Source organism: Hibiscus syriacus, unplaced genomic scaffold (genome assembly GCF_006381635.1).
Source record: "Hibiscus syriacus cultivar Baekdansim isolate YM2019G1 unplaced genomic scaffold, ASM638163v2 tig00012036_pilon, whole genome shotgun sequence".
Lineage (NCBI taxonomy): Eukaryota > Viridiplantae > Streptophyta > Magnoliopsida > Malvales > Malvaceae > Hibiscus > Hibiscus syriacus.
The window spans coordinates 1-72,089 of record NW_024062261.1 but is presented as its reverse complement, the minus strand read 5'-3'; the positions used below and the strand labels follow the sequence as shown (position 1 = coordinate 72,089).

At 33.0% G+C, this 72,089-nt stretch overlaps 2 protein-coding genes and 2 pseudogenes across 3 annotated transcripts; 2 read left to right on the top strand and 2 right to left on the bottom strand.

Moving 5' to 3' along the window:
• The first annotated feature begins 3,127 nt into the window (after positions 1 to 3,127).
• LOC120205015 lies at positions 3,128 to 21,726 on the top strand (annotated as a pseudogene).
• Positions 21,727 to 40,899: 19,173 nt separating this feature from the next.
• On the bottom strand, positions 40,900 to 54,798 carry LOC120205021. The gene is made up of 5 exons (XM_039204976.1): positions 54,794 to 54,798; positions 53,838 to 53,845; positions 41,559 to 41,621; positions 41,288 to 41,477; positions 40,900 to 41,213 (listed from the first exon to the last, which is right to left on the bottom strand). The coding sequence occupies exons 3-5, from the start codon at positions 41,614 to 41,616 to the stop codon at positions 41,078 to 41,080; spliced, it is 384 nt and encodes a 127-aa protein (XP_039060907.1). The 5' UTR covers positions 41,617 to 41,621; positions 53,838 to 53,845; positions 54,794 to 54,798; the 3' UTR covers positions 40,900 to 41,077.
• Positions 52,005 to 54,290, top strand: LOC120205020 (tubby-like F-box protein 6). 2 transcript variants are annotated; one of them, XM_039204974.1, is made up of 5 exons: positions 52,005 to 52,327; positions 52,421 to 52,797; positions 52,885 to 52,972; positions 53,339 to 53,471; positions 53,556 to 54,290. In XM_039204974.1, exons 2-5 carry the CDS (start codon positions 52,447 to 52,449, stop codon positions 54,220 to 54,222), a joined length of 1,239 nt encoding a protein of 412 aa, XP_039060905.1. In that variant the 5' UTR covers positions 52,005 to 52,327; positions 52,421 to 52,446; the 3' UTR covers positions 54,223 to 54,290. The 2 variants fall into 2 exon arrangements, with proteins under 2 accessions (XP_039060905.1, XP_039060906.1); XM_039204975.1 differs by lacking the exon at positions 52,005 to 52,327 and having other exon boundaries at positions 52,353 to 52,797.
• An 11,025-nt stretch (positions 54,799 to 65,823) lies between the features above and the next one.
• Positions 65,824 to 69,758, bottom strand: LOC120205018 (annotated as a pseudogene).
• Between the last annotated feature and the right edge of the window lie 2,331 nt (positions 69,759 to 72,089).

Here is a 72,089-nt window from a genome sequence, read left to right as displayed (position 1 = left end):
ATACATATAGTTCATATGCAAACTATAAAGTATATATAGTTTACATATAGTGTAAGTTAGTTTATATTGTTTATATATAGTTTAAATACTACTATCTATAAGCTATATAATTTATATATAATTCCATAAATTAACCCTAAAACATAAACCCTAAACCTTAAACTATATATATATAAACTATATAGTTTATATTAATAAACTATATAATTTATACAATATATATTATTTATAATTATACATAATATATATAATATATAGTTTATATATAGTATATAATAATATAAATATTAAATATATAGTTTATATATATAATACATATACTTTATATATAAACTATATAGTTTAATTATATATATATATATATATATTATACTTGTTTCAATTTTTTCTCACCTTTTGAAATGAATGCAATTTAGTTCATTTTACAATATTTTTTTCACATTTTGCAATATTTCGATTTGATCCCTTTGTGTAGTTTAATTTATTTAAATTTAAATTTGTAATTTTATATTTGTTCAATTTAGTCCTTAAAATTATATTTGCATCTGAAATTGACCAATTCTTATTACTTATTTCTATTTTTTAATTGGCCCATAACTTTTTAAATGAGTATAATTTAGTATTTTTTTGTATTAATTTAAACCTCGCAATTTAAAATTATTTCGATTTGATCCCTCGTCAATGTGAGTTGTTTAATTTATTTAAATTTTAATTTGTAATTTCATATTTGTTCAATTTAGTCCTTAAAATTATATTTGCATCTGAAATTGACTCATACTTATTACTTATTTATATTTTTTAATTGGCCCGTAACTTTTTAAATGGGTATAATTTAGTACTTTTTTGTATTAATTTCAACCTCACAATTTAAAATTATTTCGATTTGATCCCTTTGTGTTGTTTAATTTATTTAAATTTTTATTTATAATTTCATATTTATTCAATTTAATCCTCCAAATTATATTTGCATCTGAAATTGACCCATACTTATTACTTATTTACATTTTTAATTGGCCCATAACTTTTTAAATGGGTATAATTTAGTACTTTTTTGTATTAATTTCAACCTCACAATTTAAAATTATTTCGTTTTGATCCCTCATCAATATGTGTTGTTTAATTTATTTATATTTTAATTTGTAATTTCATATTTGTTCAATTTAATTCTTAAATTTGTAATTTTCATAAAATTGAACCATGATTATTTATATTCTTAGTAATTTACTCTAAATCATATACAATTACAAATTGCAATTCAATGTTCATGAAAGACGAAAATAATTAATCCAAAAATAAAAATTAACCCGATTTGAACTCAATCGTATTTGATAGAGATTCGACCTGAATTTTCTCTGCCAATGATGTGACCCGATCTGAACGAGATCTACCTGAAGTCTATCCGAACCTGAATTAACTTGCTTTTTAACTGCTCCGGACATGAACTGTTTGACATGAACTGACATCGATCTGAACTGAAAGTAATCCGACCTGTACCTGATGTCAAATCAACCTGAAAATGACCTGACTTAATTTAACTTGGACCTAACCTGATCCGAGTCGAAGCATCAAATTTACCTGACTTGACCTGTATCCGATTTTACCCTACCTGACAGGATCCGACTGAAACCTGAATGATTACCCGATTTTACATCACTAAGAAAAATCAATTCTCAATTGTTTCATAAGTTTAATCTGCGGTGACAATGATGAACTGAAAAATTTTGATCAAATTCAAGGATCAAATTAATATTTTTTTCTAAAGTTTACTGGTCAAAATGATATTACATCTAAAATTCAGGATCAAAATAATATTATACCTAAAGTTCAAGCGTTAAATAAAAAATTAAATATTTTTACTAACTTGTCATGTCATCAAACTAACAAACACTAACGACTTAGTGAGTAAAATGGAACAATCGATAACATAAATGATAACGTAAGTGATTAATTTTTTTAATTTGACGAGTAAATGCATACAAATATAAGGATACGTTTGTTTCATTGAAAATGTTTTCCGTAAAAATGAATTACATTTTCTGAAAAATATTTTTTAGAAAATATTTTACGATGTTTGGAATATGTTGTTTAAACCATTTTTCCACTAGTTGATGAATTTTTTAAAAATTATTTATTACAAATATTAAATACAATAAATAATATTATTTATCATAAAAACTTAATAATATTATTTTTAAAATATGAAAATAATTTATTTATTATTAAATATTATTTTTATAATTTTATTAATTAAAATATTAATATTGGTATATTTTATTGCAATAAAAATATTATAAATTATATTAATTATTTATTAAAATAATAGTGTTATATTATATCTTTATTAAAATATTATTAGATTATTATATTAATATTAAATTTATAAATAATATTATTCATTATTAATAATTTAATAATATTATTAAAATAAAAATATAATATCTTATATTATTATAATATAATTGATTATTTTATTATAATATTAAAAATATTATATTATATTATTAGAAATATTAATAAATATATTTTAAATATTTTAATAATTAATATTTTGATTAAAATTATATTAAAATATTTTATTAATATTAAATTCATAAAATAAAATTATTTTGAGTATTTATTCTTTGAAGTGAAAAGTTCGGAAAATAACTTACGGAACAGTAAGTCATTTTCCAGAAAACATAAAAGAAATTCTGTTGACCAGTAAAATTAAATATTTTTACTAACTTGTCATGTCATTAAACTAATAGTCACTAATGACTTAGCGAGTAAAATGTAACAATCGATAACATAAGTGATAAAAACTAAATAAAATGGTAACGTAAGTGATTAATTTTTTTTAATTTGATGAGTAAATGCATATAAATATAATTTTAACAGATTTATTTTAAAAATATTTTTTTAAAATATAATCCAATCTGCCCATTACCAAAATATCAGGCCTGACAGCATATTTGCTAAATGTGCAAACCGGATACTACAGGCCTGTTGGTCGGTTTAGTTACTACACGACCGAAAACGATATACAGCAGTTGCCTTGTCTACTTGTTGAGTAAACCGAGTTGTGGAACCATCGAAGGGGGCTATTTCTATTTTGTTTTTGGTGTTCAGTTTCCTTTTTTTTACCCTCTTAAAATAGCCTCAGTGAGACGTAGTGAAAGTTGAAAAGCAAAGTTATTCAGTGGAAGAAAGATATCAATTTGAATCGGTGTCGTACGGAAAATGTTCAGGAACCAGTACGATACCGACGTCACTACATGGAGCCCAGCTGGGCGGTTGTTCCAAGTGGAGTATGCGATGGACGCCGTGAAGCAAGGTTCGGCGGCGATTGGCCTCCGATCCAAGACCCATGTTGTCTTGGGCTGCGTCAATAAAGCTAATTCCGAGTTGTCTTCTCACCAGAAGAAGATATTCAAAGTCGACGACCACATTGGCGTAGCCATCGCTGGTCTCACTGCCGACGGTCGCGTGCTCTCTCGGTATATGCGAAACGAATGTATCAATTACAGCTTCACTTACGAGTCACCGCATCCTGCTGGGAGACTCGTCGTCCAGCTCGCCGATAAAGCACAGGTCTTTTTAATTTCCTAAAATATCCAATCTTTAAACTTTAATCTTCAGTACACTTAAACCAATGAATGGTGCTGATTATTTGGGTTTTTTGTTAGAGATGGGAAGTTGCTTTAGGTTTTGAAACCCTAAATGGATCTTTGCTGAAGTATTGACAACTATGAGTATGAGGGTTTCCAGTAATGCTTTAAATAAATTAAAACTGCATGATTTGTTATTGACTCAACTAGAATGCTGTTCTGAATGAGAATTAGTTCACATATGAGACTTTATTGTAGGAAACCTTGATAGATCAAGTAATTTGAGAATTATAACCAGTGGATGATTAACAATGTAATATAATATCCCACTGACCTATCTGTAAAAAAAGAAAAATTAAATTAATAATAAGGACTAATATGATATGAATAGAAAATGACTACAATTGAGGTAGTTTCCATGTTCCATTTCATGGTTCGTATGCATTTTAGAGAGCTTTACTTGGAAGTTGAGGGTGAGACTTTGTTTTGAGTGTACTTGGTATAAAGTGACTCGGTCCACAATATCATATTTGCTTTCTATTTACTGCCAAACTTCGCGTTAGAATGCAGGCAAAGGATAATCTGATAAACAAATATAACTTTAAAAGATTGTTGATGGTTATGCGTGTGTTCCAATAACTGTTTTGATTCCTAGCTTGCACTTATTCGATAAATGCTCGAGAGGATATTAGAATTGAAGCTATATTGAGGTTGGAATGACCTAATGGTTTTAGCCCCATACCCAAGAGCTTGGCATACCATGCTCAGGTTTAGTTGTGCTGGTGTAAATTATATAATAGAGTCGCATTTTTCCGACCACAGGGATCACTTGATATGGACTCCGTGTATTTGTTGATGTAAAAGTTGAATTTAAGCCTTACTGTCCTGCGCTAACCCATTAAATTCACTGGTCAAATTTCTTATATTTCTCAAAGGTATTAACAGTGTGTTCATAATTTAGTTACATATTAGAAGGTTTAATGTTAATTGTTTGTCATCTGGGTATTAAATATGATTGTTGATAAAATCTTCTCTTTGTACTATTGTGTTTTTGTTTTTATCTTGTGGTATTTTATTTTTTAAAATTCCAATTAAATGAAAACTTGTTTATGAGTGTCATCGTGTGGTCTCACCGACCTTCTTTTTGGGATGATCTGTTGGTCTTCACGAAAGGGTCTTTGGACTCGGTCTTGAGGGTTTGGTCCATCATGGGTCTGTTTTATGAGTTCTCGGGGTTGCAAATGAATATGAGGAAGACTTAAATTTTCTCCTTGGGTATGGATGAGGAGGATTTACAGGTTATTCATGATGATTTGGGCATTAAAAATGGGACACTCAATTTGACAAGCGGCGTTTTACTGTCAAATAAAGTTTCTTCTTCTTAGAATAAATAAGGAAAAGAGAGTAGTAAAGAGAAGTAAGGATAGGCCCACAGAAATTTTGGAGTTGTTGATCTAGAAGACCTTTTTTATTATGGTTTTGAGTGAAATTGAAAATAAAATTGGGGGAAGTTCATTTCGAAAAATTGTAGAATAAATTAAGAAGAAAATTAAGAAAATAAACTAGGATGAAAATTCAATTATAATAAAAACAATCTCAGGCTTTTGCTTTGCCTCGATTCCAACCAATCATTGAATAAGATTTTCACTTCGGATAACTGCCGGTTACAGTCTACAGGGCCCAAACCCTGTAACTTGTTTTTCTCTCTTGTAAACCGATAATCCAAAAGCTATCTTTGAGTTCCAGTCCTTATGTGGACGAACTACGACTATCATCATCAACGCCAACTCAGTTTTAAGTTTTGGGAAAACCCAACTCCGAGTATGTTGTCTCAATTAGAATCGGCCCGATTTCAATTTCCCTTAGCGGACTGCCGCTAAGTGTGTTCACAGGAAGTTGAACTTGCTACCAACCGATTCTTCCTCCCAACTTTAAACCAGAATAACATCCGAACCAACATCAACTTTTTGATTTAAAAGCGTTTTGATTTTTAAAGGAAAGTCTTATTGTCAATCCTAGTTTCTAGAAAATTGAGAATATAACCCGAATGTATTAGGTGCTTTTAAATTCTCACAATCGAAATTGAGTGATCGCTTCAGCCCTTAGCTTATTAAAAAAATTAGCTAAGTATGACAATCATACTTAGCATTTTAAAGAAAATAAAAATAAAATAAAGCTTGGAAAATAAAGAAAGAAAAGAAAATTTTGATAAAACCCAAAAGCAAAGAAAAAAAGTAAGTATGAATATTTTTTCAAGCTTACCCTGAGAGGATATTTATAGCTTTCTAAAACCCTAAATATGATGAAAAGATCATTCTTAGAAAATATTCAAATTAAATCTTAGAAACAAGAGATAATTCCTAATTCGAATTTCAAAAATACTATTGATGCGTTCGTCATTCTAGAAGCGCTGACTGGACCTTTTGGAAGCTGCTGACTGGGCCTTTTGGAAGCTGCTGATTAGATGCCACGTCAGACACGTCATGCCCAGCAATCCATCCTTGACTTCAAAATAAAATAATTTCGCCCTTTTAATGCAATTTTTAGAATCTAATGTCTTACACGGAAAATGAATTAAAATGAACAAATTAACAACATAAAATAATAATCAAGGAACAAATTAAAGACAAAATAACTAAATAAACCACATATCAAATTCCCCCCTCGGTTATTCAATGCTTGTCCTCAAGCATTCCTTAATCAACACATCAAAATCGCAAGTTGTCATTTTTAATCTCACTTTATTTCTCAAACTTCCAAATGAATTAAGACCATGACAATTGCTGAACTCAAAGTGCAATCAAACAAATACACAACTAAGAAAATTTTAAGCAAAGCAAGATATCCTCGATTATTTGTTAACTTCAATGAAACATGACTTAATACCTCACAAAGATTCACTCATTTCCGCTCAAAGTGTTTAAGGTAAAAGTAAATCACTCAAACCGAAACTAATTAGGATATTACCATAGGCTTGGAATCCAATCAAGTCTCCACTACTAAAAGTGAACATAATGCAATAATCAAGGGGTCTTTAAAACAAGGTGTAAAGGGGCTTAGGTTAGGGTAGGGAAAAAGCCATCATTATTGGTTTAAGTACCAAGACAAGATATTTACAAATAATTCTTAACTCCATAAAATAAATAAAAGCAAACATATAAACATAAACATAAAACATTTTTTTGAATCTTTTTCATTTTTTTTTTCATTTTTTGCTTTTTTTTTCATTTTTCTCTGGTTTTTTTTCTCTGCTATTTTGTGCATTGTATCGCACAGAATTCTGCACTGGTCATGTAACATCCTTAGCCCGTACCCGACCCGGATACGAGTCTGAGGTGTTACATTGACTTTTAAACCTTTGACTCTTGACGAAAAATCAAGAAAATTTAAAACTTTCATTAACGTAAAAGCGGTTTACTTACATGACATGACTAAAACAACCAAAATTGATCAGAGCATTCATAACTTACACTTTATTTACATGCCAACATATTATACACGACAAAATACATACTTTATCAGTTACTTCTGATATGATCTTTTGGCAGTGCTGCTGTTATTGCCACTCCTATTTCTGTTCTTCTCGATTCTTGGTACCTACATGTAAATCACTTACATGCTAAGTCATAGACTTAGTGAGGCATAACATAAATATATGTATACGCATGTATAACAATGAATTTATGAACATGCATTCTTACCATTGATCATGACATCTTAACTTGCATATATTTATTATACTATAACATATATAATGATAGCATGCATATATAAGACATATTTTTATGCTAATTTCACTTTAATTTATCTTTGGATTGCCCATGTATATTATTGAGAACAAAGGTATGTGAGTACATAGAAGTTGTGCACTATGTTGTCACCACAGCTCGTATAATTCCCTCAAGGGGCACTGAATATTTGTCTCGAAAGACCACTGATTGTTCCGAAAAACCACTATGTCCCGAAGGACCACTGTATATGTCCCGAAGGACCACTCCTTAAGAACCATATACATAATACAATAGACCAAATAAGTGTACCAAAGTACCACATATATGTTCCACAGAATTATATATATGTCCTGAATGACCATGTAGAACCCTCGACTCTTGGCATGCCAATTATACCTACAACTCTCATATTAACTCATATGGGCTTAAATATGAATACATTTCTCCTTTTCATATCTTCTCATCACTTTTCATATAAACATGTATTTCACTTCATATAGACACATGTGATCACTTTCATTATTTCACATACCTGGATTGATCCTCTGACAATTTCATTCTTTCATATAATATCATATTAAGCATAAATGAACTATACATGAAATCACTGTATCCAATATATTTATGTGGATCCATGTACATAAATATGAAATCATGAATTCAACTATAAGAGATAGACTTATCGCAAGTCTTATCTCCATACAATTCTATCCAGTATGGGCACTCACTTTAGCCTTGCTTTAACTCGATTCTAATCCCTCGATTGTTCCGGAACGAGATTACATTCTAAATCTACATAGTAATACATTGATACATATCAGTATACTAATTGATATATTCTAAACTATCACTCCTTAGGTTAAAAAGAAAGCTATTTCTATCTTTTAATGAAGGTATGCATAGATGCACTATACCATGTATCGATGCATCCCTTGACGGGTGCATCGATGCACTATCTATGCATCGGTGCATAAATCCCATTCGAAGTTTGTATTTTAAGCAGGTGCATCGATGCACTAATTGCATTCGATGTTTAATTAATTGATAGTGCATCGATGCACATTCAATGTCATTAAATCCCAAAATTTGTATTTTAAGCCCGAAAATCATCAATTCTTCACTCAATTCTTCTATTTAAACCCCTATCATGTCATTAAACCCAACCATCATTACTTAAACCAACTTATATCCATGAAAATAATCTTTAACCTCAAAATCCTATCCCTCATATGTAATTCAAGAATCATACTCAATTTTCAATATGTTCTAAATACAATTCTAACACTTCATATTCCTTAATTAGCAGGATGACAAGTTAAATTTATCTTCAAATTCAACTTATCAACTCTTTTCCATAAATTCATTTAAAACCCCATTTTCTTTAATCTCTTATAACTTCTTCATCTTGTTACTTTAAAACAAATTAATCTTTCCATAAGCTTAATTAACATCTAAGGATCAAAACCAGACTTAAATTTCAGCAAACCATTAGCTTTTAAGAAATCTCACCTTTGTTTTACATTCTTCACGTGTGGAGAAAGAAGAGAAGAAGAGAACTCTGGAACCTTGTTTTTCTTTCTTCTCTTCCACGTGGAGTTAATATATAAATATCTCTTCTTTAATTATTTTCCATGCAAATGACTATTATATCCTTCAATTCCATCTTCCTTGCAATTTAACCATATACCAAATTACAATACTATTCAATTATTCTGCTTTAATTACCAAATTCTAAAGTTTTTCAATTTAGTCACTAACCCGCTATTGATGCTGTTACAAATCTCCCCCTTAAGAAAATTCATCCTCGAATTTTCATTATGTGAAGAGATAGGGGTATTGAATCCTCATGTCCTCTTCACGTTCCCATGTTGCTTCTTCTATCTTGTGATTCCTCCATAATACTTTAACTAATGAAATGGTCTTGTTTCTTAGTTGCTTAACCTCGTGAGCTAAGATTTTAACCAGTTTCTCCTCATAAGTCAAATCCGGTTGAACCTCAACCTCTTCTGGTGACACGATGTGGGAGGGATCAGATCGATACTTCCGAAACATTGAGACATGAAAGACATTGTGAATTTTCTCCATTTCAAGTGGCAACGCCAGCTGATATGCCACTGGTCTAACTCTCTTTACGATCTCATACTGTCCGATGAATCTAGGACTAAGTTTTCCTTTATGTTCAAACCTCAAAACTTTCTTCCATAGAGATACTTTGAGAAACACTTTATCTCCAACTTGATATTCTATCTCTTTTCTCTTTAAATCCGTGTATGATTTCTGTATATCAGTTGCTGCTTTGAGATTATTTTGAATTACTTGAATTTTTTCTTCCACTTCTTGGATCAACTCCGGACCTAGAATTTCTTTGTCTTTAAGCTCGAACCAATTTAAAGGCGTACGCCATTTTCTTCCATAAAGAGCTTCATAGGGAGCCATTTTGATGCTTGATTGATAACTATTGTTGTACGCGAATTCAGCAAGAGGCAAGTACCTTTCCCATAATCCTTTGAACTCGATAACACAAACTCTCAACATATCTTCCAAAATTTGGATTGTTCTCTCCGATTGCCCATCGGTTTGAGGATGAAACGCTGTACTAAAATTCAACCGGGTCCCCAACGCTTTATGTAATGATTTCCAAAATCGTGAAGTAAATCTAGGATCTCAATCCGAAACAATAAAAATAGGTACTCCATGTAGACGTATAATCTCCCTGATGTACAACTCTGCATACTTGTCCATGGTAAAATCAACTCATACCGGAATAAAATGAGCTGACTTAGTCAATCTATCTATAATCACCCAGATGGAATCTCTTTTATTCGGAGTCAAAGGTAACCCCGTTACAAAATCCATTGTTACATTCTCCCATTTCCACTGAGGAATAGACATAGGTTGTAACAGTCTGGACGGAACCTGATGTTCAACTTTGACTTGCTGATACGTCAAACATTTGGATACGAATTTCGTAATATCTCTCTTCATTCCAGGCCACCAATATTGACTCTTGAGATCCATATACATTTTATTTCCTCCCGGATGCATAGTCAATGGACTACCATGAGCTTCCGTTAACAAGTTTTCTTTAACTCATCATCATCTGGAATCACCAACCTCCCTTGATAATATAAGTTCCCATCAGCTTTCATTACATAATATGTGGCCTCTCCATTCCTTTTCTACTGTAACTTCTTTAAACACTTTTCATCTTCAGCTTGCAATTCTTTGATTCGATCTAGCCATGATGGCTTGAGAGTCAATTCCGCACATATGGCACCATCTCCTCTTAACGATAGTCTGGCATCCGAAGCTCGTAAGGCTGCAAACGTCTTTCGACTTAAGGCATCCGCTACCACGTTCTATTTTCCTGGATGGAAATCAATCACTACATCATAATCCTTTAGGAATTCCACCCATCTTCTCTGTCTTAAGTTTAACTCCTTCTGAGTCATCAAGTATTTCAAACTCTTATGGTCTGTATACAAATAGCATCGTTCACCATACAAGTAGTGACACCAAATCTTAAGAGCAAAAACTACCACAATCATCTCCAGATCATGCGTTGGATAATTCTTCTCGTGCGGTTTTAGTTGCCTCGAAGCATAGGCCACCACTTTGTCTTCGTGCATTAACACGCATCCCAACCCGTTATGAGACGCATCACTGTACACTACATAATTTTTGCCATATTTGGGTTGAATCAATACTGGAGCTTCTGTTAAAATCCTCTTTAGTTTTTCAAAACTCTCATGGCACTCTGGAGTCCAAGAAAATTTTACCTCTTTCCTCAATAACTTGGTTAGGGGTAATGCTATTATTGAAAAGTTTTTAACGAACCTTCGGTAATAGCCAGCTAACCCTAGAAAACTCTGGACATCTGATACATTCTTTGGAACTTCCCATTCTAAAATGGCTTTGATCTTTTGAGGATCCACTCAAATTCCTTCCGCAGAAATCACATGTCCTAGAAACATCACTTCCTTCAACCAAAATTCACATTTAGAGAGTTTGGCATAAAGCTTCTTTTCTCTCAAAGTCTGTAGAACGATCTTCAAATGTAAACTATGCTCTTCTTCCAACTTCGAATACACTAAAATATCATCAATGAATACAATAATGAATCGATCCAAATAGGGTTGGAATATTCGGTTCATCAAATCCATGAAAGCAGCCGATGCATTCATAACTCCAAACGGCATTATGATAAACTCATAGTGACCATATCTCGTTCTGAATGTCGTATTTGGAATATCTTTATCTTGAATCTTTAATTGATGATAACCAGAACGTAAATCAATTTTTTAAAACACTGAAGCTCCCTTTAACTGATCAAATAAATCGTCAATTTGGGGGAATGGATACTTGTTCTTAATGGTCACTTTATTGAGTTGCCTATAATCAATGCAAAGATGCATGGATTCATCATTCTTTTTTAAGAACAAAACTGGAGCTCCCCATGGTGAGACACTCGGTCTGATAAACCCTTTGTCCAATAATTCTTGTAATTGAATCTTTAATTCTTGTAATTCTTTTAGGGCCATTCTGTATGGTGACATGGCAATAGGTACAGTCCTCGACATGACTTCAATCTGAAATTCGACTTATCTGTCTTGAGGCAAACTCGGTAACTCTGTAGGAAAAATGTCACAAAACTCTCTGACTATAGGAATTTCTTCAAATCCCCTCTCTTTAGCTCTCACATCCAGCACACTAGTAATAAACCCTTGACATCCCTGTAGTAATAACTTCTTTGCCGACATCACTGATATTACATTAGCCAACGGGTTCCATCCTTCACTAAATACAATAACTTCTATACCTTTTGAACTTCTCAACGTTACGCTTTTTAGTCTACAGTCAACATTAGCATAGTAACGATATAACCAGTCCATTACCAGTATTTCCTCGAATTCGTCAAAAGGTAATTCCATCAGATTAGCAGGGAATTTAATTCCATGAATCCGTATGGGACACCCTCGACACACCATATTGACTTGAGCACTGCGTCCTAACAGATTAGTCACTATTACTTCACTGCTAGTAGATTCTAACAAAATATTCAATTCTTTCACTAACTTACTGCAAATATAAGAATATGTAGACCCCGAATCAATCAATACAAACACATTCTTGTCATACAATTGGAAGATACCTGTTATTATCTCTAGGTCATCTCTATCCTGGTCATCTCTATCCTCGCTAGTCCTGAGATTATATATATACGAGCTGTAGAACGTATTTCTTGCGGAGCTGATGACTCTGATTGACTTCTTCCTTTGCCTCTACCTCTTCCTCTCTGGGTAGCCGATGTGGACCTCTCTAGCTGAGCAGATTCACCTGCTAACATAGGATAATCCCGAACAAAATATCTGGTGTCCCCGCATTTAAAACATGCTCCATAAATCATCATGTAAATCCTCGAGTGATTCTTTCCACAAATATGGACATTGTCTGACTTGGCTCGGGTTAGATCTTCCGGCTCCGGATCCCACTGACTGTGTCTGTCGACCCCTCATCTGATTTGATCCCCTTGCAGAAGATACAACTGACTCTGATCTCGCTTGGGGTCGAGAACTCACATCTCTGCCCCTTTTTATGGCGCAACACTTGATGATGCGCCCGATCTTTTCGAAGTCTGAACTCGAGAATCTCCGAACCTCTCATTTTAAGCTCTTTCTAGAGCTTTAGCACGGTTTCCCACTTCTTGAAACAAAGATAAATTCAACACAATAAACATATCTTTCAGGCAAGGACGCAATCCCTCAATAAACCAATCGTAAATATCCTTCTCTGTAGGAATTAACTCCGCAGCGAAACGGCTCAACTTGTTGAATTCACATTCATACTCCTACACTGTACGATTTCATTGCTTTAAATTCATAAACTCTTGCTTCATCTGTTGGATGAACTGATCTCCGATATATTTATGCTTAAATTCCTCTAGAAACAAGGACCATGTTACCTGATCACTAGTCATTCTCAGTGTAACATTTGTCCACCAAATCCGTGCTTGCCCTCTCAGCAAGGAAACTACTCCATCTAGCTTATCAACATCGGAACAATGAAGTCCCTCAAGCATGATTTTCACGTCATTAAGCCAAAGATCCGCAGCAACAAGAACTTCTTCGGCTTTACCTCTAAACTCTGGTGCTCCTAAACCCTTCAACTCCTTTGCAACATTCATTCTTGGAGTTGAAGTAACAGAAGGTTGAAAACTTGCCAATACCGCGTCCAGTGTTCTAAAGAACACATCTTGATCACTTACAGGCACTCCAGAGGGTGCCTGATCTTCACTCTGCCTGGCCAGGGCAGGTGAATTACTTCTTTCAGCGGACCTATTTCCTCCCGCTTCACTTCTAGAGCTACCATATCTGGACATCTATAAAAATATACCCATATCATTCTATCAGCAAAACAACATACTTACTTTGGTATCAGATCAGAAGTTTTCACTATTTTGTTGACATGTATACTTTATAGGACACTCTAGACTTCGGTTTATGCCGAGAATCGACTAAACCATAGCTCTGATACCATTAAATGTAATATCCTCAGCCCGTACCCGACCCAGATATAAGTCAGATGTGTCACATTGACTTTTCAACCTTTGACTCTTGACAAAAAATCAAGAAAATTTAAAACTTTCATTAAGATAAAAGCGGTTTACTTACATGACATGACTAAAACAACCAAAATTGATCAGAGCATTCATAACTGACACTTTACTTACATGCCAACATATTATACACGACAACATACATACTTTATCAGTTACTTCTGATCTGATCTTCTGGCAGTGCTGCTGTTATTGCCACTCCTATTTCTATTCTTCTCGATTCTTGGTACATACGTTTAAATCACTTACACGTTAAGTCATAGACTTAGTGAGGCATAACATAAATATATATATACGCATGTATAACAATGAATTTATGAACATGCATTCTTTCCATTGATCATGACATCTTAACTTGAATATATTTATTATACTATAACATATATAATGATAACATACACATATAAGACATATTTTTTTGCTAATTTCACTTTAATTTATCTTTAGATTGCCCATGTACATTATTGAGAACAAAGGTATGTGAGTACAAAGAGGTTGTGTGATATGCTGTCACCACAGCTCGTATAATTCCCTCAATGGGCACTGAATATTTGTCCCGAAGGACCACTGATTATTCCAAAGAACCACTATGTCCCGAAGGACCACTATATATGTCCCGAAGGACCACTCTTTAAGAACCATATACATAATACAATGAACCAAATAAGTGTACCAAAGTACCACATATATGTTCCACAGAATTACATATATGTCCCAAATGACCACGTAGAACCCTCGACTCTTGGCATGCCAATTATACCTACAGCTCTCATATTAACTCACATGGGCTTAAATATGAATATATTTCTCCTTTTCATATCTTCTCATCACTTTTCATATAAACATGTATTTCACTTCATATACACACATGTGATCACTTTCATTATTTCACATACCTGGATTGATCCTCTGACAATTTCATTCTTTCATATAATATCATATTAAAGTATAAATGAACTATACATGAGATCACTGTATCCAATATATATATGTGGATGCATGTACATGAATATAAAATCAGGAATTCAACTATAAGATATAGACTTATCGCAAGTCTTATCTCCATACAATTCTATCCAGTATGGGCACTCACCTTAGCCTTGCTTTGACTCAATTCTAATCCCTCGATTGTTCCAGAATGAGATTACATTCTAAATCTACATAGTAATACATTGATACATATTAGTATACTAATTGATATATTCTAAACTATCACTCCTTAGGCTAAAAAGAAAACTATTTTTATCTTTTAATGAAGGTATGCATCGATGCACTATACCATGTATCGATGCATCCCTTGACGGGTGCATCGATGCACTATCTATGCATCGGTGCATAAATCTCATTCGAAGTTTGTATTTTAAGCAGGTGCATCGATGCACTAATTGCATTCGATGTTCAATTATTTGATAGTGCATCGATACACATTGAATGTGAATCGATGCACACAACCCAGAATTTGTATTTTAAGCCCGAAAATCACTCAATTCTTCTATTTAAACCCCTATCATATCATGAAACCCAACCATCATTACTTAAACTAACTTATATCCATGGAAATTATCTTTAACCTCAAAATGATATCCCTCATATGTAATTCAAGAATCATACTCAAATTTCAATATGTTCTAAATACAATTCTAACACTTCATATTCCTTAATTAGCAGGATGACAAGTCAAATTTATCTTCAAATTCAACTTATCAACTTCTTAATATTGTTACTTTAAAACAAATTAAGCTTTCCATAAGCTTAATTAACATCTAAGGATCAAAACCAGACTTACATTTCAGCAAACCATTAGCTTTTAAGAAATCTCACCTTTGTTTTGCCTTCTTCACGTGAGGAGAAAGAAGAGAAGAAGAGAACTCTGGAGCCTTGTTTTTCTTTCTTCTCTTCCACGTGGAGTTAATATATAAATATCTCTTCTTTAATTATTTTTCCATGCAAATGACTATTCTATCCTTCAAGTCCATCTTCCTTGCAATTTAACCCTAAACCAAATTACAATACTATTCAATTATTCTGCTTTAATTACCAAATTCTGAAGTTTTTCAATTTAGTCACTAACCTGGTATTAAGGCTGTTATAGTTCGAACCATTTTTTCCTTTTTTTGTAAAGGTAAAAATAACAAATTAAAGAACATACATCAAATTAAACAACTAATATACTTGTTTTGATAAGGGTAGAAAAGAGGGATAAAACTATAGACTTGAGTTTAATCATGTGGTAAAAACAAAGAAAATGATAAAAGCTCAAAAATTGGTTCACTAATTGATATATAAATGGGTAGGGTATTTGGAAAAGAGTGGGTTTAATCTTAAGTGTCCTTATCACATTAAAACGTTAAGTCCAACATGTAGTCTTGATACGCATTAAGATTACGTGTATAGAATATCAAAATTAGTCAGATACACTTAGTCAAACAATGAGCAAGAATGAAATTATATGCTCGTTAAGCTCAAATCTCACAAGAATGGGTAACATGTACTGAGTCAAGAACATCTCCATCAATAAATGTATGAAATATCAATACTAACAAAAAATCACCAAGTATGCCAATAACCATCATGCAAATTAAGTTCGATAAAAGAATGGTCATGATCCAAAAGGAAGCTAAAGTATAGAGTAAATTTCAAGATAGGCAACAAGGGATTTAAACACACCAACTTCAGAAAAAAACATAATTCCAACTAATCGAACAAGTAAGCGAAAAAATTGATAGCAAATTCTACCCCACTTAGACATATTGTCCCAATATGTAAATAAAAGCACAAGAGAGGGAACAAAAATACTGATCTGGTCTAATGATAGCTGCAGCCGCGGCCACGACAGATGTACCCGGCCGAAGGTAAGATAAAATCTTAGCAAGGTTAGCCTCGTTGGAGTTGAGGCATCCATGAACATCATGGATCTCATTGTGTGGGTGTTTGGCCAAGTGGTCCTCCGGAGATAAACTTGTTGATTGCGAGGCATAATAGTGCCGGGAGGAACAATATAAGGGGTGTCGGGAGTGCTGGCAAAGAGCCCCATGGTGTCCAAGCACCTAGCATCTAAAGCATCCATAGAAAAAGCATAAGTGAACTGTGCAATATCAAATGTCAAGGGAAAAAAGACGAGATGCAAGGTGAGTTATGTAAGGAACAATAATAAGTGGGCGATCGGACCACACAACACGCTCAAAGGTGTGGGCAAACCAAAAGCCCAAGTTTACCTTTGTGTCGGTTTGTATACACCACAAAAAGAATAATTTGACCTTAATGAGGATGTAGTGTCATTACGTCCGAAGTAGTTGTATGCCAAAATCGATGAATATAATGAAGGGTGGGTCATGGATATGCCATACTTTCATTGTGCGCGCATTGAATTGGACCCCTGTCGAACCTTTAAGTTCCTTATAAGCTATATCAGCATCAAAATCCTGAGGAATCTCAAGCAAAGTGGTTAGATAACCATGATCCATGACATCCGTCACGAATCCCATAGAAAAAGAAAAATCATTAACAAACATCCGAAAATATTGGACAAGCAATCGAAATGAAATAACATCAGGTGAGTCGATAAAAATGACTTGATGCTATAAGAATGTAAACGTAGCATAAAATTCAAAAACTAATTTGTAGTAATTGCTACATCTAATCTTGGGATACAATGTCCAACCATTAGTAGCAAAATAATTCGAAGCAGATTCTTGCACGTGTAAAGTGTCAAGAGTTCGTGAAGGAATGTTCTTGCAAACATGAAATTGACGGTGTCGGATGTTGTCAAACCGCCAAGACTCATCCTCATCAAACTTTAAGTATCCTTGCAAGACTTCTTTGATTGGAATCGAATAGGTTCGACACTGGCGATATCTCTTGAATAGCCGGCGTGATCAGGTATGTTATCCATGTGAGCATAAAAGGAAGGGGACGATGGTTATTGCCCGACGTGTTGGTGAGATGAGGAAGCTTAAGTAGCAGCTGGCGGGATTGGGAAGCCTTGCTCGAAAATCTTCTGTATATCCAAAAGCAGGATGTCACATTAATAATTGTTCAATATTAAGAGGTGAAGAATTTACCTCAGGTTGTTTGGGCACTACCGAATGGACGGAAGGTGATGGTGGTGCATTCAGCATTGAATGGGAGGACACTGTGGGCATTAAGTAGAAAAAGGGTGACGGTGGTCGGGAGGGAGATTGTCGTGGGTTTCTCGGACCATTCCACAACCAGGGTCGGCCGAGCACCCACAATAAGATCCATGAAGTTTATGGACGCCTCGACTCCATTAAGACTAACCTTGCCGAGAATTTATTTTACATTCGGTTGGGTATATCTCGTTGTGCCCGCAGCCGTCATTAGACCAGGGGAGTATTTCTGTTTCATCTCTTGTGTTTTTTTAACATATTGGGACAATATGTCTACCCGAGGGGGTATAATTTGCTATCAAATTTTTCACTTGCATGTTCAATTAGTTGGAATTAAGTTTTTCTGATGATGATATGTTGAAATCTCTTGTTACCTATCTTAAAATTTACTCTATACTTTAGCTTCCTTTTGGACTGTGATTATGCTTTTATCGAATTTAATTTTCATGATTGTTATTGACATAGCTGGTAATTTTCTGTTAAGTATTGATATTTAATGCATTTGTTGATGGAGATGTTCTTGACTCAGTATGTATTACCCGTTGTGAGATTTGAGCTTAACGAGCATATAGTTTCATTATTGCTCATTCTTTGGCTGAGTGTGCTAGACTAATTTTGATATTCTAGAACTCGTAATCTTAATGCATATCGAAATTACATGTTGGACTTAATGTTTTAATGTGATAGAGACACTTACGATTAACCTCACTCTTTCCCAAATAGCCTACCCATTTATATATCCATTAGGGAACTATTTTTTGAGCCTTTAACATTTTCTTTGTTTTTACCACATGATTAAATCTAAGTCTTTATTTTATCTCTTTTCTACTCTTATCAAGATAAGTAGATTAGTTGTTTAATTTGATATATGTTCTTTAATTTGTTATTTTTACCTTTACAAAAAAAGAAAACAAAAAAACTGGTTTAAATAGTATAGAAATTCGTGCAATACAATGTACAAAACAACAGAGAAAAACGACAAAACGAGAAAAAAAAACAGAAGATTCGAAAAAAAATGTTTTATGTTCATGTTTATATGTTTGGTTTTATTTATTTTATGGAGTTGGGAATTATTTGTAAATCTCTTGTCTTGGTACTTAAACCAATAATGATGGTTTTTTCTCTACCCTAACCTAAGCCTCATTACACCTTGTTTTAAAGACCCATTGATTATCGCATTATGTTTAATTTTCTGGAAATTAGGATTGGCAATCGACCTTTCATTTAAAATCAAATTTAAATCAAAAGGAGTTTGTTGGTTTTTGATGTTGTTGTGGTTTAAAGTTGGGAGGAAGAATCGTCTGGTAGCAAGTTTATCTTCCTGTGAACACACTAAGCGGCGGTCCGCTAAGGAAAATTGATATTAGGCTCGATTCTCATTAAGACAACATAGTTTGAGTTGGGTTTTTTCAAAACTTAAAACTGAGTTGGCGCTGACGACGATAGTCATAGTTAGTCCACATAAGGACTGAGATTCAAAGATAGTTTTGGATTGTTGGTTTACACGAGAGAAAAACAAGTTACAGTGTAACCGACAATAATCTGAAGTGAAAATTTTATTCCATGATCGATTGGAATTGAGGCAAAGCAAAGCCTGAGGCTGTTTTTTTATTATAATTGAATTTTCATCCTAGTTTATTTTTTTAACTTCTTTCTTAATTTATTTTACAAATTTTCAAAACAAACTCCTCTCCTCTAATTTTATTTTTAATTTCACCTAAAACCAGAATAAAAAAAACCTTCTAGATCAACAACTCTAAAGTCCCTGTGGATCAACCTTTACTTCTCTTTACTACTCTATTTCCTTATTTATTCTGAGAAGAAGGAATTTTATTTGATAGTAAAACAACGCTTGTCACTTCCAATCATATATCTTGGTATTCCCTTGATGACTAGGAAGCTAACTATTCGTGATTGTGCGCCGCTTATTGATAGGATCTCTCAAAGGTTACAAAGCTGGACGGCTCGACGTCTCCCTTATGCGGGGAGACTCCAACTTATCTAATCAGTTGTCTTCAGCATAAAAATTATTAGAGTAGGTAGTTGATTTTACCTGGTGTTGTCATCAAAAGGATTAATCAGCTTTGTGCTAGGTTTTTTTTGGGAAAGGGGAGGATAAATCTGTGAAGGAGGCTTGGGTTGGTTGGTATGCTATTTGTCGGCCAAAATCTGAAGGTGGCTTGGTTTGAAGGACATCCAGAGTTGGAATCAAGCTTGTCTCATCCAACTGATTAGGAAGGTTCTACTCAAGGACGGTTCTGTTTGGATTGCGAGGATCGATGCTTATGTTTTTAAGGACAGATCCTTTTGGCAGGTTTTTAGCTCCAAGAGATGTGGCCGGGTCTGGAGGAATCTGTTATAGTTGAGGGGCAAGGGTGCTTCAATCGATGGCTTCCTGGATGACTCTGATTGGTATGTTGCTATGGTTTGGAATGCAATCAGGGTAAGGAATGAGAAGGTGCTGTGGGATAAGCTGATTTGGCATTCGGGTCATATCCCGAAGAATTTGATCATTGCATGGATGGTTGTGTTAGACAAACTCCCTACAAAAATAAGTTGATTTCGTATGGCTTAAGTTTTATTGGGACTTGTAATCTCTATTTAGTTGAACAGGAAACAAGAGATCACTTGTTTTTTTTTATTGTTATGTGTTCTAAACAGGTTTGAGATTGTGTTTTGAAAGAGTTTCGTCTCTTTAGACCGGTGTTGGGTTGGAAGGGGGAGTAGTAGTGGGCTTGCTGTTGTTTGAAGGGCAAGTCTAAAACTGTTGGTGCACTTAAGCTGGTATGGAATGGTTATGTTGTTTTGGTTTGGAAGGAGAGAAATAAGAGCCCGCGATGGATTTGGTCAAGAGATTGGGGGAGAAGATACAGGTTAAAATGAAGGCTTTATAGCGTGTGGTTTGGATTTTGTTTCTATTATTTGTTTGGGTTAGTTGGGTATTCTTTTATTCTTTTCTTTTAGATGATGTTGTTTGTTATTTATTCTTTTAGCTTATGTTGTTGGGGTTTGATCCTTCTAGTAGGATTGGTTGTTTGTATTTTTTTTGTTGGATTTGTTGTACAGGTTTTGTTACGCTATAATATAACACAATTACCGAGAAACATAGTTCATGTCTTGATGGTAAACATTAGCAATTCTAGTCGAGCACCAAGCCTAATGGATATCTTGAAAGTTAAACATTTTTATTCCTAAAGAAGCGTAGTAATTTTATTTGTTTGTGCAATTGTGAAAAGGAACATGATCATATTTTGGTGGCAGGTTTGTACCCAACGCTCTTGGAAACGGCCTTATGGCGTTGGCCTGTTGGTGGCTAGCTTGGATCACGGTCACAAGCTGCAAAGACATACTTGGAACGTAGGTTTGAGAACTTTACCGACTCCCCAAGGGATGATCTGGTCAAAGATGCTATTATGGCAATAAGAGAGACCCTGTAAAGAGAAACTCTAAAAAGCTCAGTATGTTCAATTGTTGTAGTAGGAGTCGGAGAACCGTTCCATATTTTGGATTCGGGAATTGTACAACAAATCATTGATACCTTTGATATTGCAGCAGATAAAGAAGGTCCTGCTACCGCCAAAGGTCAAGAGACAGTTGTCTAGCAAGGCAATGCTGCTGATCAAGGTGGTTCTACAGATGAAAGCGTGGCCCCAATGGATATTTGAGGATACTAGAACGAGAGTCTCATCTGAACATATTTGAGAAAAATGATTATGATGTTTCTCTAACAGCAAATTACATCTTTTAAAGTAAGAATTAGTGCAAAAAATAGGAAATAATCCCTAAAAATTAGGAACTACAATTAGAGACATATTTTACATTAAGTTAACTTCTAAAAATAAGGAAGAAGATTCAGTCCCTTAATTCTAGGATTTCCATCATTCCCCTCAAGCTGGTGTGTAGATATTTATTAATCTCAGTTTGCCAATAAAATCTTCAAACACATTCTTACTTAGACTTTTAGTTAGCAAGTCTGCAACTTGTTGCTTAGTAGGAAGATAGGTGATACAAACGTCTTCTGAATTTACCTTCTTTCTAATGAAATGACGATCTATCTCCACATGTTTAGTATGATCGTGATGAACTGGGTTATGTGCTATAGTGACAGCAGCTTGATTATCACAATATACCTTCATAGGTTTAACATATGATACTTTAAGTTCTTTCATTAATATTTTTAACCAAATTCCTTCACATATACAATGAGATAAAGCTCGATATTCTGCTTATGTACTGCTACGAGCCATAATGGAATGTTTTTTACTTTTCCATGTCACAAGATTTCCCCACATATAGCGACAATAACCACTTGTAGATCGTCTGTCACTCACTGATCCTGCCCAATCAGCATCAGTGTAAAGTTCTATGTCAGGACTGGTGTTTTTCTTGAAATGAAGACCTTTACCCGGTGTTCCTTTCAAATACCTTAACATCCTGTAAACCGCCTCCAAATGTTTTTCCTTTGGAGCATGCATATATTGACTGATGACATTCACACCGAATGCAATATTAGGTCGGGTGTGAGATAGATAAATTAGTTTTCCCACGAGTCGCTAGTATCTCCCCCTGTCTACTTCCCCATCATCATCATTGCCTAGCTTAGAATTGAACTCCATTGGGATCTAGGCAGGTTTACAACCTAGCATGCTAGTTTCAGCCAATAAATCAAGAAAATACTTTCGTTGGGAAATAGAAATGCTTGTCCGAGTCCGTGCTACTTCCATGCTAAGGAAGTATTTGAGATTCCCCAAATATTTAAGCTCAAATTTTGTGCTAAGGAAGTCTTTTAGTTTCAACAACTCACTCGAATCATCCCCTGTTAGAATAATATCATCAACATAGATAATAAAAATAGAGTATTTCCTATTTCCCGAGTGTTTGTAAAATAGTGTATGATCTGCTTACCCCTGGGTGTATTTCCTGCTAGTCATAGCCTTGGCAAACCGGCTGAACCAAGCTCTTGGGGATTGTTTTAGTATGTATAGTGACTTCTTTAATCTACATACTCGCCATTTTTCTTCTTCAAAGCCTGGTGGAAAGTCCATGTATACTTCCTCGCTCAAGTCTCCATTGAGGAATGCATTTTTTACATTAAGTTGTATTAAGGGCCAATCAAGGTTGACAGCTAAGGAAAGTAGCACTCGAACAGTATTCAGCTTTGCAACGGGGGCAAACGTCTCATCATAGTCGAGACCATAGGTTTAAGTAAAGCCTCTTGCCAAAAGTCGGACCTTGTACCGATCAATACTCCCATCAGGCTTGATTTTGTGGTGAAAATCCATTTACAACCCACGGTTTTCTTCCTTTCTGGTATATCTGTAACTTCTCATGTCCCATTATTTTTTAGAGCATTCATTTCTTCAAAAACAACATGTCTCCATTCGGTTGATTCCAAAGCCTCTTTCACATTTCTTGGAGTCTTTACACTGTCAATATTAGTTACAAAAGTTTTGTAAGTGTCGAGTTAATCGATTGAAGAAATCGGCCAAGAGGGGGGTGAATTGACAATTAAAATTTTGGTGGAAGCTTTTGCAGAAAATTGAAAGAAATTACATATCGATTTAGAGTGGTTCGACTTTCTCAACCAAAGTCTACGTCCACTACCTTAGCTATCCACACTAAGAATTTTCCACAAATTCACTAATTTTTCTTTCTTTTAAGGATAAAGAGTAACCTTACAAACCCTCAAGAATTATACCCCAAATTCTTGAGAACACTCTCTCCCAAAGAGAACAATACAAATTTGCAAACTTACAAGGAAATCCTCACAAGGTAGATTGTTTGCACAATTCTAGAACAAAGAAAAGAACACTCAAGAATGAATACAATTGAGCACAATAAGTGTTCTTGAAAGCAAAATGAATATTGAATGAAAAATAGGCTTGAAATGCTCAAACTTGAGGTTTGATGCTTTCTCTTTGATTCTCTCTTGATTCTAGTTGCTTGATGTTTCTTGTTATTGATCAATGGCTTCTAAGCTTGCTTAAATACACCTTGAATCACTTCTGAATATTGGGGATGATTAGTGGAGTCAATATAGCCGTTTAAGTGTGAAAACAATTAATTAAAACAGTTGGGAACGTCAGTGCATCGATGCATACCCATGGTGCATCGGTGCATCAGTGTAAAATTCAAATATTTTGACCGTTCGTGCATCGGTGCACTAAGAGTGCATCGATGCATCAAGTGCATTCGATGTTTGAAAATAGTCAGAGTGCATCGATGCATGGCTGGTGTATCGATGCATCAAATGCATTCGATGTTTTCATAAAATCCTCAGTGTATCGGTGCATGGTATGTGCATCGATGCATGAAATGCATTCGATGTTCAATTTAATTCATGATGCATCGATGCATGGATTGGTGCATCGGTGCATCACTCTAAAAAATTGATTTTAGGCTTGATTTTGGTTCAAAAATACTTTGTGAAATTTGTTTCAAAAATATATTAAGTATAAAACACAATTTTACACATTTAGTAAGGTTTGAAATTAATCTTAAAAGACTTGGAGTAATAATTTGATATTCAATTAATTAAATCGAATATACTTAGAAAATCATTTGTAAAATCTTAAAATTCATTTAAATTTAATTTGTTATATCGAAACACAAAATGTTTTCAACAATCTCCCCCTTTTTGATATAACAAAACATTTGTGTTATTTTAAGATTTTCTAAAAATTTGAAATCAATTTCAATTTAGAAAAAGTGCTCCCCCTTACTATAACACTTCTCCCTTTTAAAAACATTTTAACACTTAACATTTCTCCCCCTTTTTGTTAAATCAAAAAGACTAAAAATCGATTTGAACAAGGTTTTGAAAAACATAGCCAATTGATTAAATATCTACATATATATATATAGCTTAAGCTGCTAAGATCACAATCAAAAGAGAGTTAGCCAGTAGTTTCATGATCAATATTCATAATAAAAATGTGAAATGGTAAATTGGTCATATTGCAACTAACACTTGAGTTTGGAACATAGGGATATTCCACATTTTCACTTTCATTATATACACCATTATCATCTAACCCAAAATGGAAAGTTATAGTCTCGGGGTCAATATTAATATATTGGCCTAAAAGATAGGATCTAATGGCTATAGTTCCACATTGAGTTTCATTTTGAATACATACCGCATTGGAATAGAAAATGCGGACCAATTGTTGATAGACGATGGGTTTAAGTTTAAACAATTTATCAAACTTCCAAGCTTTAAGAATCGAAAGGTATTCGAAATTGATGTCAACCATAGCTTGAAGCGAAGGAATACGCTCTTCACGGATTCTATAAGTTTGGAAAGAGTTTCTGTACCTAGAGTACAATTCGTCTCTACGACACTCAGGCATGTTAAAACAAGACCCTAATAGAGATGAAGGTGGAGGAGGAATGGGATTAGGAGGGTGAGGAACGGGAGGACGGTTTTGGTTTGATCGACTCGAAGATGACCTAGGTCATTTAGGATTTGACATGATTAAAGGAAATTGGAATAAGGAATGTCACCTGCAATTTGAAACACATGTCTGCATAATCAATCCCAAAACTCAAATGAGTCCTCAATAATTCAAGGTTCTCTAAACCATATCCTAATGGGCATGTTTTGAAAACTATTTTGATAATCATAATATAGTTTTCATGAAAACAAAACAATTAAATCAAAAATCTTACTAATTTTCGAAATTATAATATTTTTTTTAAAATTTCAAATTAATTTTTTTTTTGAATAATTGTTTGTTTTTGACGAATTTGATAGTAAAATCTAGTTTAGAACCAACAAACAATCAATGCCTAATATAATGTACATTCTAGAACTAATCAAAACTAGTTCTAAAATCAAAAGTTTGTAAAATAGAGGTTTTTAGAAAAATACCTTGAAAATTCGGATTGAGAGGGATGAGGAGTTGTTTTGCACGATTTAATTATTGAAGCAGGTTTGCAAGTTGAAAAACTTGAAGATTCCGATGAAAAATCGTTGATTTTGAGTAAGAATGGAGATTTTAGAGTGAGAGGGACGAACGGCTTGGAGAGAATAGATTTTAGGTTTTGAGAAAATGAAGAAAATGAGGCATTTTAACCTAAAACCCGACGGATGCATCGATGCATGAACTCGTGTATCGATGCACATTCAAGGCGTGTATCGGTGCATCAACATGATGAATCGATGCACATTCAAAGGGATGCATCGATGCATTGTTAAGTGCATCGGTGCATGAAGCACAAAAATGTCCAAAAATCTGTTTTACTCAAAATGCTAAATTAATTAGCTCTAGTGGTCTTGGCAACTCATATATTGAAAATTAACCATGTTCAATCAATCAAATTAATCTTTTAAATAATATTTGAACATAAAATTAATTTTCACCAAATAACATAAACTCCCCTAACTAATAGCAAAGAATGCAATCAAAAATTATCATTATAAGCATTTTTCATTTATTCTTAAAAGTGCTAAAAACTATTTTAAACACTAAGTGAAGCTAGGTCAGTTAAACCTAATTCTCTCCTAAGTGTCCAAAATCTTTTTTTGTCTAAAGGTTTTGTAAAGATATCCGCTAATTGGTGCAAAGTATAAACAAATTCTAGAACTACATCTTCCTTAGCGACATGGTCTCTAATGAAGTGTTGTGTTATTTCAATGTGCTTAGTTATAGAGTGTTGGATGGGATTTGTAGTGAGACAAATAGCCCTAGTATTGTCACACTTGATAGAAATAGTACTTACTTCAATTCTATAATCAAAAAGTTGTTGTTTCATCCATAAAACTTGTGCATAACAACTACCGGCTCAAATGTATTCCGCTTCAGTGGTAGATAATGCAACACAATTTTGTTTCTTTCAAAACCAAGAAATCAGCATATTTCCAAGGAATTGGAAAGTACCGGAGGTGCTTTTCCTATTTAATTTGCACATTCCATAATCCGCATCAGAAAAAGCATGCAAGCTAAAGCTAGAGTCTCTAGGATACCAAAGTCCTAAACTAGGAGTGTCCTTAAGGTATCTAAAGATTCTCTTAACAGCTAGTAAATGTGATTCCTTAGGACATGATTGAAATATAGCACATAAGCCAACACTAAACATAATGTCTGGTCTACTTGCAGTTAGATAAGTAGAGATCCAATCATTGACCTATATAATTTAACATCTACACATTTACCTCCTTCATCTACGTCAAGTTTTGTTGAAGAGCTCATTGGAGTGCCATGAGGTTTGCCATTTTCCAGTCCAAACTTCTTGAGCATATCTTTGATGTACTTAGCTTGATTGATGAAGATGCCATCTTTTCTTTGCTTGATTTGGAGTCCCAAGAAAAATGAGAGCTCCCCCATCATGCTCATCTCAAACTTACTTTGCATTAACTTAGAAAATTCTTGGCAAAAAACATCATTAGTAGAACCAAATATTATATCATCAACATAAATTTGAACTACTAATAAATCTTTACCTTTATGCTTTAAAAATAATGTAGTGTCAACCTTCCCTTTGGAAAAACCTTTTTCAATTAAAAAGTTTGGCAATCTTTCATACTAAGCTCTTGGAGCTTGTTTTAAACCATAAAGTGCTTTTGTCAATTTAAAAACATGATCCGGAAATTTTAAATCTTCAAAACCTGGAGGTCGTTCCACATACACTTCTTCTTTTATAAAACCATTTAAAAATGCACTTTTAACATCCATTTGATATAATTTAAATTCATGAAAACATGCAAATGCTAATAACATTCTAATTGCTTCCATCCTAGCTACGGGAGCGTATGTTTCATCATAGTCTATGCCCTCTTCTTGAGTCTCTTGAGCAACAAGTCTAGCCTTGTTTCTCACAATATTAGCACTCTCATCAAACTTATTCCTAAATACCCATCTAGTACCTACAGTAGATTTATTACTAGGCCTTTCAACTAATGTCCATACTTTACTTCTCTCAAATTGATTTAATTCTTCTTGCATAGCCATAATTCAATGTTCATCTTTTAATGCTTCTTTAATATTCTTAGGCTCTATGCATGAAATAAATGCAACATAATTACAAATATTTCTAAGAGAAGATCAAGTTGTTACCCCTTTGGATGGATCACCTATAATCTCACCATCCTTGACATGGTTGTATTCCCTTGGATAAGAGACTTCCCTTTCTTCAATGGTTGGATTCTCGAGAGGATTTTGAGTTACCTCATCTTTTGTTTCTTCATTTGATGATGGTTCTCCAACGTCATGTCTAACTTCATTTGTATTTATAATACCTATATCATCATTCACACAAGAATCCTTCCTCGGAAGGGGATTATCATTGAAAACAACATGTATAGACTCTTCTACAACTAAAGTTCTTTTATTAAATACTCGATAAGCTTTAGAATTTAAGGAATAACCCAGAAAAATTCCTTCATCACTTTTAGCATCAAATTTGCCAAGGTTTTCTTTATCGTTGTTTAAAACAAAACATTTACATCCAAAAGGATGAAAATAGCTAATATTAGGCTTTTTATTTTTGAAAATTTCATATGGAGTTTTCTTTAAAATTGGCCTAATCATTACTCGATTTACAACATAACAAGCGGTATTTTTGTCTTCCGCCCAAAAATATTTTGGCAAATTATTTTCACAAAGCATGGTTCTAGCCATTTCTTCTAAAGTTCGATTCTTCCTCTCAACAACTCCATTTTGTTGAGGGGTTCTAGGTGCTGAAAAATTATGGCTAATACCATTAGAATTACAAAACTCATTAAATCCAAGATTTTCAAATTCAGTGCCATGATCACTTCTAACACTAGTGATAGAGTAACCTTTTTCGTTTTGGATTAGTTTTGAAAATGTGATGAAATTTTCTAATGCTTCATCTTTAGTACTTAAGAATAGAACCCAAGTATATCTAGAATAGTCATCTACCAAGACAAATGCATATTGTTTTCCACCCAAGCTAGTAGTCCTAGTTGGCCCAAAAAGATCTATATGGATCGATTGTAATACTCTACTAGTTGATATGTCATTAATGGATTTAAAAGAAACTCGCTTTTGTTTTCCTTTAGCACAAGCATCACAGATTTTATCATTATCAAATTTAAGCTTAGGCAACCCTCGAACTAAATCGCCTTGAATTAGCCGTTACAAAACACTCATACTAGCATGTCCTAGTCTCCTATGCCATAACCAACTATCATGTTCATCCTTAGTAACTAGGCACAAATTAGTCATATCAATAGAATCTAAATGCACCATGTATATGTTTTCTATTCTATGACCAACAAGCATAATCTGATTAGATGCAATGTCAATGACTTTACAACCATTAATATCAAACATAACATTGAATCCCTTATCACAAAATTGACTAATACTCAATAGATTATGCTTTAATCCATTCACATATAAAACATTCTTAATTTGTATAGAAGAGGTATTACCAATAGTACCAATACCTTCCATGTGACCTTTTGAATCATCACCAAAAGTCACTTCTCCTCCATTTTTGGCGTTAAACTCACTGAACCGGTTTTTGTCTCCGATCATGTGTCTTGAGCATCCACTATCAAGGTACCATGAGTTTGGATTTGTTTCCCGTGCCTTGTAGCAATGCTCATTTTCCTACAAACATAGATTAATTTCTAATTTTGGGTACCCAAAATCATTTGGGTCCATATTCATTAGTTTCCAAAATCCTAGTCCCCTTAGGTATCCATTTGTGTAGGATATCCTTATCTTTAGTAGTAATGAGCTCTTTAGGAACCCATATACTTCTAACGATTTTTCCATTAGAGGTTCTTTGGGGACCTCTATGATTGTAGTTTTTAAAACTTTTTCTAACAAAGTTGGATTTTGAATTTTCTCCATTTTCAAAACGTTTTGTTCCAACTTTATCAAAAGAAGTTTTAAGATCATCAATTTTCTTTTGATGATCATCATTGACCTTTGAAAGTAAATTTTGCAAATCCAAAATTTTCTTTTCAAACTCTTCTAGTTTGATTTGCAAATATTTGATTTTACTTTCAAGATCGTTGTTGGTTTTGGATATGAGTTTATTTTCATTTTTCAATTTTGAAACATCTTTTTTATATTTTAAAAACAATTTCTCATAATCCAAAGCCAACCCATTATATTCCTCTAATAACTCATCATAGGATAAATCATCAAAATCAGATGAGTTAGAGGTTACCTTAGAATCTTCCTCGAATGCCATCAAGCATAAGTTTGCTACTTCTTGTTCCTCTTCATCAGAACCTTCTTCATCGCTCCATGTAGCCACATGAGCCTTGTGCTTATTCTTTGATTGACCCTTTCTCTTCAATTGTGGGCAATCATATTTGACATGCCCTGGCTTTTTGTATTCATAGCAAATGATCGGGTCTTTCTCTTTTGGTTCATTTTTGAGGCCTTCATTTTATTTGAATTTTTCTTCCTTGGTAAGGTCTCATCATTTTTCTGAACCGTTTGGCAAACAATGCCATTTCCTCGTCATCTTCATCCGAATCACTCTCATCGGTGCATGGTATGTGCATCGATGTATGAAATGCATTCGATGTTCAATTTAATTCATGGTGCATCGATGCATGGATTGGTGCATCGGTGCATCACTCTAAAAAATTGATTTTAGGCTTGATTTTGGTTCAAAAATACTTTGTGAAATTTGTTTCAAAAATATATTAAGTATAAAACACAATTTTACACATTTAGTAAGGTTTGAAATTGATCTTAAAAGACTTGGAGTAATTTTTGATATTAAATTAATTAAATCGAATATACTTAGAAAATCATTTGTAAAATCTTAAAATTCATTTAAATTTAATTTGTTATGTAAACACAAAATGTTTTCAACAGTAAGCTTTAGATAAATTTCCATAGGATACAAACCGAGAGATTGGATGCTGAGTACAAGCTCTTATGCCTTTACGAACAGCGATAGGAAGATCAATATCTGACGAACCAGGAGACTGATCTGAAACAGGACAGTCCTCGGAGTTGGAGGAATTTGGCACTGCTGTTGTGTCATTTTTAGGAGGAAAATGTTTTCGAGAATAAACAATGATTTCTGGAGGCCGTAGTTTGGGTTTCTCAGAAGGATTAGGTTGTTGAAGCTTACTTCCAATGGGGATTTCATCGCTGGAAAATTCATTTCTCTCTAGTGGAACACTCAAATCTGGTGTTATGAGGACATGGTCACCCTTAGAATTTTGTGTGACAGTGGTGTTAAGATAGGCTCAGGGGGTATAATAAGAAGAGTATGAAGATCCATCTTCAGTAAGAGTCTCCCCCTGAAGACAAATATGACATCACGAGAGACAAATATGCGACGCAAGGTGGGTAACATTTGCATCCTTTTTTTTGTGGATGAGTAGCCAATAAAGACGTATAGGTGTGCTCGGGGATCAAGTTTGGATTGATTAGATTGGTGATTATGTACAAAGGCTTTACAACCAAATATCTTGGATGGTAGGATAGAAACACGAAATAGGGGAAAGTTTTTTTGTAGGACATGTAAAGGAGTTTGGAGATTAAGAACTCTAGAGGGCATACGGTTTATTAAATAACATGCAGTAAGGACAACCTCCCCCCATAGGTATTTTGGAACTTTCATGGTAAACATTAAGGCTCGAGCAATAGCTAGTATATGTCTATTTTTTCTTTCTGAAATCTCGTTTTGTTGAGGTGTGCCTGGACAAGAGCTTTGATGAATAATGCATTGTTCAGAGAGACAGGGGCTTAAAACAGAATTGAAATACTCCCTTCCATTATCAGTGCGGAGCGTGTGTATGTTTAAATCAAATTGGGTTTGGATCATGGAGTGAAAATTCTAGAATACCTTTGGTGTTTCTGTTTTTTCTTTTAGAAGGTAAACCCAACATACTCTAGTATGATCATCAATAAATGTTATGAACCATCTAGCCCCCGTGATCTTTTTAACACGACTTGGCCCCCATAGGTCACTATGAATCAAAGAGAAATGTTTGGATTGTATATAATGCTTCAAAGGATAAGGAACACAGGTATGTTTTGACAATTGACAGATTTCACATTTCAGGGAATTGATTTTTTTATTCCGAAATAACATATGGAGCAAATGCTTCAAATACAGGAAATTTGGATGTCCTAACCTACGATGCCACATCATGATAGTGTCCTTGTTTGAAGCAGAGAGAGCAAATACTTCTTTTTTTATTCTTGTCCTTGTAGTCATCCCAAATATAGAGTCCATCATCAACCTTAGCAGTGCCAATCACCCTCCTTGATTTCTGTTCCTGTATAATACAACCATCAGCAAAAAATTCAGCACAAACAACCTTGTCTTTAGTAAGTTTACTTACTGACAGTAAATTACAATGTAAATTCGGGACATGAAGAACTTTCTCGAGTGAGAATTCCTTAGTGAGTCGAACAGCCCCAATTCCAGCAATAGATGAGTATGAACCATTAGCTATCCGAATTCGAGATTGGCTATGGCAGGGGGAATACATATGGAATAATGATAAATTACCTGTCATGTGATCGGATGCTCCCGAATCTAGAATCCAGGATGGATGGTTACTAGATTTAGAAGTAATATTAAAAGCAATACCTTGAATAGCCAAGGAACCATGGCTTATTGGTGCACCGAGTAACTTGTGAAAAGTTTCAAGTTGGGACTTTGTTAGGCGAACATCCTGAACGACTTTAGTAGGTACAGGGGTCGTAGTGGATGAGCTGCCCAAGGATAAAAGAGCCTTGTTTTCCTTCTGAATTTTTGTTGTACCAGGATAACCTTGGAGCTTGAAACATTTTTCCTTTGTGTGGCCGGTACGGTTATAATAGTTACACCACAGTCGATCTCTTGAGCGACTTAGCTTTGAATCATTCTCTGCTCGAATTTTTTGAGATTGAGGGTCCCTTGAGACCAGGGCAGATGATTCAGTAGGACTATGACCATAATTGGTAACAGGTTTTGGTTCTTTGGAATCTCCCATCATTACTCGGCGATGATTTTCTTCTCTCCGAACCGCTGTAAATGCTTCTCCAATGGTTGGAAGAGGGGTCCTACCCAGAATATAGCCACGAACTTCGTCCAAGTCTCGGTTCAGCCCTGCTAGGAACTCATAGAGCCGTTCTTTATTGAGATGTGACATGAACTTGGTGTGCTCCAAGCCTTCACCCCAGTCCACTTCATAGTACATATCAAGTTCCTACCATAAGAATTTTAAGTTGTTGTAGTACTGTGTAACTTCAAGAGTTCCTTGCTGAATGTCTTTTAATTTTAGCTTGATTTTAAAAACTTGAGAAGCATTTCCTAGATCATAATAGTTCTCCTTGACTGCATCCTACATTTCTTTTGCAGACTTAAACAAGAGGTAGGTTCGGCTTATATGACTCTCCATGGAGTTGATCAGCCAGGCCATCACAATAGAATTATTGAGTTCACACGTAGCATATGTAGGATCAGTAAGGTGAGGACGTGGAATTTCTCCACTGATATATCCTAGTTTCCCACGACCTCGAATCACCATGAGTACCGATTGGGACCACTGTAAAAAATTCTTCACATCTAATCGATGATTAGTGATTGTGAGGGACGAATTAACATCACTATGAGATAGTTCTTGGTTGACATTCTGAGTTACTTGTGAAGTCTCAGAATCAGAAATATTTCCAATGTTTGCCATGATAGAAAAACAAGACACGGGAGAAAAATAAAGAAGTAGAATGGATCAGAAATATCCCTACAGCTCTGACACCATGAACATATTTGAGAAAAATGATTCTGATGTTTCTCTAACATCAGATTACATCTTTTAAAGTAAGAATTAGTGCAAAAAATAGGAAAGAATCCCTAAAAATTAGGAACTACAATTAGAGACATATTTACACTAAGTTAACTCCTAAAAATAATGAAGAAGTTTCAGTCCCTTAATTCTTGGATTTCCAACATCATCCATGTCAAGCAGTTGTAAACATTATTGTATTGGATATTTCCTCTCCTTTTTCTTTTGTTTTTGCCTTATGCAAATTATTTGTTACACTTGGTGTAAACATTCAAATGCTAGACCTGACCTGGAAAAACTACATTTAAATTTAGGATCAAGGATATTGAAACTTTTAAGTTTGCATCAATCTCTACTGGTTTAAGAAAGTTCATATCAAGTTTGGGTATTCTTATGATCATTCATGCAGGAAATGACAATTTCATGATACCATTTAGATAAGATGAGGCTTTTGCCTCAGGTAACAAACGCTTAATATGAAGATTTAAGTCATTACAAAGAATATTCTATAGAATAACTCAGTAATGCTTTGACATTGCTTAGGTTGCCCTTTTCTCCAGGAAAATAAATAAATCTTAAATCCATAGCAAAGTAAAAATCAATGATTGTTTTGCTATGGATACATCAGTTCCGGATACCGAGAAGTGGGAGACCCTTGCTCTGCATCTGCTTGTACATCTATTACCAATTTTCTGGTGTTTCCTCGACCCAACTAAACGGATCACTGCACCACCACTAAACGAGCCCACTTTGCTACATTCCTCAAGAGAATCCCTAGACCAATCCATATAAGAAAACACTAGCAAAGAGGTCCCCAGCTTCTGTGGCATCAAACGCTTTTGCCTCCCCGATAGCTGGAACTCGGACAATCTGTCATAGAAGAAAACTTCAGTTTGCCCATCTTCAAACTATTCATGTCATCCATAAAGGAAAACGCATGTTCATGACTCTCAAATCAAGACATTTAGGGAAATAGGAGTAATTTGACCATACTTTCCATGTTAGTACAAGGGCATCACTAAATGGAGACATTATTAATCTCTAACCATGTCAAAAACAGGACCGTATAAAAAACATCTACAATTCTTATAGCTGCTTGAATAACTTCCAAATTGAATATTGTAACACCCCCAACCCGTACCTGATCCGGATACGAGTTCGAGATGTCACATTGACTTTGAAAACAATGTTCTTACAAAATATCAGAACATTTGGACTTATATTAAGAAAGTACGATAATATACTATTAGATTATATTTCGTTATAACAAATTTAAGGAAAAAAACGTTTTTTATGAATAATACTATACTGTATGAATAGTATTGATACTGTGCAAGTAGTGTCGTGAACAGTAATGAACAGTGCCGTGAACAGTACCGATGTTAAAAAAATTTCCAGAATGCTACAGTGTACCGATACCCTGCTATAGTAATTTCGGACAAATATAAACTCATAAAAACTTAAACTTTCATCACTATAAAGTTATCATTTACATATATACGTTTAAAACATTACAAAACTCAATCATATGATTTTACAAAACCGATTAGACATATCGGATTCAAACCTTTATTTACATGCCAACCACAATCAGTATTACAAAATACAAACTATTCATTTCATTACTAATATGATATTTAGAAATGAGAAACTGACCTGCCTTGCATAACTTTTATCAATATTTCTCTTCTCGGAACCTACGTGTGAAACAATTACACGCTAAGTCGTTGAGTTAATGAGGCTTATAAAACATATAATAAAACCATAAATCATTTCATATAACAAAATGTATACATGCATATATACCATCATTATCATGATCTTGTGCTTACCATTTTTGTATATCATATAATTCTTGTAACACATTTCATATCACCAAAAGCATATACATCACATATATTGTATTTGTTATTATCTCTTTATTAGCCCATGTACACATGTCATTCAGTGTAAACAATAATAACACAATATCATATAATAATGCAAACACTTTTGATATCTTTTATAGGCCCATGTACATTACAGAGAACTTAAGATATGTTAGTACACTGAGGTTGTGCACACATATGCTGTCACCACAGCTCGTATAAATGTCTCGAAGGACCTATCCATATGCTCCTAAGAACATAGGTAACTGTCTATATGTCCCGAAAGACATAGGTAATTCTGTCCATATGTCTCGAAAGACATAGGTAATATTGTCCATATGTCCCGAAGAACATAGGTAAACCCTCGACTCTTGGCATGCCAACTATACCTCTAGCTTTCATATCACATAACATAGGCACTATCATTATGATTCATATCATTGCTCTTATGATCACATATTTCTTCTCTTCTGTCACATACCACATGTATGTGTAACTATCTATCTCATATCATATAACATATATCACATATTCACATAATTATATAGGTTCATGTCATATAACAAATATCACAAGTGCATGTAATCACGTATTACATGTAATCACGTATTGCATGCAATCACGTAGATCGTTTCATATGGCTTATATCATTTCTCATTTGTTCATGTACGTATGTCATATCTTGTTCATATATGTTCATATATACATCACATAGCGCATAAAATAACATATAATCTTATACATGTACTCATATAAATACTTTCATATAGTTCGTATATCAATGCCATATAAATTATCTCACAATTTTACATATTCATGTAGATCATGTCATATATAATAATATATACTCGTTTTCATGTATTCATGCACACAAAAGAATCACATAGTCACGTAGTTCAATTACAAGTAGATCATTTCCATATAATTCACATGTCACATGTACCTTTTCTCATATATCTCATATAATCATGTATATCTTATTTCATACATATATCCTATATGCATGCCTTCACTTATCTCATATCATATAATTTATTTTCTGTCCTCTTATGTTCACATGACATATAATGCATACAATCATATTCACACATGCCTTTACTCATGAATTCATACATCATACAAATCATATCATTCACATGCTTATATTTATGACTTCATGTATTATAATTATAGGAAATAGACTTATCGCAAGTCCAATTTCCATAAAATTCTATATCAAAATAAAATGCACTCACCTTGACACTTTATATATCCAAATCCTCTTCTATGATTTATCTCTTTGGATTGATCCTAACTTTGCAGTCGTTTCAGAACTTGCTTGTGCTCGATATCTACACAATCATACATTTTTAAGATAATTATCAGATATCTACACCTTGTAATTTGATACTAATGACTTAAACGAATTTAATAGACTCATATTCACTTTTTCCTTTAGGGGGTATCGATACACTCTTTAAGGTATCGATGCCTTTATTGCATTATGGGATTTTTCGTTCAAGAGGGTATCGGTACACATACATAGGGTACCAATACACTCTACCAAAAATAGGTTTTTTCACTCGAAAATTCATCATTTTCATCTTAAACTCTTCATGTTTCATTCCCTTTTCTATTCATAACTCAAGTACATATACTTAAACTAATTTCTACTAATTCAATACATCCTTAACCTCAAAATTCCATCTTTCATATGAAAATCAATAATCATACCAAATTTTCAAGATGCTCTAAATCCAATTCTATCACTTCATATCTCTTAATTAAGTTGATGACAAGTCAAATTTAGTTTCAAATTTAACTTATCAACTCTTCTCCAGAAATTCACTTAAAAACTCATTCTCTTTAATCTTTCATAACTTCTTCATCTTTTGATTTTAAGACAACTTAAGATTTCCTTAAGCTTAAGTATCACTTAAGGATCAAAACTCATACTTAAAATCAACAAATAATCAACTAATCAGAAAACTTACCTTTCCTCCATTGGTTCACGGTGGAGAAGAAAAAAGCAAGAATAAGATAGTTTTCAAATAATTCTCCACCCCCACGTGATTCATTCTTATCAAGGGGGAAAATATTTTTCTTGACAAATGACCATTTTGCCCTTTAATTCATTTGATAATTACTAACAACTTTCAGGAAATATTTTCAAAATAAATCATTGAACTATTCAACTATTCTACTTTAATCACCAGATTCTGAAACTTTACAATTTAATTACTAACTCAGTATTGAGGATGTTACAAATATCTCATATCTCATGACCAACCACTGCAATGAAAGATACACCATTAAGTTGAATTCTCTGCAACAAAACCAGCGGCCAAGAACTAAATGATGTGATGTGGTCAAAAAGTGCACATTATACATAGGGGTCATTAAAAAAATGACCAAAAGAATATATAATCAGCTAAAAGAGAATCCAAGAGAACAAGGCTCCTTGGTCACCTTAGAACCACTAAAGTCATCCTTGGTCAATTCATCCCCTGAAAAGCAATGGGGAATAAAATCGATTGTAAGTTTGTATTTAGCAGGGAATCGACACTAATCCTTTAAATCAATGAAGAAGAGGTTAAAACTATTAAACAAAACCGGGTCGGGTGGACTGGATTGTGACATTCACCTGAACTTTTACTGCAGTCGATAGGCAAGGGCGCATTGTTCAATTGCTGTATGCATCAATTAGGTAAAACACACTGCATCATGTCATATTCACCAAGTACGTATCAGCACTAACCACTCAAAGCACAGTTAAATTTCGTAGAAATTGTATCGTGAAGATCACCCGAGCTGCGGTCCTTTCTTCTTTCGCAGTCTCGAAACATTAACTCCAGTTATGTTTATGTTACTTACAAACAATTGACCTTGCTCATCATCCCCATAGGCACCAATCATTCCACTGTTAATCCCGAAGCCAGAGCTAAGCCACAAATAGTATTCGCAACACTTCCCCCAGCTATGATATTCATAGAAGAAGGCTCGTCAATTGAAGCAATGATGTACTTCTTCAGCTACCTTAATATATGCTCAAGCTCCTTGATTTCCACCTACATAACAGGGCAAATCCACTGTCATCAAACAACCAAAGAACCTCGTTCCCATGATATGTCCGAATCCTCATGCTCATCCAACAAGAAAAACAATTTAAAAATTTTCAGTTCCAAGGTTGTTACTTGAAAGCTTTTAGTTTAGTTATGACAAAGCCACCACATGCATTAACAACCAATTTAAAAGAACAAAAAAAAAAAAATCTAAGCCATTACTCTCAAACAAAAGAAAACAGGTATACATTTTTAAGCCTTTTCATAGCCCATAACATAGCAGAAAGAGGGTAAAAAACTGAATAAAAGTTGGGTAATCTTGATGAGAAAAAACCCAGAAATTTTACCAAAGAACATAACATTAACCCAGAAACCGGCAAGTAAGAATAGCTTAGTAAAAAGGAACAGAAAAAAAGAAGATAAGAACTTACTAAAAAGGGTAGCTAAAGGGAAAAAGGAAATACCGGAATAGAGCCACCACGTTCGCCGGGAATTTGATCGAGCAAGGACCAATCGACACGAGCCACATGATCAATGAAGGGCAGCTGGCTGCTGTCCCAGACTCCCAGTATTAAGGGGAGCCTTGGCCTCCCCTTTCTTAACCAATGTTTCTGCTCACATAGTGTTATCCGGCGGTAGCTTTTGGTGACTCCCTCAAAAGGTTCCTATTAAGTAGTAGTGTCAGCTCTAAAGGATTTTGTTGCAGTGAATATACGAGTAATATATAGGCAAAAACACGGCCGAACATGCACACTCGGCACTGCAGCAGGTGGGGAAGGTGCCGCTGTTCCACTGGTCACTACCCCTCAGCGTCCCCCAATTGGCTCATTCGGTCACTTTTTTTTATCTACCTTTTGTTTTCCTTTACTAATTTATACTACTTTGATTAATACTCTAATGATTGCTGAATCCATTGTTGGGAAGTTTGAGTGTCGGTAAAGATCTACTTGAACTTGACTTGTTTTTGTACGATGTCGGTCCTATAACTTTGATTCACGTTGGGAAACTTTTCCTTTTTGCTCATAAAAGAGCATATATAAAATTTGATTATGGATTTTTCTTTTTCTTTGTAGATGAAGATGAATCTTTGCTGTGGAATGATAATTATGAATGATTTGACTATTTGGCAGTGAAGTTGCCAAAACAACAGTTTTTCTCTGCTAGTAGAATCTCAATTCATGCACATGCTCGAAAACCGAACAAGAGATCTTGTCCGATCAAAACTAGAAAAAAAACAAGGGATCTTGTGTTACTTTAGATCATGAGATTCATGACCGGCCTTGGCATAATATTTTTACATATAGCGAATGAACAAAGATGTAAATTTACAGTATATTTTTGGGGTCAGTGTAAAACATAGAGAGTAACACTCTCACCGAATAATAATATTTTTCTTTTTTAAAAAATACATATTATTAGACAATTAATTTGAAAAATAAAATAATAGAATAATTAGATATTATTATTGAATTGAACAAATTAAAATAAATATAGCAATAAAATTAAAGAACAAAATCGAATGATGAAAATTGTTAAGACATATTTACACAATATTCTTAAGATAAATTTGATCTATGTTAGGATACAACAATAAGATGAGCATAAATGCCAGTGATCAACAACATGTAACTTCATCTCTTGTAATCATCAGTTTAAATATTTCACGTCGTCTACGTCGTGTGGGTGTGCCCCAATTTTATTGATTATAAACACCTTCCACGCTTAATATGAGATCTAAAATTTTCATTTTACACAACATAATTCATAAGTAATTTATTTTGAACATTAATTTTTCATTCATCGTTCAATTATTTTCGGCATATAATATATCGTAGTAAAAATCTCGTAGAATAGAATATAAAATCATAATTTTATGAATTAAAATCTCTATATACCCATTAGAAATATGTCTAGTTTCTAAAATTTCATTTTTTCCATATAAATTTTTTATTTATTCAGTAAATAAAAAATTATTACAATAAATACACAATTAAATTTACACAAAATATACGTAACTTTTGTAATAATTGTGGGATCATCTTGCTAAAAATTCAGCCCATGGACCTTGGACAATAAGTGATACGTAGAAGCTTTCTTTATCTCTGAGTTCGCAACACCATTACACCATCGTAATCTCGACAAAAAGCGAAATGAATCAACAATACAAAGATTTAACACAATTCTTCGCAGTTCCGAATGATGTCATCACCAGAACAAATGCTTAATACGGATTCATTCCCCTTCATATTTATGTACAGACTTTGGCTCAGAAAAAAATGTATAGACTCCACGAAATCATACACAAGCAGACATCTAAACAATGCTCTTACAACTTTTTATAACATAAAAGATATGGCCACAAAAGATAGCACAGAGCCGAAGATTAAACACTGATTCCGGAATTTTTGTTAAGCTTGGAAGCAGCAAGGTTGGCAACGTGGAACTGTGGTTTGTAACTGCTGATATGGCGGTCAAGAACTGGCGGTTCATTCAAGAATGCCCAATTGCTCCTTCTCCACCTGCATTCATTTACATTAAACTTATTATGTTAATGAAAATACTTCAACTTTAAACCCTTCTTTTGGCTACTCACCACCCATTTTTCTTCATGATATTCTCCAGGTTTGTTTCTGCATCCACGTCCTGTTTTGTATTGGACAAGGGGTTGCAGCTATCTGATGGACTAAAGGTACCCTTGAGATGTTCTTCCTCCATTCCCTTCTGTGACTTCCAATAAGCTTCAATCTCTTCCTTGGTAAGCGATCGATTTCTTTCGCGTATGACTGAAAATGTTTTCAAATAAGTTGAACAACAAATGCAAAGCATGGAAACGCTAAACCAAGTAAAGTGTTCACTGAAATTACCTGATTCAGGATCTGATTCTGATACAGTAGAATCCCATCCCGCCATTAGAGAACCCATTTGGCCGACTTGCTCCAAAAACCAGACTTTTTTAAGTAATGATATGTTACTATGTATCAGCAAATACCTTGGGGAAAGCCTTTTATATAGAGGCGGTGGGGACCCTGATGGTCATCTTTTCCTTTGTTTTTTTTTTCTTCCTTATCCTCAAGATCATGTGTTTTCTTCTGTATTATTTTAACATTGAAAATGGAGGCGATGTTGGCCAAAATGATAGGGCCAAGCTTCACCAACTCTTTAACAGCCAATAAACTTTCCATTGAAAACTATGGGAAAAACAGGGGGTTTTATGAAAGTCGTGGGCTGATGGAACTGACTTCTCTGTGGCATTCTTATCTCCCATTCGAAGTGATCAACTCTATAGGTGACATTGACACAATCATTTAAGATTGCCAGTTTCTAAGCCGAAATCCATCGGGTTAAGAGAATAAATAATAAAAAAAATGGCTGCTCACGCTGGTCCACTTGGTACCGAGGATGAATTTATAGGGGTGATCGCCCTAATTGAAAATAGTTTTCATCCCTCTAAAATTTATAAATTTTTTTCTATTTTAAAGTTTTATAAGTTCGTCCAACCTAACATGAAACTATACGTCTATTTTTATTTGATATAAACAAATATAATAGAGTCGATGAATTTATCCGATTTCAAGGTTAATGTTGATCTTCACACATCTTCGAAGTTAACGACATTGACATAATCATTTAAGATTACCATTGTTTCTTATTTATTTATTTTTTAAAAATTTAATAGTACAAGATAGTATTTGTTCAAAAAAAAATTTAACTATTGACAATGCATACACACCTTACAAACGCAATTATTTGAACCTAAAATCTCTAGAAAAAACAACACTTTCTTTAACACACCGAATTAACTTTATCGACTCTTCAAAGTAAAAGTTGAATGATTGATAATGGGTTCAAATATGTATAACAATAACTAAAAGATGTAAGGCCGAATTAAAAAGAGTAACAAAATCGTTTAAGTGTTAAGTATGCAAAGAGAAAACAAAATAATTAGAGGGTACTTAAAACATTTAAAGCACCAATAATGAGTTAATATGAGGGTTAATTGGTGAGAGATTTTTAGCTTAATATATTCATTTATTGATATTTTATTAATTTGATACTTTTATTTTTTTTATTTACTTTAAATTTGAAATTAGATTTTTTTAAGTAATATATAGGGTTGATGTGGTCAAATTTGAAGTTCAATTGATATATTAAGCAATTCTTTTACTAATTATTTTAATTTCTAAATAATAATTTGAAAAAAATATAATTATGTTACTTTTCAAATAATTTCTAAATATTTTTTCAAAATATATTAGCTTTTTCAATTGATATATTAAGCAGTTTTATAAACGTATAGGCCACTAGATTTAAAAAACATAATTTATAATCACTTTCGTTTTGTTTTATTTAAGATGTGGTCACTAAAATATTAAATTTCATTAATTTGATGACGTGACACATTAATAAAATGATTTAATTATTTATTTTAACCCCTAAACCTTAGATAAAATACTAATTATAGATCATTTTATAAATTTAAAATAATTTAAGGACAAAGTTATAATTTACCATTTTTTTAAATACTTTTCTTCTTTCAAATCCACTCGTATCCCTAACCTCATCTCCTCCATCTCTTCCCTTTCCTTCCCCCCTTCGCCGCCCCACCCTTTCGTCGTCGCCTACTCCGCCTCCGTTTCCCTCTTCTCCCCAGTCTCTCTCTCAGACGGCGACGTTTCACCTTCATCCACCATCACCTCCTTCTCCGACGTCGTTTCTTCTTTGTCCTTCCGTTCCGACGGCCTTCTCTAAGTCGCTTCTGATCTCACTGGTCTCATCCAAGTCTTCGATGTCAAACCCGGACCTCACTTCGTAGACTCTGGTCTCATACCCTCTCGGTTTGGTTCATTAATTACATGGTTCTCGATAATCTCCATTTGCTCTCCGGAGGTGACGATGCTGTTGTTAAATTCTGGGATGTTGCTAGGGAAAGCGTGATTTTGGATTTGATAGATTTTGTGTTATCATTTGGTGTTAATGGTTTCTGGGTTGCTTTGTTATATGTTGTAGATTCTAGAGATTACTTAATAATTACTGGGCAATCCAATTCTTCCCCAAATTTTGGTGCTTTGTTTTTTTGAATTTAGATAATATTTGAATACTTTATTGGTTGTCCCATGAATATATTTGCATATTTTGGGTGTGTAGTTATACATTTAGTAGAGCCTACTTAGTGCGGAAATGTTTAGTTGTTGTTGTTTCTCAGTATAGCTGCAAGGGAACAAATCAGATAGTGCAATTTAACCACCAAGGCTCTCGAAGGCAAAATCAGATGAAGCAGGGGAAGCGGCGGAGAAGATAAGTTGGGGAAGAAAAATGGCTGTCCTTTTTTCCCATATATATGGGTAAGGGAGTTAAGATAGTAGGCTACCCCTAACACTAGTTTGAGAGTAACTTCCATAAGAGACCTCCGAATTTTGAAATATCCTCCGTGAAAGTTAAAGTTTCAGTAACTACATCTTAATTAAAATAAAACGAAAGTAGCTACGAATTATATTTTTTTGAATACAGTGATCATACGTTTAAGGTGACAAACTATGTAGTTTATTCTTTATTAATCGACTAATTTGGTTTAGGTATTACAGATGCAATGACGATCCTCCTAATCCAGTTTATTCTATTCGCAAACGATAATATTCGAATCCCTGATTTTGCTTAAGGGATTTAATGTCTCATCCCATTAGAGATTATTTAATTTTAGTTAGTTGAAATTAAAAATAGTTTTATACATTAAAATAAATATAAACATTATTTTAAAAATTTTATTTATTCAATTTCTCAATACAGAGGATTTTTCTAATATGATATAGTTACATTAAGCATGTACACTGCTAATGTTGTCCAGGACTAAGGATGTTCGGTGGAATTGTTAGAAATGGCAAGGAAAGGTTTCTTGAAATGTTTCGGGGTAGGTTTGATCCAACTTTTGGCCTCAAGTATGCTTTTTGACAAGAAAAGCTCAACCTCTTTAGGCGCCAGCTTTTGTGACCATTCAACCCTTTGACTTGTATTGGCTCCTGGTCCGTAACATTTATATTCATCGTAAAACATCGTGCTGCAAAAATCAAATGCCTAAACATAAATCAAAAGCAAACAATATTCATAATTTGTGCAATCCCAGAATTTCAAGATCAGTACTGATTTTGAGAGTTTCTTTTGATTTTACCTTTGCATGGATGCGTCCCCCCAGTCATCCCATCCCCGAGGTAGAATGACATTGGATATATAAGTAAGGGCAAAAACAACCCTGGAATATGAGCCCCAGGGCCTTCCTAGTATTGCAGTCCTCTCCCCAGTTATCTTGGAACCTGGGAATGTAAACCCTGTCTCTTCTGAAGGAGACTGCCTTCGTTGTGCTGTAATTGCAGAAAATTCTTCATAGACTGTATGCAAATGACACCTCTGAAATAACCCAAAAAATGAAATGTGTTGACGAAAACGGGTAAAGAAAATAAAAGAACACGAGAATTTTACGAATTTCAGCAATGTGTTTACGTCCTCGGTGCCTAGGCGGCGATAGAAGTTTTATTCAATGATGTTTTAGGTCTAGGTTACATCTCTATTTATAATAGAAAACTCTGGTACATAATTACAAAATTAACCTTGTACCGTACCGCGGGGCTGCGCCCTGCACCCCCAACCCACATAATTCGTAACCCCACAACGAGATTTTTTTTGTAAGGACAGTTGATGTTCGCTTCGCTCACTCCGCTCCATCTCCTGTCCTCTTTACTGGTATATTTATGAGCCATACCTAACAAAATGAAATCCCAGGAGAATTCCATATGTAAGTTTATGATCCAAACCTGCTAATTATAGGTAAGTACCTGGTTCTTGAAATGTTACCTCAAAAAGAGAAGCGGCGTTCCCACAAATGAAGTCAACAGCTCCTTCAATGTAACAGTTGTAGTAATAATGTCTTCCAGTTTCATCTAGCAACGTATCCTGGTAACCTAAAATTCTGCATCCAATGAAAGCTACCCTATCACTAGAAACCCTTAGTGCCACTGCTTGAACTCCGTGTTTTCGGAACGTATTCTATCCACGAAATAACACACAAACAGTCAGTTTAACTCGAAAACACTCGAACTAAACAAGTTTATGAATTAAATAGATTGGTGCGTTATTACAAACCTGAATTGTGAGATATCGACCAACAAAATCTGAAGACAACAAAGTAACAGTAGCAGATTTGATTATATTCCCACTATCACTCGAAGTTATTATGGTGTTATTTGCCTTGGAACCGCTTATTGTAATGAAAGGCTTGTCTGCAGGCACAACAATCTTTTCTTCATACACTCCGGGCTTAACCAATATGAAAACAACTTCTTTGTTGTTTGATGGCACTGCATCAATGGCGTCTTGTATCTTTTCATAGTCCCCTTTCCCCGATTGGTCAACTGTTTTAAGTAAAGCTGCTGCTGAAGTTTCGGCTGCGTCTGCTGGAGGGGTACTCGCCATTAACGTGAATAAAGCTAAGAAAAAGATGAAAGCAGCCATTTTTGCAGAACTGAGGATTGTAAATGCATGCAAGTAAATGTAAGATCACACTGGTTTATCATGAACAGGTTTACAGTTGACATTATTGTTGTTTTATATGTTATCAGGGGCCGATTTCTTGCGATGAAATTGCGTGATATTTGATTAAACATCAAATTTCAACCGAGCGTGCGTATGTTAACTTAACATTATGTTTATATCAGAAAAACAGGGTGGAGTTTCCCCTAACTCAAGCAGCCGGCAACAGCAGATTTTAACGGAAACTGGATAAACCATGGCCGCCTTTTGACTTTTTTCTACTTGGTCTTCTACTTTGATCTGAATTCCGGCTGGTTAGAATTCATAATGAGTTTAATATGGCTCATAAATCTCAGATTAGGTTGGGTTGCTTGTGATTAAAGTCAGAAAATTTAATTTGAAAGGCAAACAATTTCTAATGATTTTTGCAATATTTAATTGTTGCAGAAATCTTGAGATTGCTTAAAAACAACCCTTTGCATATATTAGCTTTCTGGTTCACAATCTTTGTAATCTTGGTTTTAATGGTTGAGTTGTCCATGGCATTGGAGCTCTAAGTGAACTCGGATGTTAAACTCTTACCAGGCATATATCATCTGAGTTCACTCGGAGCAAATTCAAATTCATCATTAAATGATGCAAGATCTTAATTTTGAGTTTTGGTACTAGGAAAAAAAAAAGCTAATGATCACTTTCGTTATATAAATATTCATTTTTACTCATTGAAATTAGAAAAATAGCATTTTATCACTTACATTATTTATTTATATACGAATTACTTTCATTTTTACCTTTGTGGTGTTTTCTTTTGTCAAACAAACATATTACATCACTAAAAATATTTATGGTTGACAAACCTGGTAATTTATCAATTAAATAAATAAAATAAAATAAGAATATAATAGTATAGACAAATAGGATCGATCCACATAGACAAAGGAATTTTCAATTAAATCTAATTTGATTTCTAATAGAAAAAATCTGTAAAATAAAATAAAAAAGGGTTTTATCGAATTTAATTGAATAAATCAACATAAAAATAAACAAAGGAATAAAAATAAATAATCGAAAGAGATAATGATAGGAGATAACCTCTAGCTTCGCTTTGACTGGACTCATCTTGATCCTTGAAATAGATTTTACTTTGAAATCTTGTCGGTTATAGTCTACAAGGCCCAACTTTTGTAACTTGCTCTTCTCTCAAGTGAATTAATCCCCATAATCAATTCTTGAAAATTAATTCTTGTTTTGATTTAACTTTGACTATCAATGTTAACATCAATATCTTCTTTAGTGCTGGAAAAGCCCATGCTCGGATTATGCGTCTCAATGAGAATCAAACCCGATCTTGATTTCCCTTAGCGGACCACTGCTAAGTTTGTTCTTAGGGATTTGAATTTGCTACAAGTCGATTCTCCTCCCCCAACGCTAAATCAAAACAACATTCAAGCCAATGTGTAATCTTTGCATTGAAAGTGTAAAGAATTTAAAGATTAAGTCGATTACCTAACCTTGTTTGCCAAAAATCAAGAAAGATACCTGAAGGTATGAAGCGCTTTTCAATTCTTACGGAACGGATTGAGTCGTCGCTCAACTATCGGCTAAAAGAGATTTAGCTAAGCATGGATTTGATCATGCTTAGCATTATGAAAAGAAAATAATGAAAGAAAAGTAGAACTTCAATAAATAAACAAAGAAATACGAATTCTGCTTCATCTTATGGATAACCTTATACCAAGTAAATTCCAATTCAAGATAATTTGCTCATCTTCTAGAAGATGCTAATTGGACTATTGAAATCTGCTACTTTTTGGGCTAATTAATCCAATAAAGCTCATGTCCAAAATAAATCAAAAATAAAGATAAATCAGTAATATCAAATCGAAAAATAAAGAGTAAATAACAATAAATATATGCAATATTAAACACTTATCAATGGTTGTGATTATAATTTGATTTATATTTTCAATGTCTTTAAATTTTTTAAAAGAACATTAACAATAAATTTGTTATTTTAGTTTAATTTTAAAGGAAGCCAACAATTTTATGCTAGATTTGTGGAGTTCTAGGCAATTTTTATGTAATAGATATTGGATTCGTATTTAAAAGACTAAAAATGAGTGAAATAGAAATTTTAGGGTTCAACAATCTTGACAACCGATGTCGGCCTACAATGATTGGTGATGGTGGTGAGCGGCAATTGGAGGTGGGGGACTTTGACCGGATTCATGAGTTAAATTGATATTTTGTCTAAATTTGAAATTTCATATTGATATTATATCTAATGTTTAGAGGTCAATTTAGTATTTTATCTCAATTTCATTGGTCAGATTAAAAATTGACCTATTTTACTAACATAATAAATCATCAAACTAATAACATTTAACGTCTCAGGAATTAAAATAATATAAAGGACTAAAATATAACTTTTTTTTAATTCAATAAATAAAAACAAACACTTATAAAACAAAATTCGAGTCAAGCTCAACTCTTATAATTATGAGTCACATATGTGACTATCGGAAAACAAAACGTCATATAAAAAAGGAATCTATCATCAAATCAAAGAAGTGAGCTTTTGCTTTTTTCTGTGAATGAGAGCCTAACATTTGATAACCCCATAAACCTTATCAAGGTGGCGAATATGGCGATGAAATGCATGTCGATGCAGCTTCCACGTTCGTCCTTGCGAGCATCGTACTACTCCCGCAAACTTCCAAACACCACCAACATGATTTCCCACCCAATACCACACACCGCATGCATGAAAGGACCGAGAGACGAAGACGGATTATCATTAATATTTATTTAAACAAAGGACCAAAGGGCTCCACATTATTAAGGATCATGATTCTTGTGTTTTATAAAAGAGACAATAATATTAAAAGTTACAAAGTGATCTTTAGATATATGGTTTTGTTTTATTAATTCTTATGACTATTAAAAGTTATAAAGTGATCCCTCGATTATAGGGCATTATTTTTTTCGTCCCTCGATTATTAAAAGTTATAAGATGGTCACTCAATTATTAATATTTTACAAATTTGTTCTTTTTTGTTAAAATTGACGGTAGTTTAACCTATATATTAACTTGTTGATTGGAAGTGATAAAATACAATCTCATAATCTCAAACGATTATGCATCTCAAATGGTTATGGGATTAGATTTTATTATATCTCAGTCAGCATGTTAACGTCTATGTCATCAATTATTTAACGAAAATGATGAGTTTGGAGAATATGAATAGTCAGATGACCATTTTGTATATTTTAATAGTCGAGAGACTTAACAAAGCAATGCCTTATAGTCAGAAGACTATTTTGTAACTTTTGACAGTCGAGAGACTCAACAAAATAACACCATATAACCAGGGGACCATTTGTGTACTTTACCCTAGTTCTTAGGGTTTTTAAATTTTAAAACTAAAACAGTTAAGTTATGTCCTCTATTATTTTTTAATTTAAATATGTCTTAAGTTTATGTTGATTTGAAATTAGATAAATCAATCTTGATCTCTAATTTTATTTATTTAAATACTTAGTAAATTTTAATTAATTTTAAAATCAATCAAAATCGAAATCAAAATCTTGCATGCTAGTATTTACGTTTTATACCGATAACTCAATAATTAGACCTAACTTCTATTTTATTATTATTTGTAATTAATTTTCTAACTTTTGTTCATCCCTGTCCAAACGTTTAAGCAATAATCAATAAAATGACAAATATAATAAGAAAGAAAGCAAATTATTGTATGTCTAATCTAACATTTTCCTTTTCGGTGGAAATGATGAAAAAACCGAAGGATTTAAAGTTTGAAGTTCGTCTAGGCCCCTAGCATGAAACCGGTCTAATTATGTTAAATCAACTTCACTTTACAACTATATAAATAATATTCCTTAAAAGACTTTTTAGTATTTTTAAAACAATTCTAGTTAAATCCTCACAATTAGTCTATTTATTTTCTTATTAGATTTGGACAAACTTATATTTATTTGTCTATGAAGGTGGTTTTAAAATTCATGTACGTATGAATTTATTAAATAATTTTAGTTGTAACAGGGAATGTTGTTTTATTTAGAGGTCTTAGGTTATGTGTCTGTAGGGTGTGTATATTATTAATTAATTAAGAAAATTTTGAATATATATTACTTTATATTTAAAAATGTTTATTTCTTTAATAAACAAATCATTAGAATACTTATGATTTTAGAGTATGCCATTTAATATTTCACTCTTAAAAAAATGAGATTTTATTTTTTAATTAAATTAAAATTTTATTTGATGAAAAATGTAAATTAATCTAAAATCTATGTCTTACTCATATAATCTAATGATCAAGTGATTATACATTTACATCATATTACATCCTAATTATAATATGAGATTATTATTTACCGATAAGATGTAATACAAATCAAATATTTTAATTCTGTAGTGAAGAATCAATTGAATATTTTAAATATGATACTAATAAAATCAAATTTTCAATCTTTATCTATTTAAGAAAATAAAACCGTAAACAAAAAAACATTCTGCCACAATTACCAAAACTGTTTATTCTCTACGGTAGTTCTGGAGTTACAAGCAAATCGACGAAATCTTTAGGGCAGTAGTAGTGGTTGTTCACAACCATCTCCTTACCCTTTTGTTCCCATTTTTCGTTATTCCTTTTATTTTTACTAGTTTTCAATTTTAGTTTTATCATAGTTTAATATTAATGTTTTATCTTGATCATTTTTTAATAAAGGAAATCATTATTATCTGTGTTTGTGAACTTCCATACATGTTATTTCTTGATTTTTCTTATTGGTCTGTATTTCAACATGTTTCTATAGATGTGATTGTCTTTCACGGGAGATCGCCTTTTCCGTTTGTTATTTTGAATATTCTTTAAGTTTTTCTCCTTCATGATCGATGCTCGAAGTCGTTGATGGGCTCAGTTTATATATGTTGTTGCTTCGTTTGTTGATGCTTTTACTTATTAAACTTTCACTAGGCGATCATTGTAAGATTTTATGATATTCTCGATTATGTTTGTTCAATTTGTAATTGATAAGATATTGATACGGTTTTCGATAAATGAATATTTTTTTTCATATTACTTTAAAAAAATTGAATATTAACTCATTTAATATTATCATTTTTATAATATTAAAAATTACAAATCTAGATACATTTAAATTTAAATTTTATTTAAATTTAAAGAATTTTAAAGTGTATATATATTTTATTACTATATAAAAATGACAAACAAGGCAGTGAAAATTCCCCCATAAAAGTCATCACATGAAATGATGAAAAAAATAGGAGAAGTATAATGTAACACCGTCTTAATATACGATTAAGGAAAAACGTTATTGATTTTGTTAATAATTTTTTAATATTTTCAGTAAAAATTATCTAAAATATTATTTTTTTCTATTAATTTTATTATTATTATACATTTTATCAAAAATATTAAAAAATATTAATATTTTAAATAAAAATAATAATATTTTAAATAAATTTTATTAAAAATATTAAAAAATAATAACAAAACCAATAATACGATAGAAATCATAGTTAAAAAAAATGAATTCGTGAGACCAAAATCTATCTGGATAGACGGGGGAAAGAAAAACACCCGCCAAATAAATCAGTGGACAAGATTGAAAATAAAGAAAAATTAAAATACTTTTTTTTATTTAAATTAGAATCAAATAGAAACAGAAAGGAGACGGTTGTCACAATCGGAGAGCAGCTTGAGAGGCGGAGGCCGCGACGGAGTGAGAAGTGGAAATAGAGAGAAAGGGAGAGAGAGGAAATGAACAGCACCGCCGATCTTTAATGTTATTTCTATTATAACAGAAAAAGAAAACGGGTGCAAATCTCAAAATTTCTCATCACATTAGATTCTCTTCCTCGCTCTCTTTGTTCTTCTCATTGATTGGAAACCGTGTACATTCTCCATTTCGCCTCTCTCTATCGTGTTCTCCGACGAATTCATCTATCTTTTCTGAAAATCCCTGATATTTCCCAAAATTTCCTCCTCGGTTTTTTTGAAGATTCTTTCTCAAGGCGTTCTCTTTCAAGTTTGGATCCGATAACAGAAGAAGAATCCAAATCTTTCAGGTAAACTAAGAAATCAAAGAATCAAAACAAGAAAAAGTTTTCATCTCTTATCTTATTGTTTTCACCTATTATGATTTATCGTTAATTTTCCAGCTCTGTCAGGCCAAAATAAAGGAAAAATGCAATTGAAAAACTTTATTCGGGAGATTGGAAATATATCGAAGAATAGTCCAAAGAGGAAAGATAATAGTAGGCGTGGACGATCCCATATTGCACCAGAAGCTGCTCATTCTTGTCCGTTATTAGTTGGTTCTTCAACTGAAATCGAGCAAGGACAATGGGCAAATTTGCCTCCGGAATTACTGTTGGATATTATACAAAGAGTGGAAACAAAGGAAAAATGTTGGCCGGGAAGGAGAGACGTGGTTGCTTGTGCTGCCGTTTGTAAGTCATGGAGGGAAATTACGAAAGAAATTGTTAGAACACCTGAACAATGTGGCTTCTTCACTTTCCCTGTATCACTAAAGCAGGTGAAGTTTCAATATTTCCTTTTTACATTTTTATTGGAAAAAATTCGGTTTAATTGTTTATTGGTGTTTCTTTTATGGGGGGTATAGCCTGGACCAAGAGAGGCTCCGATTCAATGCTTTATTAGGAGGGAAAGGGAAACTTCAACATATCGATTGCATATGGGTCTCAGTCCTGGTAATTTTTCATTTTCCTATCATTCCTTTTTTGGTGAAAATGAGTGTTTTGATTCTTAAAACTATATGTTTCAGCTTAGTAATATGTTTCCAAGGAGAACTTCATTCGGTGTAATGTATTTTTGAAATTTTAATTTTAATTTAATTTTTGTCACTAGCACCGTATGCACATGATATAATTGAATTAAAATCAAAGTTTAATTAGATGATATAATCGAATTAAAATCAAAGTTTAATTAGTATAGTTGCACCAAATTAAATTTATCACGTCGCTTTGCACATTGAATCAAAATCTATATAGAATTTTGAAACTTATCCCTTCGATTATCCAACTAACGTTTATTAGTTTTCTTTTATGAATTTACAGCTTTGTCTGGTGATTTGAGTAAACAGCTATTGGTGGCAAAGAAAGTTAGAAGGGCTACCTGCACTGATTTTATGATATATTTAAAGGGGGATGATTTCTCAAAGCCAAGCAACGATTATATTGGAAAACTCAGGTTAGCTTTTAGATGGGTAAAGTTATTTTTTTAAGGATTGGTTGGCTAGTTCTTTGTGCGCTTTAAAGAGGGAAACTTTAACAGGTCAAATTTCCTGGGAACCAAGTTCAACATTTTTGAGAGCCATCCTCAGCCTGATTCTTCTTCACAATCCGGTTATCCATCATGTTGGAGAACCTACTTGAAGCCGGTACCTCCAAGGGTCCCTATGACTAATGTTAACACCACCACTATATCTTATGAGCTCAATGTTCTTCGCGCTAAAGGTCCGAGCAGATTGAAGTGTATAATGCACTCGATCCCTGTCTCTGCCATCGAAAAGGGAGGAACTGCTCCGACTCCATCGACATTTGCAAATTACCCTGAAGATGATCCTTCACCACCGATAGATTCAAAAGGAAAAAAGCCACGCATTGGACTCAACTCACCTGTCTGTGGTAAGCCTGAAAATTCAGGGCAAAGTACACCCTTAATTTTGAAAAAAAAAGCTCCTAGATGGCATGAACAGTTGCAGTGTTGGTGCCTAAATTTCAAAGGACGAGTTACCGTGGCTTCTGTAAAAAATTTCCAGTTGGTGGCCACTGCAGAGCCGGGCCAAAACATTTCAGTAGCAGAACGAGACAAAGTGATTCTGCAATTTGGGAAGATTGGTAAGGACATTTTCACCATGGATTATCGTTACCCACTCTCTGCGTTCCAAGCCTTTGCAATCTGCTTAAGCAGCTTCGGCACAAAACCAATTTGCGAATGACAAATTCTCTTGTTCCCTCTTCTTATGTGCATGATCATGCTAGTATTGGCAACAATGGTTGTACATAATTCTATCGGGAAGCACTTTAGCTTTTCCATTTTTATTGGCAGCCACTTTGTTACTCTGCATATTCTTTCATATAATTGAAGCCTATACACGTATTCTATGTTTTAGTATCTGTCTATATTCAGAATGCGGTCAGCCCCCGAGTATGTTGCTTCATAACATTCCATGTCTTTCGTTTCTTATGTCGAGCAAGATACTAGGGCACTATATGTTTCATTGTTGGGTAGAACTTGTATCCCTGGTGAATATCAACGAACCTGTGCTTCTTGATCGATTCTAAACCCAAGTGAAAAGCTTCTAATGCTCCTCTGTACTCTTTCTTCTGCTAGGATTAGAACACTGATTTTTCATCTACAGGCAGCTTTTGGTTGCCATGGCAACCAGCTTATGAACCAAAATTTGAAACATCTTCCCTGATCTCCTCCTGCTGGGGAAAGGTTGGGTATGTTAATCCCACAGTTTTTATTTGTTTATACTTGGTGTTTGAGATCTATGTTGCCCTGACTTTTCATTTGCCTGTCATTTGCTTGAGATCTGACACGTATGTTTGAAACTCTTTCAGAATTGGGTGTAAAGATATAACATAGCTTGAGGTTTTCCATGTCTTCTTTCATCGTTTCCGGTTTTGTTCCATAATTGCAACAGCAGGAAGTTTAAATATCTGTTCTCTGCTGTGGCCTTCCATGAGTTGAAGTTCCTATGCTGCTGCTTTCTTCCTGCGTTCTGTGACTAACCCTATGCCCCTATCTTCTCTAATCACGCTAAAAACCAAGCCAAATGATTGAATCAATATCAAAATCCCAACATGAAGAAACATTTACACTCACCACTTCAATTCAACCTACAAGAGTGAACAATTCCATCCCATTGGTTCTCGTCTTTTGGGACATTCCATGAGCAAAAAACACGCTTTTTACTATGTTTGAGTGGATCCAACAAAAATAGAAACATGTTTCCAAAACTAGTTCTCCTTGCTTTATTCATAGATTCCCTCAAAGAGTGGTCCTTTCATCGTACCCCTTTACCATTCAAAAGAGTTGACTGCTATACCAGAGGAATAGGCTCCACCAGGTGCTCAAAAGACACCGGTCTTTGCTCTTACATTCTAAATCCCAAATCCACTAAAGACCCGAGAATTGAATTAAATGCTACTAGCAATATTTTTCACAATCCTAACACGAAAGAAGAAGAATATGTTCAATATAAATGATCCTCCTTTAAATAGAGTATATATTACCAAGTCGGCAAACAACACAAGAAAATCTCATCTTCCCACTGATGAAAAAAAGAAGAAAACGGTAGAATATCTTACTGTATATTTGTTGGGTTTTAAAAAGGATGGTGTAGGATCATATTTTGGAGCATCTATGGTGATGGAGTATACTGTTTTGGGATCTAATCCCCACCATCTGATAAATTCTCTGCCAAGTCAACTTGATCCAATAAAGAACAACGGACAAGACTTACGAAAAGAGTGTTCCATGACATTTGATTCTTCTCCATTAAAACCCTTTGCTTAAGCAAGCGAATCATATCTTGTTTCTAACCCCAAATATTCGCCAGCTTACGACACTACAATAAAATATAAACAAAATACTTAGACTCCCAAGCTATCCGAATCCCGTTTAAATTTTCTAAATTCACTCGATCAAACGAGTTTGAGTATTTAACTTTTATGGATAAATTAGTGCAATTATATTAATCTTTTAATAGTGAATGATTAAAATGAAATCAAAATTGAACGCTCATTACGGTTTTGAAAAAAAATTTTGGTAACCAAAACAAAACAGAAGTGATTGTTGAGTACTAAACATATAATTTATCCTAATCTTTATCAATGTTGATGAAAAAAGTTAGATTGTGACGGCTTTTGATAGTTTATATTTTATAGTTTGGATGGGGAATCATGATGAATTATTCGGTGGAAGAAAAATAGAGAATAAATAGATTGAAGATAACGATGAACAATTGTCGAGAGAAAAGTTTTTTTTTTAAACATTACATGATGACTTATATATTGTTTCTGTCAAATCTAAAATGATAATAAATATGTATATGTTAAGAAACCAAATAAATAATTGTTAAATAATAGATTATAAATCACGTGAACCTCGGATCAAACTCAAACCCGAGCATTCAAGGCTCAGTTACTCACCGATGTCGCCTCGTTATAAATAACGAGCATCATGTCACCCCCTTAACTGAGGCAGCAATCTAGTTTTCCTTCATTGCTGGCTTGTTTTCTCTTTTGTTAGTTACCCCTCCTTTTTTAGGGTCTAATCTGTGATACACAAACATTCCTAGTCCCCAACTTTTTTTGTTCACTTCATATCCATCACATCCGAGCTTTTGTTTTTCGATTCATATACCCAAAGTTGCAATTATAATGTCGTTAAGTTCTAGGTCTTCTTCACGTGATTCTAACTCCCACTGGACTCCAACGCAAAACAAACTATTTGAAAAGGCACTGGCTGTATATGACAAGGACACTCCAGACCGCTGGGAAAAAGTGGCGGCGGCTGTCGGTGATAAATCACCCGAACAAGTGAGAAGGCACTACGAGATCTTGGTGACGGATGTCAGCTATATTGAATCTGGTCAAATCCCTATACCCGATTACAAAAGCACTGGGAAATAACAGTACATGAACTGCTGCTCGTATGTGTAAAGGTAACTTAATACTCACTGCTACTCTTCGATAGAATATTAGCTACTTGATAACTGTTTCAAACTTAATACGTGAGGGATTTCTTTTTTCTTACTAAATAATCAAATTGAGTTGTATCAGTTTAGATTAGAATGATGAAATTAAATTTTTAGATTAATATAATAATTGCATCCAGCTTTTACAACTTAATATAAAAGAACAGACCTGTATGAAATCTAACCTTCTTTTGTTTATATCACATGCACGTGGTTCTATATATATATATATATATATATACTATATAATTCAAAGAGCTTGAGTTCCGTATCATAAAATAGATGAACCTAACCAACAGTAGAAGTAGTGATTAAAGTTTCATGTTGTTTTCTCCATTTGTAATTTGCCAAAAATAAATGAACTTAAAAAAGTTAGCAGTGCCTCTTCATATTTCATGAAGCCAATATCCTATATTTCATCTAAAATGTAATAATTTTCATAGTATAACATGGATAGACGTTTATCCAATATAAGTGTTGAACAAATTATTTTTAAAAATAAAAGGTGAAACAATGTAAGTTTATTTTGTTTAATGCTCTTAGCTCTTGTTTTCTTAAATCTTGTACAGGTTTGTGTAGATGCTGTATAGCTGGAATGAAGCAGCAGTTTCAGCTACATTGTGAAAGGATCTGTAAAAACTATATACATAAAAGAAATGGAGAATCGAGGTGGAGATTCCCCCTACCTATGGCTCCTTCTAAGTACTGTGTATGATTGTATATGTTACGTCGAGTCAGCTTAATATAACAAAGAAGTTGGAACTCTATAATTATCGTGCTTTTTAAGTATTGTACTGGATTTTATACTAAATTTTCAATAAACAATAGCAGTACTTGCTATTATCACTTGTAATTTCCCTGAGTTTTTCTATTGAATCGATAACTGTTTATATTATTTGTTTTTAGAAAAAAATCTAATCAAGAGGTAATTAAAAAGAGAGAAAATAAAGCTAAATATAGAGTTATAAATGAAGTAATTGTTGATGTATAATAGGTAAGGTGGTGGTTTATAATGATAAAAGATGTGATGGATAGTTTGATTTGTGGTTTAATCTTTTTATGTGGATAGAAAATCATGAGTCAACTTGAACTCAGATCGAAACGTAAAATATATTTTGAGAGTGTCTGTAGAGGGGAGGAGATATATATCATTTGTTCTTTTAGTATATGTCACATGATATACTGATATAGCTATAATTTGGTGAAGTTTGATCGAGTCATGCAAATGAGATGTGTGACGAGTCTGTTAATTGATATTACATTATATTTTAAATATTTTCATTTTATTTCTCTTCAATTCCAATCACTCAAGCTTTGACGATTGTAGTCTCTGTACAAGGTAATTCTTATAATTTTTTATCCAACAAGCCTTAGTTTAGTATCATTTTTTATCTGAGAAAAAATAGCAAAACACTGATGTGCTGCCCTTCCATGCTACCTACTATTCCTTTCTTGCCAAATATAGTAATTAAAAGCACACCAAACTATATGCATGATAGCAACCCTCAAAGACTCCCCCTTGACAAACCTCTGCAGCCAATCAATGAAAACCATCCAATAGTTGAAAGAAACAAAATGTCTACAAGCCTGCAAAATCAATTGTCAAACTTGACTAGAATAACAACACTCAATAAAATGATGATCACAGGTTTCCAAAGCATCGCCACAAAGTAAGCAAAAAGGATCAATTTGGCAGCCCCATCTTATCATTCTATTCTTTGTTGTAGTCTATCTTGCACTACCAACCATGAAATAAAAGAATGTCGAGGAATGACCAACCCTCCCCATACAACTCTAAACCAAGGCACCCTATCTTGTTTGTGCCTAAACAACTCCCAAACCTGCCTTGCCTTGTACCCCTCGTGCAAATTATCAATAAGGGCCAAATCATCTCTAAACTTGATTAATTTTTTTCAAGACCAATTATGACTAATCTTAACTTGGAATTGCCAAATAGTGCAACCTTTCAACAAATATTTCTCCACCCAAGCTACCCAAAGAGAACCAGACTGGGACAGAATCAACTACAAACACACGCAAGCTTTATTCCATACTAAGATGTCCTTAACTCCAAGTCTCCCTTCACACTTAGGGTGACAAATTCTCTCCCAACTGATTCTAGCCCCACGAGCAGAAACATCACTTCCTTTCCAAACAAAAGCAGCACAAACCTTTGTAATTTACTTTATGAACTTTTTAACCAGCAAAAAAATCCTACTCCAAAAATTTTTGTAAACTAAAGATCAGTGCCTAAATGAGTTGTAACCTATTAGCAAAAGTTATACATTTTACAGACCAACTTCTAATTCTCCTCATAATTTTCTCCACTAATCCCTCACAATCAGTGTAAGATAGATTCTTGGTAACAGGGGGACACCTAAATATCTCACAAGCAATGAACCAATACTAAACCTATATATCTCATCAAGACTTTGCACATTAGAATCTCTGTAGCACCCTTACCCGTATTTAATTCTCAAATACGAGTCAGAATGTCACAAACTGATTTTATAACTTTTAAATTTAAACCATTTATCAATTTATCCTATAACGTCAATTTCTAATTTTTAATTAACCAAACTAAATCCAATTTCAGGTAGCAACTTAGCAGTATATAACTAATAGTTGCTTAAAATTTGCTTATAATTTAACAATATTATTAAACTTGTAATTCATTTACCAATTACAAACACTAATATAAATTATTCATTGTTTATTTTAACCATTATCCATCATTACCAACATTACCAGCTTATAATTTATTACCAATTATATCTAAACTAGTAGAAACCAACTATTATTATTATATACATGTCAACTAGAAATTTAAATTATATCAGATTGATGTAATTACTGATAATGTAGATATACCTCTTGATGAGCGTGATGCTTGATACTCCTTACTCCAATTTTTTTTACCTACGCATGAAAATCATCACACGCTAAGTATACACTTAGTGATTCAATAATAATAATAAGTGTAATACAAAGTATATATAATGGAATAACAATACTCAATGCATCATGATCACTTTACATGTATTACCTTCATGTTACAATATTAACATGAAATAAACAATGTATATAATTTCTTACCAATTCACTTGTCATTTATTCTATAAGCTTATAAGCTTAATCACATGCTTATAATTTATTAACCAATAAACCATAACCCAAATATAAGCCTATGAGAACCCTGGGCACACGAGTTAAATATGCACCAAAATGCTAATATACATAAAAGAAATTGAGAATCGAGGTGGTGATTCTCCCTACCTATGGCTCCTTCTAAGTACTGTGTATGATTGTATATGTTACATCGAGTCAACTTAATATAATAAAGAAGTTGGAACTCTATAATTATCGAGCTTTTTAAGTATTGTACTGGATTTTATACTAAATTTTCAATAAACAATAGCAGTACTTGCTATCATCACTTGTAATTTCCCTGAGTTTTTCTATTGAATCGATAACTGTTTATATTATTTGTTTTTAGGAGAAAAAATCTAATCAAGAGGTAATTAAAAAGAGAGAAAATAAAGCTTAAATCATTAGATAATGATTACTATTATATATAAGGTGGTGGTTTATAATGATAAAAGATGTGGTGGATCATTTGATTTGTAGTTTAATCTTTTTATGTGGATAGAAAATCATGAGTCAACTTAAACTCAGATCGAAAAGTAAAATATATTTTGAGAGAGTGTATGTAGAGGGGGAGGAGATATATATCATTTGTTCCTTTAGTATATGTCACATTATACACTGATATAACTGTAATTTGGTGAAGTTTGATCGAGTCATGCAAATGAGATGTGTGATGAGTCTGTTAATTGTCTGAATTAATTATCATATAAGTTATCGTTAATAGAGTGCGTAGGGCACAAACTTGATATTACATTATATTTTAAATATTTTCATTTTATTTCTCTTCAATTCCAATCTCTCAAGCTTTGACGATTGTAGTCTCTGTACAAGGTAAGTCTTATAATTTTTTATCCAACAAGCCTTAGTTTAATATAATTTTTTATCTGAGAAAAAATAGCAAAACACTGACGTGCTGCCCTTCCATGCTACCTACTATTCCTTTCTTGCCAAATATATTAATTAAAAGAACACCAAACTATATGCATGATAGCAACCCTCAAAGACTCCCCCTTAACAAACCTCTACAACCAATCAATCAAAACCATCCAATAGTTGTGAGAAACAAAATGTCTACAAGCCTTCAAAATCAATTGTCAAACTTGACTAGAATAACAACACTCAATAAAAAGATGATCACACGTTTCCAAAGCATCGCCACAAAGTAAGCAAAAATGATCAATTTGGCAGCTCCATCTTATCATCCTATTATTTGTTGTAGTCTATCTTGCACTTCCAACCATGAAATAAAAGAATGTCGAGGAATGACCAACCCTCCCCATACAACTCTAAACCAAGGCACCCTATCTTGTTTGTGCCTAAACAGCTCCCAAACTTGCCTTGCCTTGTACCCCTCGTGCAAATTATCAATAAGGGTCAAATCATCTTGATTAATTTTTTTCAAGCCCAATTATGACTAATCTTAACTTGGAATTGCCAAATATTGCAACCTTTCAACAAATATTTCTCCACCCAAACTACCCAAAGAGAACCAAACTGGGACAGAATCAACTACAAACACTTCATCACACAAGTTTTATTTCATACTAAGATGTGCTTAACTCCAAGTCTCCCTTCACACTTAGGGTGACAAATTCTCTCCCAACTGACTCTAGCCCCACGACAGAAATATCACTTCCTTTCCAAACAAAAGCATCACAAACCCTTGTAATTTACTTTATGAACTTTTTAACCAGTAAAAAAAATCCTACTCCAAAAATTTTGTATACTAAAGATCACTGCCTGAATGAGTTGTAACCTACTAACAAAAGTTATACATTTTACAGACCAACTTCTAATTCTCCTCATAATTTTTTCCACTAATCCCTCACAATCAGTGTAAGATAGATTCTTAGTAACAAGGGGACACCTAAATATCTCACAAGCAATGAACCAATACTAAACCCATATATCTCACCAAGACTTTGCACATTAGAATCTCTGTAGCACCCTTATCCGTATTTAATTCTCAAATACAAGTAATAATGTCACAAACTGGTTTTATAACTTTTAAATTTAAACCATTTATCAATTTATCCTGTAACATCAATTTCTAATTTTTAATTAAGCAAACTAAATCCAATTTCAGGTAGCAACTTAACAGTACATAACTAATAATTGCTTAAAAATTGCTTATAATTTAACAATATTATTAAACTTGTAATTCATTTACCAATTACAAACACTAATATAAATTATTCATTGTTTATTTTAACCATTATCCATCATTACTAACATGACTAGCTTATAATTTATTACCAATTATATCTAAACTAGTAGAAACCAACTATTATTATTATATACATGCCAACTAGAAATTTAAATTATATCATTGATGTAATTACTGATAATGTAGATATACCTCTTGATGAGTGTGATGCTTGATACTCCTTACTCCAATTTTTTGTTTTTTACCTATCATGAAAATCATTACACGCTAAGTATACACTTAGTGATGCAATAATAATAATAAGTGTAATACAATGTATATATACATGAATAACAATACTCAATGCATCATGATCACTTTACCTGTATTACCTTCATGTTACAATATTAACATGAAATAAACAATGTATATAATTTCTTACCAATATACTTGTCATTTATTTTATAAGCTCATAAGCTTAATCACCTACTTATAATTTATTAACCAATAAACCATAACCCAAATATAAGCCTATGAGAACCCTAGGTACACAAGTCAAATATGCACTGAGATGCTAATACACATAAGGTCGTGCCCACCACATGCACTAAGTGTCCTTTATATACACTATAGTGTTAATTCAATTATGCAGCCTGCTGCTGGACTATATGACATGTCAACTATACCACTGTCCCTCAATGACCTACCCAGACATATAATCTATATTTATTTCATATATGACATTGTATATCAACATAATTCAACATTAGACAATTCATACCCAAAATAACATTCATTATATAACATCATAAATAAACTAGTGATCAATGCATTTTATATTAACTTTGACATATTTAGAACATGTCAAATATATGATTAATGACATAAATATCATTTCAATATAAATAAGGTAGACTCGTCACAAGTCTTCTTAATGATGTAAAAAAAATCCATGTTTCATGTTATGTATGCATTGCACCCACATTGACATTTTTTATACAAGTCAAAATATAAGTCTCACTAAGCTTTAAGCTCGATCTTTTTTCTTTCCTTTGTTGCTAGTTAGATCCCGGTTTGATTAATGTCTATAATACATCAAACACATAACCCAAAAATCAAAAATCAAAACACATGTTAGAATCCATCTAACCCATGCGTATATAATGTAGGAAAATTTCATAATATTCATTCCAATACAACATTGTAATTACAATGTTTCATACACTTCATTTCCGTATTAATTTACTTGAATTAACCTTTAAAACCAAATTTCACCTCAAACCCTTATTTTTCTCTTTTAGGCTTTAAGAATTAATCATAAAAATTTCACATTTCAAGTCTAAATCCAATAATTCATTAAATTAATCCTTGAAAGATAATAAATAAGTCGCTTGAATTTTGCTATAAACTTTTCCTTGAGAAACACATATGGCAATCCATCACTTTCCAAAATGTTTTCAAGTTTCAAACAACACATTTAAATATTTATTGTGATTTTCTACTGCGGCCTTCATCAAATTCAAGCTTTGAATGTAATTCCCAAACTTTTCCTAAAGTGTCGTTTTGGTTACTATTAAGATTCAATCATTCTTCCTCATTCTCAGCTTGAATAAACATGCTAAGGCATATAACTTAATATTCTCATCATATCTAACATAAAAATCAATTCAAAACATCAACCCCTTAACTTTTCATCTTTTCTAAATGGACCCTTGAAGGAAAACTAATGTATTTTTCATTACTTGGAACATGAAATCAACTTCACAACACCTATATCATCATTTTCAAGCCTTAAAATCTCAAATTTCATCATCCCTTCATCCACCCTTTTCATAAATTTAGAGTTTTAAGCATGAACAACATGAACAAATGGTACCAAATGAAAGAGAATTTAATAGAGAACAAAATTGGATTTCATGTCTTAACCTTAAATCTAACTCAAAATGCATAAAAAAAATACCTTTGTTTTTGAACCCACGGAAGCAGCAAATTCAAGAGTTTTCTTGAATTTTTAGTCCTTTTTATTATTATTTTATAACCTAAATGAATTTAAAAATTCATTTTAGTCCAAAATGATTATTATGACCTTAAAATCTAATGATCCTAATCATGTCACTTATTAAATTTATCATTCAAGGGCTGAAATTAATCCATGAAGTTAGTAGATTACAATTTTACCCTTGTAAAGTTCTAAAATTGCAATCTTGTCCTTTTAATCTTATGGCTAAGATTTAACATGGAAATCAACTTAAATCCAATGGTCTACATTAAATCTTATCATTTTAAATCATGGAAAAGACATTTTTGACCATTTTTTATCATCTAGCAAAATTTCATGAATTTTCGATTCGATCCGATTATCCAAAATTTTCTCAAACTTTCACACTTTATAGCTTTTAACACAGACTCCGTACGAAAAATCTGAAACCCATGAAAATGTCATTCTTGGGGGTAAACTATTCATTTACGGGACCAAGTTATACAACTTTTTAAAATTACACTTTGATTCTGAACTTTCCAAAGTTTATACTTTAGGCACCAAAATTTCAATTTATTCATTTTGGTCACTAACCAAATTTTGGGGTACTACAATCTCCCACACCAGAACATAACAACTCATTCTTAGATGTATTCATTTGCAGTCCCGACATCCTGCAAAACATTTCCAAAACATTTTGGACTGCCAGAATAGAAAAGATGTTACCTTTAATAAACACCAAGGGATCATCAGCAAATATATATGAGTTAATATAATCCTCCTACATTTAGGGTGGAAATCAAAGACTTCATGCTTCCCTTCCAAATTCAACAAACAAGAAAACGCATTCATACCATAATGAATAGATAAGGAAAAAATGGATCTCCTTTCCTAACTCTGGTCATGACAATAATTTCACCTATCCCATCGTCACCAAATTACTAGAAGTTGGTTCCAATCACTAATCTACACCAACTTGGTCATAACTTTGCCACCTAATACCATGAGTCCATATTTACTTTTGATTAGTGAGACTCCATATTTAAATGTAAATAGTTGATTATAATTATTAGTTATGATTGATATTAAATTTAAATTCAATAATTTTTTAATACAAAAATATATATTTTTTAATCAATTATGATAATAACCTTTTACGATATGTTCTCTATATTTTCAACAAATGAGCAATTTGATCATTGATCCCTGTACATTTCTACTTTCACGAATTCATGAATCTTTATCATTTAAAATAATTATTCCTTTGATCCTCCAACCTTTATCAATATTCAATTTATTAAACTAATAATTTACTATAACACGTGGAAGTGAATGAACACATCATAACTGTATATTTTTTCAACACCGAAATTTTGAGAACGTTACAATTATTATACTAAGCTCGAACTTAGGTACGATTTACTGCACACTGCCAATCAGATTTATGAGCATTTGAAAAAAAAAAAGTACAGTAATACTACGAATACAATCAGAGTTCAGAGATGCATCTTAAATGGCATTAACAATAAGTAGCCTTCTCAAATACAACTTTTACAATCAAAAGTGTGAACATTAGAGGTATCCCACATTCAGAACATTTGAATGAAGTAAAAATGTCTAATATGGGTCTATCAACCCAACAGAATAAATTCGAATGAACTCCGAAAATGGAATCGAATAATGCAGATGCTAGAGGACTTCCTTTATTAGTTTCTCTGTTAGAGCTTTCGGCAATCCCATCACGCTGTCCGTTGTCCCTACCTGCAACGATATCAAACATCGTCTTATCTTGCCTCCTCTAATGTCAAAATATAATGTTCTGTTAGTGAAATCAAGTAGCCAACGGTATAAGATGCTTTGGGGTTCTGAAACAGCGTTCAAGGGCTGTCAAGGCATTTTATCAACCTATTTCGGTATGGAAGAATTCAAGCATTGCCTAAAATTGCATATTGAAGTTAAGCATGTTGATTTAACTAAATACAAGACAGCATGAAGCATTTTCACCAAGAATAGCATCAATTCTACAAAGTGGCAAATCCTACACATATGTGAATTATTTACGGATTTGTTAGTTCGTAATAACATGATCCATCATCCATAAGAAAATAATCACACTAACCACTTGTTTAACATATGGCATTATCAAAGGATGCTCGATAATCAGTGCTCCAGCAACATGTAATACAGCCCCTTCCTCAATCTGAACAGGTAAGAAACAGACAAGGATAACCAATATTTCCCACGAAATAAGCAAAATGAGGGAGAATGAAAAAGTAGAAGAAGAAAACTCTTACTAGTTTCTCGATGATCTCATCTGGTATTTCGTGAAAATATATCTGCAGGGCGTTACAAATGAAATTGTGAAAAAGAAAATGTTAAGCACATTATGAATATGCTTTTGTAACTTTTACAATACGTATCAAGTGCCTAGAGTGGAATTAGCATAACTACAACGCAGATCCGTCTAATGATAACTTGCTTTACCCCTTCAATTACATAAGGATAAGGTGATATAACATGCAAAGTAGGTAGAAAAACATTCTTCATTACTATTTCATGTGCCTTTGATGCAAGACCCAATAATTTCACAAAGAAAGCTGGAGAACAATAGCCAACATACACGACAACGAACGGAACAACATTGCAGAGTTCTCCAAATCACTGGTATGACTATCAAAATTGTGAGTATTGGCATTTAAGTTCCAGATCCAATAGGCAGTGTTGGGTTACTTAGGTATTGTTTTGAGAAATGTTCTGCGCTAGCCAATTCCTCGAAACAAGTGGTTCAAAACCAGCACGGTTTCAGTCTATATTTATTCATACTTGAAAACTGTGTTATGATATGTTCGTCACATATGTTGGGAGTTCTTAAGAGATATCTTTCTTCTCATGAAACATGCTTCACTAGGTACTTGACACAACTGAGAAAGAATATAACACACAATAAAATTACACGGCTAGCACGTCATTTACCTTACTCCAAAGTTCTCTGTTCATTAAAATCAGAGAAGTTTGATAATTATTCAAGCAGTTGCCAAGGTTTAGATATTGGAATCAAGAATGAAAACCATTAATACCTCAACTCTATCCCATTCTCCTTTTCTGATTCCGGTTTTAAGGTTAGTAACTATAACAGATCCCACAGTTGCACAATGCCCACCCGAATAGCCTGCACAATGGTATTCAGTAAAGTTTTAAAAGAGTAGAAAAGTAAGGATCGATTGAAAATATTAAGACAAACCTCTTATAAATTCACGTGCTTTTCTCGTTGGCTGGCTTTTCCCTTACAACACCTTCATAGACCACCACCTCGAGATCATTTAACATAACAATGAGTGAAAAGGGTGGAAGGGTTGCTTTTAATCCCCTAATACAAGTTAGAAGCATGAATTTTTGCCAATTGCCATCTATGTTTGAAGATGCATTTTGAAAACGTGCTTAGGACAGAAAAGATATACCAACAAAGTAGTCCGGCATACTTCACGGATTATTGGGTTGTTTTTAATCCCCTAATACACGTTAGAAGCATGAATATTTTCCAATTGCCATCTATGTTTAAAGATGCATTTTGAAAACGTGCTTAAGACAGAAAAGATATACCAACAAAGTAGTCTGGCATACTTCATGGATTATTGGGTTTATTTCACAGAGAAAGCATGTCAAGTTTAAAACCAATGGTAAATTTGATTAACAGTGAGCCATTTGGCCCCTTAAAAATATTGTAAATTATGATTAAAACAATTCACACTAATTGAGAAAATGAACTCATGCGTTGCAACAGTCATATAAGGAAGCTATTATAGGGACCTGCTGAAAGATTGACGGGTGGGAATGATTGACAATATTAAAACAGAAGTACAAGCATATAGAAATTAAATATATTTTTACCAGAAAAGAAAGGGTTTATGCTGCACTAGAATACTTGTGAACTGTTCTTCAAAAGTTTGACACATGCAACATAGATTGTGTCCATAATTAAACATGTCGGGAAGTCTAAAATGAATAGATTTATACTCAATCGGAAGTAGTTAGCATTGTCAGCTCTGCATCATTTATGTGATCACCAATGAAGAGAAATTTCGACTGGCTAAGCATATACCAAGAAAATACCATGCAGCAGGCAACAGCTGCAGTGGAAACGGTCAAAAGAAAGCACATGCATGTGACCCAAGCATACAAAAGCCACACTTTAAACGTGAACGCTCATCAGAAGCTTGAATAATCCTTTATTTAGGCCCACTTTTTATTCTTTCGTGATAAGCCTACCAAGGATTAGAACTAGCCTTTAGCGAAAGAGACATAAGATTCAACCTAAGTCCCCCCCCCCCCAAACAAACCCCCCACAATTAGCCTTAAGTTGCAATGAAAAAACAAGAAACAAGACCTTAAGTAGCTCTTATGCTATTGATATTGTAACAGATCATTTACTTCCTCCAAAAATATACCCTTGGAGGCTCAGACAATATGACATTAGGTGAAATAATTGCCAATTACGTAAAATAGGAGATTCAACCAGTAACTAAACAAAGTCAAGACTTGAGACATACTGTATCAGCAGCAATCAAAATAGTTGGTATCTCATCCTTCTCTTGATTATTGATGCTTTGTAGCTTTGATACAATGGAATCAGCCTGAGATGTAAATCACATTAAAATCAATACAAACACACACACACACACACACACACACACATATATTCCTTCTCCAATTTGATAGTATTTCTATAAAAGAGAAGTAGACAATAAGCGCGCATACAAGCAACTGAAGCAAGTATACACACACACATATATATATTCCTTCTCCAATTTGATAGTATTCTATAAAACAGAGAAGTATACAATAAGCGCACATACAAGCAACTGAAGCAAGTAGTACACACACACACACACACACATGATATTAATAACGGTGCTCAAAGCAAAGAAATATACATTGATTTTAGACTCTTTTTTTTCCCGCAAATCAAAACAATCATTCCAAATAAGAAATCCACCATTAAATAAAAACCAGAACCTTTGCTTCAGCGAGAGCCATGACCAACTCTTCCGGCTTCTCCTTTCTGATACCCTTCATCAATATCTGCACTCTAGAAAGACAAACCCAACTGAAACAATCTTTTTAATTAGAATAAGTAACAATTAAATTTCCAAAAAGATATGAAAATTACCATGATGTGAATTCATATCCCATTTCTGATAATATATTACGGCGAGCTATGGAAGATGAACCCAATATTATCTGCAGTACAGAACAACCATAAATCAGCTAAATTTACAACAGAGTTTCAAATTTCTGGAAAAGCTAACATAGTTTTACAAGAGATTTCGGACAGAAGTAAAAAAACAAAGATATTTTAAGAGTGAGCGGCAGGCTCCTTATCGTACCTTGAACGGACAAGTTTTGCCTTCCATTTTGACTTCCAGTTTTGTCTTCGGAAAGCTAACTAGCCACTAGTTAGGAAGAGAGCCAGAGAAGAGAAAGAAAGTGACGGTGCGACTTGTGAGGCGAGTGTTTAGTACGCCGACCCAAATAGGACCCTGATCACGAGCCCTATATTGTCGAGCCAGGCACAAGTTTACGCCATTAAGCCACCAATGTGGCTGATAAACAAAGTAGTTACACTTGTGTACTGTGTTATGAATTATGATGGCGTATTTTCAACTTTCATGTTATTTTATTTATAGATTATTTATAAATTAATTTTTAAAAATATTCATATTTTATTTTTTATTAATATAAATCTAATATTATAATAAATATTATAAAAATAACAATTCATTAAAAATATCAAAATTTAGAATATGAATATTTATTTAAATTAATTTCTATTAATATTTTGTCGAATAATAGTATTGTAATATTTTATCTCATTAATTTATATTATAAATTAGTAATCTATTTAATATTCTAATATATCGTATTCATCAATTTTCTATAATATTATTTTTACTTGTCGCATATTGGTGGATCATTCGTCTAAACCCTTAGCAGTGATGATTTTATTATTTATTACAATTACAATAATAACGTAAATAAGAGTGTGTTTGAATAAAAAAATAATTTTTGAAGGTTTTATAGATATTAACATTTATAATTATTTTTAAATAGATAAGTATATACAAAAATTTAAGTTATTAGATTTTTTAAAATTTGAAGCTATATATAAAAGAAATAATACAATAACAATAACAACAAAAAAGTAAAAATATTTATTAGAATTAAATAAATATAATTTTAAGGTTTATTTTTTGTTTATATGGACTAAAAGATGACACATTCTTAGATGATGTAATAGAAAAAATATTAAAAATGAGACATGTTTCAACTTTTTAATTTTTTGTGAGTTTAAAAATTCAATTGTCATGTAATCAAAATTAATTAAAATATTCAAAAAATAAATAAATTAACCTAAAAAATTTAGTAATAAATAAATTTATATTTGCTTAAATGAATTATATTTATAAACAATAAATATGTATGACTACAATTAATATATCCATCAAATTACAATTATAATCATTTGTTATAAAATATAAACGAATATATAATAAATATAATTAAACTAAAATTACATGCGATATATACATTTATAACAGTTGGTAATAACAATTGGTATATATTCTTTTGCATGTTATTGCTATGAATCTCATGTTTTTTTTTTTTTTTGTAAAATCAAATGATTGCTTTAAGTCATTCCATGAATTAATATTTTTTTATTCAATTTATAATTAACTTTATAAATTGGTTTTTTTCAAAGTTAATAAATTTGTCGAAACATTTTTTTTCTTAAAGGTGAGATTTTGAAAACCACATTAATTTTTTAATATACCTCTTTCAATTGATTTTTAATTTAAAAACAAATGCGATTTAAAAACCTCTCGTTTCGAAAAATTTTGGATTTCCTTTACGATAAAAAAAAATACAGTTCAAAGAGTCGTCACCAATCTTTAGCTAGGGTGTGATTGGGCACCCAAAAATGTTTGTTATTTAAATAAAAATAATTAATTAAAACAACAAATTAAGGTCTGCTTTACCAAAAAATGAGTTCGGGAGTCGGTTACGTGTGGGAAAGGATTAGCACCCCCACAACGTCTTAAAACGGTACCTAATCGATTAGTTAATGTCTTTGCAATGAACTTTACAAATTCGAATTTAATTTAATTTTTGATCTCATAAAACAAAGATGTAAATTTAAAAATAATATTTAAAAACACTCAAATAAATTAAATCAAAATTACCAAGTCGTTTTAGAAAGATAAAGAATGTTCGATTATTTACAAATATCGAGACCAGATCTTAAAAGCTATAACAACCTTTTCTCGATAAATTTAAATAAACGAACATTTCCTTTTCTTTCGTTCCCAAATTTTAAGTGACGAATCAATTTTTTTGGTTTCACTTCCGAGATACGCTTTTAATTTAAAATAGTCAAAACGGCTCTCTAATCAGTTAAGACAAGCCACTCAAGACAATTTTAAATTAAAAGGGTATTACCCTTAGTCCGATTATGTATTTATAAGTCGAGTTATGCCATGAGGGTATCATACAAATTATGCAAAAAAAATGTCATGTCAAAATTAATTAAACAAAATTTAAAAAAATAGCATACAATGTGACATACAAAAAATTATATACGTATATTTAATTAAAAATCATAAAATTAGCATATTGACATATTATGTACACATGACCTAAATATAAAAAACAAAAATCATAAACCTAAATTAAATTTAAAAGTATATATATACATGTTAAAATAAGGACTAAATTTAAATACACATAAAATTAAACATACTAATTAAAAATTAAACAAATTATGGATGCTCT

What these genes read in the sequence shown, in the direction of transcription:
- LOC120205021 (XM_039204976.1), bottom strand. Translation starts at nt 41,616, where the DNA reads ATGGGTTCTCTAATGGCGGGATGGGATTCTACTGTATCAGAATCAGAT. An exon ending in AGAATCAGATCCTGAATCAG is followed by an intron (nt 41,478 to 41,558) that starts GTAATTTCAGTG and finishes AAACATTTTCAG; the next exon opens with TCATACGCGAAAGAAATCGA. An exon ending in ATCATGAAGAAAAATGGGTG is followed by an intron (nt 41,214 to 41,287) that starts GTGAGTAGCCAA and finishes AAATGAATGCAG; the next exon opens with GTGGAGAAGGAGCAATTGGG.
- LOC120205020 (XM_039204974.1), top strand. Translation starts at nt 52,447, where the DNA reads ATGCAATTGAAAAACTTTATTCGGGAGATTGGAAATATATCGAAGAAT. An exon ending in TCCCTGTATCACTAAAGCAG is followed by an intron (nt 52,798 to 52,884) that starts GTGAAGTTTCAA and finishes TGGGGGGTATAG; the next exon opens with CCTGGACCAAGAGAGGCTCC. An exon ending in GATTATATTGGAAAACTCAG is followed by an intron (nt 53,472 to 53,555) that starts GTTAGCTTTTAG and finishes AAACTTTAACAG; the next exon opens with GTCAAATTTCCTGGGAACCA.